Source organism: Hemitrygon akajei, chromosome 18, assembly GCF_048418815.1.
Source record: "Hemitrygon akajei chromosome 18, sHemAka1.3, whole genome shotgun sequence".
Lineage (NCBI taxonomy): Eukaryota > Metazoa > Chordata > Chondrichthyes > Myliobatiformes > Dasyatidae > Hemitrygon > Hemitrygon akajei.
Window position 1 is genome coordinate 67424634 of NC_133141.1, and position 72089 is coordinate 67496722.

The 72089-nt window shown below is 41.9% G+C and overlaps 1 long non-coding RNA gene across 1 annotated transcript; it reads right to left on the bottom strand.

Moving 5' to 3' along the window:
- Positions 1 to 17522: 17522 nt before the first annotated feature.
- LOC140741622 (uncharacterized) lies at positions 17523 to 21779 on the bottom strand. Its single transcript, XR_012102101.1, has 3 exons — positions 21653 to 21779; positions 21305 to 21380; positions 17523 to 17661 (listed from the first exon to the last, which is right to left on the bottom strand). It is a non-coding gene; the product is annotated as an uncharacterized lncRNA (long non-coding RNA).
- Positions 21780 to 72089: the final 50310 nt, after the last annotated feature.

Genomic DNA, 72089 nt, shown 5'->3' on the forward strand with positions numbered 1-72089 from the left:
CTAGCTACCATTTGCTATATTATTTATACGGAACTGCTGTTAATGATACAGATCTGGAAGTCATATTTGGGTTAATTTTTTTGGTAGAGCTAGCTGCTTTTTTTGGTAGCCATCTAGCTGTGGGTTGCGAGGCTGGGGTGGGTTTTCCAGTTTTAACATCACTCACTGTTTCTATTGCTTTTCTTTGTTACTCAGGACATGTTTATGTTTTGATTCTACGAATCTATGTTTACATCTTTGCCCCCAGACTGATATTGTATTGCTTGACTTTTTGTATGCCTGCTGCCTTTTATGCATTAACAATTGATAATTGCTAGTACACTTAAATTTGTGAGTTGGAATGTAAAGGGATTGAATCATCCTGTTAAAAGAAGGAAGGTACTCTCACATATTAAACAACTCAAAGCTGACATTGCTTTCCTTCAAGAAACTCATATTCATTGTTCTGATAACTCCCGGCTTTTGTCAAAGTGGGCAGGTCAGCATTTTCATTCATCCTTTGCCGCTAAAGCTGGGGGGTCTCCATCCTTATTAATTCAAATATTCATTTTGAACTCCATAAGAAGATATCTGATACAAATGGCCGTTTTATTATTGTTTCTGGTAAACTATATAATACTAAAGTTGTTCTAGCAAACCTGTATGCCCCCAACTTTGATGATGTTAATTTTTTTGAACTTTTTTTTCCTCACTACCAGACTGAAACTCATACTCTCTTATACTGGGTGGTGACTTCAACTGCTGGTTAGATCCTAATTTGGATCGATCGTCCTCTGTTACTAGACCACTTACTAAATCTGCCTTAGCTATCCAATCGTTTCTCTCTAATTATGGTATCTCTGATATATGGCATTTTCTTCATCCTACTGAGAGAGATTATTCTTTTTTTTCACATGTTCACCATACCTTTACTAGAATTAACTACTTCTTACTCGATAACCAACTCATTCCATTTGCCCATTCTTGTGATTATCAGAGTATACTGATTTCTGACCATGCCCCAATTACTCTCTCTTTAAACTTTCCTGGTCTCCCTCAGAGGAATAAACACTGGCAGTTTGATTCGACTTTATTATCGGATGATGATTTTCTAAAATTTATTAAGGATCAGATAACCTTTTATTTTAACACTAATACATCACATGAAGTGTCATCCCAGATTGTCTGGGATGCCATGAAAGCATATCTGAGGGGTCAAATAATCTCCTATACAGCAAATCTTAATAGAAAGTCCTGTGCAGATCGATTAGACCTCATTAACCAGATTAAACGATTGGATCAACTGTATGCTCAAACTAAGAATCCTGAACTATACAAGAAGCGTGTAGAACTTCAAGCTAAATTCAATCTTTTGTCTACTCAACCTGTCGAATGCCAACTTCTCGAAAGTAAGAGTCACTTTTACATTCATGGTGCCAAATCTGGTAAATTTCTAGCCAATCAGCTGAGGTGTTCCAAAGCCAAACAACATATTACAAAGATCCGGAAGGAGAACGGAGACTTTACATCGGATCATTTAGAAATTAATGATGCATTCAAAAATTTCTATTCTCGACTTTACTCCTCCGAGTCTTTGAATGACAATATCTCTGTTGATCAATTTTTAAATAATCTGAATATTCCTTCGCTTTCATCTGATTTTAAAGCCAAACTTAATGCGCCTATATCATCAGAAGAAATATCTCTTGCAATTTCTGCATTGTCCTCAGGGAAATCCCCTGGACCTGATGGGTTCCCCGTAGAATTTTATAAATCATTCTCCTCACTTCTTTCTCCTCAGTTACTCTCAGTATTAACTGACTCGTTTAATTGCGGCAAATTGCCACCCTCTTTTAATGAGGCATCTATTATTCTTTTATTAAAAAAGGGTAAAGACCCAACAGAGTGCTCCTCGTATAGGCCGATCTCTTTGCTTAATGTTGATGTTAAAATCTTGGCTAAAGTTTTGGCTTATAGATTAGAAACTGTTTTCCCTCTATTATCTCTGATGACCAAACTGGTTTTATTAAAAACCGTCTCCTTTTTTTAACATTTGGCATCTATTCAATATTTTATATTCACCTCCAACTGGGTTTCCTGAATGTGTTATTTCTCTCGATGCGGAGAAAGCATTTGGTCGTATTGAGTGGAACTACCTTTTCGCAGTTTTAGAAAAATTTGACTTTGGTCAAAGGATTAAATTGCTGTATTTGTGTCCTACTGCCTCTGTTTTAACTAATTTTCAGAAATCCCAGTTATTTAACCTCAAACGTGGTACCCGTCAGGGATGCCCTTTAAGTCCCTTTCTCTTTGATTTGGCTATGGAACCTTTGGCGATAGCATTTCGAAATTGTCCTGAATTGACCGGGATCTGGAGAGGGGGTGTTGAGCATAAAGTTTCTCTTTATGCTGATGGCTTATTACTTTTTCTTTCAAATCCGTCTACATCCTTACCTCCAATGTTTTCACTTCTTGACCAGTTTAGCCAGTTCTCTGGCTATAAACTTAATTTACATAAGAGCGAACTTTTCCCAATTAATAAAGAAGCACAAGAATTAACATTTCGTGATCTCCCTTTTAAAGTAGTCCATAATCAATTTACCTATCTTGGGATTACAGTCACAAGGAAGTTTAAAGATCTCTTTTGTGAAAATTTTGCCAACTTTGCATATACTATAAAACAGAGTCTGGTACAATGGTCACCTCTATCTATGTCTTTGGTAGGTCGTATTAATGTTGTTAAAATGTATGTTCTTCCTAAACTTTTATACTTATTTCAATCAATCCCAATTTTTATTCCTAAATCTTTTTTTGATTCCTTAGACTCTATTATTTTGTCATATCTGTGGAAGAATAAGCGCTCTAGAATTAATAAAGTCTATCTCCAAAAACCTAAAAAAGAGGGTGGCATGGCTTTACCTAACTTTCGCTTATATTACTGGGCAGCCAATATACGTTGTGCTACCTTTTGGTCTTTTTTCCATGGCCAACCCGAGTGCCCTAATTGGGTGGCAATGGAGTTGAGCTCCACTAAAGAACTATCTATCTCTGCACTTCTTGGCTATGTACTCCCTAGTAGTTTGTCCAGATTAATAGTTAATCCTCTTGTTAGACACACTTTGCGTATTTGGGCTCAGTTTAGGAAATTCTATGGTTTCCATGGTTTTTCCGTTTCCAGCCCTGTCGTACATAATCACCTTTTTCTACCCACTACGTATGACTCAGCATTCCATGATTGGTATAGGAAGGGCATTAGACATTTTGAAGATCTTTTTATTGATAATCGCTTCGCTTCTTTCCAACAGCTCTCTGCTAAGTTCAATCTGCCCAATGCTCATTTTTTTAGATATCTCCAAATTAGACACTTTATTGTTCCTTTAATTCCTAACTTCCCTGAAATGCCTGAGAAAAATGCTATGGACTTTTTCCTTTCCATTAATCCACTAGGTAAAGGTTTAATATCAAGTATTCAAGATAAATTAGCAGCCTTACGACGTGCCCCTGTGGATAAAATTAAAATGGCATGGGAGCAGGATTTAAATACCTCCTTATCTGATGAGACTAGGGACTCGATTCTCAAATCGGTTAATACAACCTGTCTTTGTGCTCGCCATTGCCTCTTACAGTTTAAGATTGTTCATAGAGCCCATATGTCTAAATCTAAACTATCTCGATTTTACCCTAACATCAGTCCGCTTTGTGATAAATGCAAAAGGGGCGAGGCCTCTCTCATTCATATGTACTGGTTTTGTCCTAGCTTGGAGAAATTTTGGAAAGATGTCTTTATAACGTTATCGTATATTCTGAATCACCACCTAGAACCAAACCCTTTAATTGCTCTGTTCGGTTTCTGGGGTGAGACAGAATTACGTCTGAGTTCGTCTAAGTGTTGAATATTATCATTTGCCTCTCTCCTGGCTAGACGTTTAATCCTTCTTAGATGGAGAGATGTTGCCCTGCCCACGCATGCTCAATGGCTTAATGATATTATGGCCTGCTTGGACCTTGAAAAAATTCATTATTCAATTCTTAATTCGGACTTAAAGTTCCATAAGGTCTGGGGACCTTTTATTGAGTACTTTCATAACCTTCCTCCTAACTAAGGTTTTTTTTTTATCTCTTGCTTTCAGCTCCTTTTTCTTCTGGTAGTAGGCATTAATATCTTCTGTTGCTAAATGTATTCACAGTTTGAGGGTTTGATTGTCCTGATTTATATTCTCTATATTGTGTTGTGGGTGGTCTGGAGTTTCCTTTTTTTGTTTTGTGTTGTGGGGCTTGGGGAGGACACTAATTTTACTTGTCTTCAATTTGGGTGCTTTTTCAATTATCTTTCTCTGTGTCAGATTGTTATTGTATGCTTTTTTTTGCACTGTATCAATGTCCTTCATTTTGATTTGGGTTTTTTTTAATCTGTAGTTATGTAGAAAACGTATAAAAAAACTAATAAAAAAAATTACAGCATGTTGCTGTGCAGATGGGCTTGAGAGTGCTTGTGCATGAATCGCAAAAGGTTGGTTTGCAGGTGCAGCAGGCTATCAAGAAGGCTAATGGAATGTTGCCTTCATTGCTAGTGGGATTGAATGTAAGAGCAGGGAGGTTATGCTGCAACTGTATAGGGCATTTAATCCCTAGCGCCCACCCTCTCTGGGCGGAAATGACGTCAGAGATGCATTACCAAAGTCTCTCCCCGCGCGCTGGCTATTTGTGAGCCGGTTCGCCTGCGCAGAAAGTGGGTCGCCACAATATATCAGTTTTACAGAGGAGTAAAGGGAATTAAAGAGGCATGATAGAGGAAATGGCCAAAGTTGATTGGAAGGAAACACTAGCAGAGCTGATGGCAGAAGAGCAATGGCTGGAGTTTCTGGGAGAAATTCAGAGGGCGCAGAAAAGATACATCCAAAGATGTAAAGGGAGAATGAGGCAACCTTGGCTGACAAGGGAAGTGAAAGACAGCATGAAAGCAAAAGAGAGAGCATATAACAGCCAAAATTAGAGGGAAGGCAGAGGACTGGAAAGTTAAAAAAAAAACAGCAGAAGACAACTGACAAAAACCTTAAGGAGAGACAAGATGAAATTTGAAGGTAAACTAGCCAATAATATAACAGAGCATACAGAAAGTTTCATCAGAGATATAAAGAGTAAACGAGAGATGAGAGAGTGGATATTGGCCCAATGGAAAATGGTGCTGGAGAGGGAATAATGAGGGACACAGAAATGGCGGAGGGAATTAATAAGTATTTTGCATCAACCTTCACTATGGAAGACACAAGCAGAATGCCAGAAATGAGAGAGTGTCAGTGGGCAGAAATGAGTGTGGGTAGATTTGCTAGAGCTGTTGGGGAGGGATTGACTGACATGGCGGGGGATAGGAAGCGGACTGATGGGGTGAGGAAGGGGAGGTTGGTATACAAGCATGTGCATTGTATAGTGAGATTCTCAGGAATGATAAACAGATGATAGGGCAAAATTGAACTCAGTGGGATGAGTTGAAGTTTTACATGGGACAAAAGTGAAAAGGGTGATAAATACAGGACTGAAGGTATTATATTTGACTATGCACAGTATATGGAATAATGGAGATGATCTTGCAGTGCAGTTAGAATGCAGGTATGATGTAGTGGGTATCTCCAAATTGCAGCTGAAAGAAAATTATAGTTGGGAACTTTACATCCAAGGATATTCATTGTATCAACAGGACAAGCAGGTAGGCAAAGGGGCTGGCTTTGTTGGTAAAATGAAATCAAATCATTAGGAAGAGGTGACATTCGATCAGAAGATGTAGAATCTTTGTGGGCAGAGTTAAGAAACTGCAAGGGTAAAAAGTCCCTGATGGGAATTATATACAGGCCTCCTAACAGTAGCCAGGGTGTGAAATATGAATTACAACGGGAGATAAAATAGGCATGTAGAAAGGTCAATGTTATGTTAGTCATAGGGGATTTCAATTTGCACATGTTTGGGAAAATCAGGTTGGTGCTGGATCCCAAGAGAGAGAATTTGCAGAATGCCTATGAAATGACTTTCCAGAGCAGCTTGTTGTTGAACCCAGTGGAGGAAATGTTATTCTGGATTGGAATTTGTGTAATACGCAGGGTTTGATTCGAAAGCTCAGGGTAAAGGAACCCTCAGGAAGCAACACACACAAAATGCTGGTGGAACGCAGCAGGCCAGGCAGCATCTATAGGAAGAAGCACTGTCAACATTTCAGGTCGAGACCCTTCGTCGGGACTGACTGAAAGAAGAGATAGTAAGAGATTTGAAAGTAGGAGGGGGAGGGGGAATTCCAAAATGATAGGAGAAGACAGGAGGGGGAGGGATGAAGCTCAGAGCTGGGAAGCTGATTGGCAAAAGGGATACAGTGCTGGAGAAGGGAGAGGACCATGGGACGGGAGGCCTAGGGAGAAAGAAAGTGGGAAGGGAGCACCAGAGGGGGATGGAGAACAGGCAAGGAGTGATTGTGAGAGGGACAGAGAGAGAAAAAAAGGAGAGAGGGAAAAGGGGGGGGGGGGGGAAGAATAATAAATAAATAAATAAATAAATAGACATACAAACAAATAAATAAATAAGGGATGGGGTAAGAATGGGAGGAGGGGCATTAACGGAAGTCAGAGAAATCAACGTTCATGCCATCAGGTTGGAGGCTACCCAGATGGAATATAAGGTGTTGTTCCTCCAACCTGAGTGTGGCTTCATCTTGACAGTAGAGGAGGCCATGGATAGACATATCAGAATGGGAATGGGACGTGGAATTAAAATGTGTGGCCACTGGGAGATCCTGCTTTCTCTGGCGGACCAAGCGTAGGTGTTCAGCGAAATGGTCTCCCAGTCTGCGTCGGGTCTCACCAATATATAAAAGGCCACACCGGGAGCACCTGACGCAGTATACCACACCAGCCGACTCACAGGTGAAGTGTTGCCTCACCTGGAAGGACTGTCTGGGGCCCTGAATGGTGGTGAGGGAGGAAGTGTAAGGGCAGGTGTACCACTTGTTCCTCTTACAAGGATAAGTGCCCGGAGGGAGATCAGTGGGAAGGGATGGGGGGTACGAATGGACAAGGGAGTCACGTAGGGAGCGATCCCTGCGGAAAGCAGAAAGAAGGGGAGGGAAAGATGTGCTTGGTAGTGGGATCCTGTTGGAGGTGGCGGAAGTTACGTAGAATTATACGTTGGACCCGGAGGCTGGTGGGGTGGTAGGTGAGGACAAGGGGAACCCTACCCCGAGTGGGGTGGCGGGCGGATGGGGTGAGAGCAGATGTGCGTGAAATGGGAGAGATGCGTTTCAGAGCAGAGTTGATGGTGGAGGAAGGGAAACCCCTTTCTTTAAAAAAGGAAGACATCTCCTTCGTCCCGGAATGAAAAGCCTCATCCTGAGAGCAGATGCGGCGGAGACGGAGGAATTGCGAGAAGGGGGTGACATTTTTGAAAGAGGAATAGTCCAGGTAGCTGTGAGAGTCTGTAGGCTTATAGTAGACATCAGTAGATAAGCTGTCTCCAGAGATAGAGACAGAAAGATGAAGAAAGGAGAGGGTGGTGTCGGAAATGGACCAGGTAAACTTGAGGGCAGGGTGAAAGTTGGAGGCAAAGTTAATGAAGTCAACGAGTTCAGCATGCGTGCAGGAGGCAGCGCCATTGCAGACATCGATGTAGCGAAGGAAAAGAGGGGGATGGATACCAGTACAGGCTTGGAACATGGACTGTTGCACAAAGCCAACGAAAAGGCAGGCATAGCTGGGACCCATACGGGTGCCCATGGCTACACCTTTGGTTTGGAGGAAGTGGGAGGAGCCAAAGGAGAAATTATTGAGACTAAGTACTAATTCCGCTAGATGGAGGAGAGTGGTGGTAGAGGGGAACTGGTTAGGTCTGTGATGCACCATCAATAACTCTCAGAGACGGGAAGCAAAAGATAGGCTTTTATTAGCTGCAAACATGACCACAACATCTTGGAGACTGAGGGAGGAGCAGTGCCTCCAATTGCCTTTATACAGGGGTCTGTGGGAGGAGCCACAGGAGCAGTCAGCAGAGGGGCATGTCCAGACAGGTATACACATAGTTTACCACAGTCCGGAATCCAAAAAGAAGCGGAGAGCTTTGAGCCCTTCCTGGTGGGGGATGGAGGTATATAGGGACTGGACGTCCATGGTGAAAATAAGGTGGTGGGGGCCAGGGAACTTAAAATCATCAAAAAAGTTCAAAGCATGAGAAGTGTCACAATCATAGGTGGGAAGGGATTGAACAAGGGGGGATAAGACAGTGTCAAGGTATGCAGACATGCGCTCGGTGGGGCAGGAGCAAGCTGAGACAATCGGTCTACCTGGACAGGCAGGTTTGTGGATCTTGGGTAGGAGGTAGAAACGGGAAGTGCGGGGTGTGGGGACTATGAGGTTGGTGGCAGTGGATGGGAGATCCCCAGAGCTGATAAGGTTGGTGATGGTATGGGAGACAGTGGCCTGGTTCTCCTTAGTGGGGTCATGATCAAGGGGTAAATAAGAGGAGGTATCAGAGAGTTGTCGCTGTTCCTCAGCCAGGTAGAGGTCAGTACGCCAGACTACAACAGCTCCCCCCTTATCAGCAGGTTTTATAGTGAGGTTGGGATTGGTGCAGAGAGAGCGGAGAGCAGAGCGTTTGGAAGGAGTTAGGTTGGAATTGGAACACGGTGTGGTGAAGTCGAGACGGTTGACGTCCCGTCGGCAATTAGCAATAAAGAGATCCAGAGCAGGCAGAAGACCAGAGTGGGGTGTCCATGAAGAGGAGGAGGGTTGAAGACGGGAGAAGGGGTCATCGGTGGCGGTGGGAGAGTCCTTGCCAAAGAAGTAAGCTCGGAGACGGAGCCGGCGGAAGAAGAGTTTGGCATCATGGCGTACACAGAACTCACTGATGTGTGGGTGAAGGGGGACAAAGGTGAGGCCCTCACTGAGGACAGAGCGCTCTGCCTCAGAGAGTTGAAGGTCAGATGGGATGGTAAAGACCCAGCACGGATGAGAGCTGGGATCAGAGGTGGGAGGGGGGATGGAGTCTGGTAGTGTCAGTGGAGAGGGAAGGGTTGGGGTGAGAGGAAGATGGAGCCACCATCCAGGAGCTGACAACGGCAGGAGGCAGTAATCATAATATGATAGAATTGATCTTACAATTCTATTGTAAGAATAGGGAGAGGGAGAAGCTAAAGTCAGATGTATCAGTATTACAATGGACTAAATAGGCAACCATAGCTAAAAAAGGAAATTAATGCCAACACAGAAGCAAAATTAAGGGCATATAATAGAGCAGGTTGACTCTATGGTTAAGAAGGCATATGGTGTATTGGCCTTCATCAATCGTGGAACTGAAGAATTTAATTTAGGAGCCGAGAAGTAATGTTGCAGCTATATAGGCCCCTGGTCAGACCCCACTTGGAGTACTGTGCTCAGTTCTGGTCGCCTCACTACAGGAAGGATGTGGAAGCCATAGAAAGGGTGCAGAGGAGATTTACAAGGATGTTGCCTGGATTGGGGAGCATGCCTTATGAGAATAGGTTGAGTGAACTCGGCCTTTCCTCCTTGGAGCGACAGAGGATGAGAGGTGACCTGATAGAGGTGTACAAGATGATGAGAGGCATTGATTGTGTGGATAGTCAGAGGCTTTTTCCCAGGGCTGAAATGGTTGCCACAAGAGGACACAGGTTTAAGGTGCTGAGGAGTAGGTACAGGGGAGATGTCAGGGGTAAGTTTTTTACTCAGAGAGTGGTGAGTGCGTGGAATGGGCTGCCAGCAACGGTGGTGGAGGCGGATACGATAGGGTCTTTTAAGAGACTTTTAGATAGGTACATGGAGCTTAGAAAAATAGAGGACTATGGGTAAGCCTAGTAATTTCTGAGGTAGGGACATGTTCGGCACAGCTTTATGGGCCAAAGGGCCTGTTTTCTATGTTCTATGTTTCAAAAATTAGTGGGAAGTTAGAGGATAGGGAAGATTTAAAAACAACAGCAGGTAGCTAATAAAGCCATAAGGAAGGAAAAAAGGAAACATGAAGTCAAACTAGCAATAATATCAAAGACCATACCAAAAACTCTTCGATATATAGGGTAGACATCAGGCCCTGTGAGAACCATCCCACTCCAGCTCCCCAAAGGAGACAGCAAACTCCAGTAACTCAGGCCAGCTCACCCCTGGGGCAGGAATCAGATTCTGAGGATTCAGAAAATGGTGTGATAGTGGTAGAAGATATATCAGAACAGGGTGTACAGAGCCTTGAACCTAGCCTAGACAGCATATCTTCTGAAAATGTGACACCTTCTGGGAAGGAGACTGGGGAGCCGACGACTGCTAATGCAGGGGCGGAGGTTGGTAGCCCTCCTGGGGCAGCACCCCGCAGGAGTAAATGAGTAAATGCTGTACAGCACCCTAACCCACATCGTTAACCAAGGTCAGTCCTTGCTGAGTCCGGCAGCAGTGTCTGAGATACTGGCTAGTCTTAGTTCAGTTCTCTTTAGAGAAGCAGTTAAGGAGGTTAAAAGTAGTGAGTGAGTAATCGAGGACGATTACTTGAATGCAGGGGAGAATGTAAGCAGGTGACCGTCGAATCTTATTCAGTATCGTTAAAGGTGTACTCAGGCATTCATCCGGGTAATGCTAGAATAGGTGTCCGTGCCTTTAAGTGGAGATGGTGATGTCATTACACACGCGCAGGATAGTGGGGAGACCATTTTGTTTTCTGCTGCAGAAGCTGGTGGGGCGTTGGAATCAAGTTCCCCCAGAGATGCTAGGTATGGTGAGGAAAGGTGAGCATTGATTTACAATATCCATGTGAATTTGTTTATGCTTGTTGGTGAATTGAGAATATCGGTAATTTGACATGTTTTACATGTGGATGCTTTAGATTTTCAGAGTAAAGGACTCGATGCTGGATAGCGTGGCTTGCAAAGTTCCTCACCAGCCAAGCAGGTCAGTCTTCCTGTAATTTAACTACCAGGCAATATCGTGTGAAAGTTGTGCCAAAGCGTACCTTTTGTCTAACTTTATTGTATCATGACTGATTGTGCATGTAACAGCGTAACGTGAATGTTTAGTCTCTGTTCGGGAGTTCAGCACGTGTGTACTAAAGAGTAGTAGACACCCTAGATGAGATGTATTCGCTTACATTTTTCACTGCAATGTATAAGGTCCAGGGTTGGGGGGGATTCTAATGTTGTTTGTATTGTGTTCCTTCAGAATTGCCACTACCGTATTAGTACCGTATCAGTTTTGTGCGATTTTCTTTGTATTTTTATACTGCATACGCAGTTAAAGACACAAGGTTGAGACACAAGTGTGTGGATCGAAGGTTAAACGGAGATTATAACGGCAGGACCTGATTGTAAAGTCGTTTGTTTTGTTTTAAGACCCTCTTCTGGCACATAAACATCTAAAACAGATAATGGAATTAAAACCCGAAAAATTAGTTGTTGTCCTGAGTGTGCATAATGTACTGGTTAGGCACAGGAGTACATTCAGCCAGAGACTCATTCCACTGAGGTGTAACACTGAGCATCATAGGAAGTCATTCCTACCTGTGGCCATCAAACTTTACAACTCCTCCCTCGGAGTGTCAGACACCCTGAGCCAATAGGCTGGTCCTGGACTTATTTCCACTTGGCATGATTAACATACTATTATTTAATTATTTATGGTTTTATATTGCTATATTTCTTCACTATTCTTGGTTGGTGCGGCTGTAACAAAACCCAATTTCCCTCGGGATCAATAAAGTATATCTGTCTGTCTGTCTGTCTGTCTGTACTTTTCCCTGGGCCACAACATATAAAAAGTAAAAGAGAGGCAGGAATAGACATTGGAGCACTGGAAAATGATCCTGGAGAAGTAGTAATGCAGACAAAGGAAATGGCAGATGAACTGAATAAGTATTTTGCATTGTTCTTCACTGTGGAAGACACTAGCAGTTTGCCAGAAGTTTGAGAGTGTCAGGGGGCAGAAGTGAGCACAGTGCTATTACTGAGAAGAAGGTGTTTGGGAAGATGAAATGTCTGAAGATAGATCAGTCACCTGGACCATATGGACTGCATTCCAGGTTCTGAAAGAGGTAGCTGAAGAGACATTAGGAATAATCTTTCAAGAAGCAATAGTTTCTGGCATGGTACCAGAGGACTTGAAAATTGCAAATGTCATTCCACCCTTCAAGGAGGGAGGGAGACATAAGAAAGGAAATTTATAGGCCAGTTAGCCTGACCTCAGTGGTTGGGAAGATGTTGGAGTCAACTCTTAAGGATGAGGTCTCAAGGTACTTGGAGGCACATAATGAAATAGTCTGAAGCCAGCATGGCTTCCTGAAGGGAAATTTTGTCAGACATATCTGTTCAAATTTTTGAAGAAATAACTAGCAGTATAGACAAAGGATTATCAGTGGATGTTGTATACTTGGATTTTACGAGGAGCTGCACATGAGACTGTTTAATAAGATAAGATCCCATGGTATTATTGGAAAGAGACGAGCATAGATACATGATTGGCAGGAGGCAAAGAGTGAGGATAAAGGGAGCCTTTTCTGGCTGGCTGCCAGTGAATGGTGTTGTTCTGCAGGGGTCAGTGTTGGGACTGCTTCTTTCTACCTTATCTGTCAATGATTTGGAGAACAAATTGATGGCTTTGTGGGCAAGTGTGCGGATGATATGAAGATGGGTAGAGGGGCAGGTAGTGTTGATGAAGAGTCTGCAGAAGGACAGACAGATTGGGAGAATGAGCAAAGAAGTGACATGTGGAATACAGTGTCGGGACATGTAGACTTTGGTAGAAGGAATAAAAGTGCTGATATTTTCTTAAGGGGAAGAAAATTCAAAAATCTGAGGTGCAAAGGGACTCGAAAGTCCTTGTGTAAGGTTCCCTAAAGGTTAATTTGCAGGTTGAGTGGGTAGTGAAGAAGGTACAGAAATATTAGCATTCATTTCAAGAGGGCTAGAATATAAAAGCAAGGATGTAATGATGAGGCTGTATAAAGCACTGGTGAGGCCTCACTTTGAGTACTGCAAGGAAATTTGGGCCCTTTATCTAAGAAAGGATGTGCTGGAGAGGGTTCAGTGGGCATTCATGGGAATTATTCTGGAAATGAAAAGGTTATCACAAGAGGAGTGAGAAATTCCAGGGAGTACAGGCCCAGAGCCATCAGACAGATGCAGCATGTATTCAGCAAAAGCAGGTCCTGTTTGACAAATTTACAGGAACTCTTTGAGCATAGAATGAGCCCAGTGGATAGAGGGGAACAGATGGACGTTATTTACTTGGATTTCCAGAAGGCGTTCGATAAGGTGCCGCATAAAAGACTTCCGTAAGATAAGGATGCATAGAGTTGGGGGTGATGTATTAGCATGGATAGAGGATTGGTTGACCAGTAGAAAACAGAGAGTTGGGATGCCTGGGTGTTACTCTGGTTGGCAACCAGTGGTGAGCGGTGTGACACAGTGCTGGGCCCACAGTTGTTGATAATATACATTAATGATGTATATCACTAAAAAATACAGAGAGTATACAGAGAGATATAGATAGGTTAAGTGAGTGGGCAAGGGTCTATCTGGCATATGAAATACAATGTTGGTAAATGCGAGGTCATCCACTTTGGAAGGAAAAATGGAAGATCAGATTATTATTTAAATGGTAAAACATTGCAGCATGCTGCCGTGCAGAGGGACTTGGGAGTGCTTGTGCATGAATCACAAAAGGTTGGTTTGCAGGTGCAGCAGGCTATCAAGAAGGCAAATGGAATGTTGGCCTTCATTGCTAGAGGGATTGAATTTAAGAGCAGGGAGGTTATGCTGCAACTGTATAGGGTACTGGTGAGGTTGCATCTGGAGTACTGTGTGCAGTTCTGGTCTCCTTACTTGAGGAAGGATATACCGGCTTTAGAGGTGGTGCAGAGGAGGTTCACCAGGTTGATTCCAGAGATGAGGACAGACTGAGTCGCCTGGTAGTGTACTCGCTGGAATCTAGAAGAATGAGAGGAGATCTTATAGAACCATATAAAATGATGAAAGGGATAGGTAAGATCGAGCCAGGTGAGACGAGAACTAGGAGACATAGCCTCAAGATTCGGGAGTAGATTTAGCACGGGGATGAGGGGGAACTGCTTTTCCCAGAGGGTGGTGAACTTGTGGAATTTTCTGCCCAGTGAAGCAGTGGAAGCTACCTCAGTAAATATATTTAAGACAAGGTTGGATAGATTTTTCACAGTCGGGGACTTACAGGTTATGGAGAAAAGGCAGGTAGGTGGAGATGAGTCCATGGCCAGATCAGCCATGATCTTATTGAATGGCAGAGCAGGCTCGACGGGCCAGTTGGCCTACTCCTGTCCCTATTTCTTATGTGATTTAGAAGAATGAGGTGGGGGGGGGGGGAGGAGGGTCTCATTGAAACCTATCGAATGTTGAAAGGCCTAGATAGAGTGGATGTGGAGAGGATGTTTATTATATTGCTGGAGTCTTGGTCCAGTGGGCACAGCCTTTGAATAGAAGGATGTGCACTTAGAACAGAGATAAGGAGGAATTTCTTTAGTGGTGAACCTGTGGCATTCATTGCTACATGTGGCTGTGGAGACCCCATCATTGGGTGTATTTAAAGTGGAGGTTGATAGGTTCTTGATTATCAAGGCATGAAAGGTTATGGAGAGAAGACAGGTTGAGAAGGAAAAAGGATTAGCCATGGTGAAATAGTGGAGCAGATGAAATGGGCCAATTGGCCCAAGACTGTTCCTATGTTTTATGATCTGATGGAGTGTCATTGCTACTATTAAGGAGAAGGTGCTTGGGAAGCTTAAAAGGATGAAGGTAGATCAACCATTTGGACCAAATAGACTAAACCCAGGGTTCTGAAAGAGGTAGCTGAAGAGATTGTGGAGGTATGAGTAATGGTCTTTCAAGAATCAATAGATCTTGGGGACTAGAAATTTGCAAATGTCACTCCACTCATTAAGAAGGGAGGGAAACAGAAGAAAGGAAATTATAGTCTAGTTAGTCTGACTTCAGAGATTGGAAAGATGTTGGAGTTTCTTATTAAGGATGAAGTTTGGGTACTTGAAAGCACATGATAAAATAGGCCAAAGTCAGCATTGTTTCCTTAAGGGGAAATGTTTCCTGACAAATCTGTTGGAATGCTTTGAGGAAATAACAGGCAGGATAAACAAAGGAGAGTCAGTGGATGTTGTTTATTTGGATTTTCAGAAAGCCTTTGATAAGGTGAGCACATGAGGCTGCTTAACAAGAGCTCATGGTATTGCAGGAAAGCTAGTAGCATGGATGGAAGATTGGCAGAGATCAGAAGACAAAGAATGGGAATAAAAGGGGACAGCTTGACTGCTGGTGACTAGTGGTGTGCCACGGGAGTTGGTGTTGAGACTTGGAAGCCTTTGTGAGGAATTCCCTCAAGGTTAACTTGCAGGTTGAGTTGATGATAGGGAAACCAAATTAAATGTTTGCATTCATTTTGAGAGGACTGGAATACAAAAGCAAGAATGTAATGCTGATGCTTTTTAAAGCAGTGGTCAGACCAAATTTGGAGTATGGTGAGCAGTTCTCAGCCCCTATAAAAAATGTGCTGGCATTGGAGGGGGTTCAGAGGAGGTTTACAAGAACGATCCCAGGAATTAAAGAGTTAATATATGAGAAGTATCTGATGACTCGAAGACTGTACTCCATGGAGTTTAGAAGAATGAGGGGGATCTTATTTCAATCTATCAAATGTTGAAAGGCCTAGATGTGGAGTGGATGTTTCCTACAGTGGAAGAGATTAGGACCAGAGAGCACAGCCTCAGATTAGAGGGGCATCCATTTTAAACAGAGAGGTGGAAAAATGTCTTCAGCCAGATCATCAAGAGTAACAAGGAGAAGGCAGGAGAATAGGGTTGAGAGGGATAATAAATCAGCCATGATGGAATGGTGAAGCACACCTGATGGGCCAAATGGCCTGATTCTGCTGCTATGTCTTATGGTCTTAAATCAAGAAACATTTGCTACAGTCCAGTCTGCTGGCTCCTCACCTCATTCATACGAATGATGAATCCAATATCTCAGCCAGTTCTCCCGCAAAGGGATAAAGATTATAGACTCAGAGTTATACAGCTTGGAATTAATATATTGAGGGACTATACCAAATAAAACTGTTAATTTATTAGGTTGTAAATTAATTTTTAAAGCTTTAGAAATTGTAGAGAAAATAGACTTCCAAAAATGTTTCAATACAGAACACGACCAAAACATATGTGTCAATGTGGCTGTCTCCGTTTTACATCTGTCACACTGACTATCAACATTAGGAAACATTTTAGACAGTCTCTCCTTTGTCAAATAGTAACGATGTACAATTTTAAATTGAATTAAAGAGTAATTGGCACAAATCGAAGAAGAATTGACCAACCTCAAAATCCACAACCAATCTTTTGCTATCAAAGTCATGTTAAGTTCTCTCTCCCAATCTTGCTTAATCTTAAGTGAAGGGTAATTGTGTTGCTGTAACAATAAATTATAAATTTCCCAATAAAACCCTTCACTAAAGGATTCATTTTAAAAATAATATCTAACAGGTCAGAATCTTGTATATATGGAAAATTACTTAAGTATTTTTGAAAGAAGTGTCTGACCTGAAGATATTGCAAGAAATGTGAACATGAGAGAGAGTATTGAGTTACTAATTTCTCAAAAGACATCAGTTGGCCAACTTGGAACAAATCCATGAAGGAATAAACCCCTTTATTCCTCCAAAAAAGAAAAGTACGATCACTTAATGAAGGTTTAAATAAATAATTTCGATAAATTAAACCAAAAAGTTTAAATTTTTTAAGATTAAAAAACTTAAGAAACTGGAACCAAATTTGTAATGACTGCTTAATCACAGGATATAAATTTAAATTAGTAGTTTTGGCCTGTTGTACAGGCAAAGAAGCTCTTAATAATGAGGTTAAATGAAACTGTTTCACAGCATTCAATTCCAAATCAGCCCACAGAGGTCGTTCATCTCTATCAGCCCAATATAACCAAAAACACATATAACGTATATTAACAGCCCAATAATACATTCTTAAATTAAGCAAAGCAAGACCTCTATCTTTTTTTAATCTTTGTAAATGATATTTAGCATTCTTGGTCTTTTCTTATTCCAAACAAAAGAGGAAATAATGGAGTCAACATGATCGAAGAACTTCTTAGTTAAAAAAAGGGATATTTTGAAATACATATAAACATTTTGGTAAAATCATCATTTTAACTTCATGAATTCGGCCAACTAACGAAAGTGTAAGTGGATTCCATCTACAAAATAATTGCTTCATAAAATCCACTAAAGGAACCAAATTAGCTTTATAAATGTCTTTATGATTTTTAGTGATAATAATAGCTAAATATTTAAATGAGTCCGTAACTCTAAAAGGAATGTCATCATATATAGAAACAGAATCATTTAGGGGAAATAATTCACTTTTATGAAGGTTTCGTTTATATCCTGAAAACTTTCCAAAATCATTTAATAGTTTCAATAAGCTAGGAATGGATTCTTCAAGATTCGAAATATAAACTAAGAGATCGTCAGCGTAAAGAGAGATCTTATGAACAGTCCCATTTATAAAAATTCCATGAATATCTTTAGCTTCTCGAAGTGCAATAGCCAAGGGTTCCAGCATCAAATTAAATAACAAAGGACTTAACGGACATCCTTGTCTCGTACCCCGTGAAAGCTGAAAAAAGGAGATCTGCAATTGTTAGTAATAACAGTAGCAATAGGACTTTTATATATTATTCTAATCCACTTATTAAAATTAATACCAAAGCCAAATTTCTCTAAAACATTAAATAAGTATTTCCATTCAACTCTATCAAATGCCTTTTCAGCATCAAGAGAAATGACACATTGGGGAGCCTTAGAGAAGGATGAATATATAACATTTAACAATCTCCAAACATTAGAAAAGGAATAACAGCCCTTTACAAATCCTGTTTGATCTTGAGAAATAATTTTAGCTAAATAATTTTCCAGCCGATTAGCCATTATTTTTGAGAGAATTTTAGCATCCACATTTAATAATAAAATAGGTCTATATGAAGCGCAGTCAGTAGGGTCTTTATCTTTCTTAAGAATTAAAGAAATAGAAGCTTCATAAAATGTGGGAGGTAACTCTCCTATCAAAAAAGAATCTTTAAGCATTTCCAACATATATGAAGAGAACAATTTTTCAAATGTTTTATAAAATCCTACAGAATAACCATCCAGTCCAGGAGCTTTACCAGATTGCATTGAAAAAATAGCTTTCTAAATTTCACTTTCAGGAATAGGAGCATCAAGAGTTTATTGATCTTCAACAGAAATTTGAGGAAAATGAATCTTTTGTAAAAAGCATTCATTTTAGAAGAATCAACTGGAAACTGAGATTTATAAAGTTCAATATAAAAGTCTTGAAAATTTTTATTAATATCTTCATCATTGCATGCTAAACTACCATCTCCCTTACGAATTTTTAAAATTTGTCTTTTAGCTCTAGCTGCTTTTAATTGAGATGCTAATAGCTTATTATTTTTATCTCCAAACACATAAAATTGACTTTTCAATTTAAGTAAATTTCTTTCAATAGGATAAGTTAATAATAAATTATATTGTGATTGGAGTTCAACTCTTTGTTTAAATAAATCAATGTTAGGAGAGACTGCATAAATATTATCCAAGTCTCTAATTTGTTTGGAAATTTTTATCTAACTCTGTTTTTGTCTGTTTCTTAAGCTTAGCTGAATAGGAAATTATCTGACCATGCAAATATGCTTTAAATGTATCCCATATAATCAATTTTGATACATCTTCTATATTGTTAAAAAGAAAAAAATCTTTTATCTCAGTCTCAATAAATTTGACAAAGTCCAGACGTTGCAATAATTTTTCTGGAAAACGCCAAGGCAAATTTGCAATAGCAACATCGTTCAATTCAAAAGCTAAACTTAAAGGCGCATGATCCGAAAGAACTATAGCATCATATTCACATTTCTGGACTTTGGACAAAAATCGGGGATCAACCATAAGCTAATCGATTCTCGAATATTTTTTGTGAATGTGTGAAAAAAAAGAATAATCTCTATCATTAGGATGTAAATGTCTCCAAATTTCCACCAGGCCAAAATCAATTAGAAAAGAATTAATAAGTGATGCAGAACAACTTGGAAGCCGCTGATTAGTTGAACTCTTGTCAATCAAAGGGTTTAAACAACAGTTAAAACCACCACCAATTAACAACATATATTCATTTAAGTCCGACAATAAAGCAAATACATTTTTAAAAAAAGAAGGATCATCTACATTAGTTCCATATAGGTTAACCAGAACAATTTTTCTATTACAAATTGTTCCTTTAACAATTAAAAATCTACCATTAATATCTGACACAATATCTTCTTGGATAAATAAAATATTAGATTTAATAAAAATAGATACTCCCTTTGTTTTATTTTGACAAGTAGCGTGAAATTGAAGGCCCTTCCACATTAAAAAAAATCTATTTTGATCGCCCGTTTTGATATGCGTTTCTTGAACAAAAATTATTTTGGGTTGGAATCGATTAATGATTTTAAAAGTCTTCTTTCGCTTAATAGGATTATTCCAACCACATACATTCCAACTTATCTGTTTAATTGCCATAAATTTTTTATTTTATTTAGCACATAAATGGATGCATACCGCGCAGGCTAATCCAAACTGGCGGTGATAAGTACAACAATACACAAAATATACATGCTCCGGAGCTCCGTAATGGGAAAAAATACCAAAAAGAAAACTAAAATTAATCTACAGTTAATCCTGTAAATCAAAACTAACATCAATCCTCCCACCACCCCAAAAAGCCCGAAATTAGGCAAAAAAAGCCGAAATGCCTCCCCAAGTGGGCAAGCTGCCCATTTTATAATAGTGGTTTTAAAAAGCTTTCCTTAATTCCTCCCCCCAGTTACAAAAAAAGATAAGATATGGCTCTAAAATCGAAAAGCCCTGCAAAGAGAAAAAATATTTTGCTAGATATAAAAAGCCTAACACTACAAAGCAACACACCACCATATCAAGTCATGTTAACTGGTTCTTCTGCCCATTTACAGGCCTTGCTTCTAACTGATATATATGCAATTTAAATATCAATTTACTTTGGTGCCTTCCATTACTTTACAGAGTATTATTGTGCTGGAACAATGGAAACTGGTAAGGCTGGGTCATCATTAAAACATGGTACAGATTCCCAGCTGAAATGGTTAATACAAGAAGACACAATTTTACGGTGATCAGAAGAAAGTATAGGGATCTCAGAGATATTTGTTTTCATTGACCAGTGGGTACGTGAAAAGATCTACCATGGGTAGTCATAGAGGCAGACACAACAAGGACATTCAAAAAACTCTTAAATAGGCTCATAGTGAAAGACAAATAGAATTCTCTAGAGGACAGAAGCATTAGATTAATCATGAAGTAAATTGAAAGGCAAGCAGAACAATATGGACCAAAAGGCCAGCACTGTTCCGTTTCTCTCTACATCATCTAGCTCCCCATATCCAGCATAAAAGTTCAGAGAGAAAAGTGTTCATACTTAATCCTTAAGAACACACTGGGGAATGCAAAACAATCTCCAAGGACACCAAGCTAAAAATTAAACAAAGAGAAAAATACCTACATAATCTCTGGTGAAGAAAAATCAGCACCATTTTCCGCTTAACTGACACGCCCAATGAAAAACTGTTTTTTAGAAAAAATTAATTATCTATCAACTAAGCACTCCCAACTATATATAAGAAAAAAACCTTATGAACTATGAAAACTATCACTTAATTAATGAAAAAGGAGAATAAAACAAATAATAAAACAGATAATCAAACAGTCTATCCGTTGTCTTAATTCACTCAGTAGACCAAACAGATTACGAAAAGTCATTCATCATTCACATCGAAAGGTTCACATCTTCTTTAAATAGTTGATCAGTTATAGGACATCTTAAGCAAATCAAAAATATTCAAAGCTTATCTTCTTTCCGAAAGAATGATTATTCAGCAGACCTAAAACCATTCAAACCTTGGCTACAACCAGAATAGAGTTAACATAATCCAATGCCTCTTTGGGGTCCAGAAAAACACGTGGGGTTTAATTTTAATCGAGCTGGATATTGAAGTGATGGGAATAATCCCTTATCATAGGCTATCTTCATAGTTGGAACGAATTTAGACCGCAGAGCCATAACCTCCCGTGGGTAATCTTCATAAAAACGAAGCTCTGAACCTTTAAATTTAAAAACTTTTTGTTTCTTTGCATATTTTATGATTCGGTCTTTAACTTTAAAATGAAGAAAGGAGACTAAAACTGACCTTGGTCTATCTTGGCGAGATGTCGCAGTAAAACTTCTAAATGCCCTTTCGATGTCGGGAGGTTGAGATAAAATATCTGAAAACAGAGATTGAAACAGGTTAGCAAAATAGTCTAATAAATCTTCAGTCTCAGATCCTTCCTTCAATCCAACAATTCAAATATTATTCCGACGAGATCTTGCTTCCACATCGATAAACTTCTGTTGCAACTTCTCCAAACACGCTGATATTTCTGCAATTTGCCACTTCGCCTCTTTCAGTTCAGAATTCAGAGAAATAATGTTTTCCTGCACAAATTGAAAACTCTCTTGTAACGATCTCATCTCAGAAGAGGGAGCATCGTTTTACCGTGTTATTGTCTATCTTCTTATCAAGACCCATCAGCGAATTTTCTAAACGTTCGACCCAGGCTGGTGTTTCCTCTGACATTTTCCCCTTTCCATTGCTGGATTCAGGAAGCTGCTTTCCACTTCTTAAAGATTGTGACGTAGTAACAACTATTCCCCTCTAAGATCTGACAAATAAAAGTTAAAAATTCAAAGTTTAAACTGGGGAAAAGGAAGAATTAATTGCAGCCACACAGATCTGTGTGTCACTCCATTAGACAGTAGGCTGAGCTATTGGGAATATTCTATAGGCCCCCTGGTAGCAGCACATTGGGAGGCAGATTTTGGAAAGGTGCAAAAATAAAAGGGTTGTTATCATGGGTGACTTTAACTTCCCTAATATTGATTGGCACCTGATTAGTTCCAATGGTTTAGACGGGGCAGAGTTTGTCAAGTGCGTCCAGGACGGATTCCTGTCACAGTATGTTCAAGTCAAGTCAAGTCAACTTTTATTGTCATTTCGACCATAACCGCTGGTACAGTGAATAGTAAAAATGAGACAACGTTTTTCATGGACCATGGTTGACAGGCCGACTAGGGGGAATGCCATACTAGATCTAGTATTAGGTAACGAACTGGGTCAGGTCACAGATCTCTCAGTGGGTGAGCATCTGGGGGAACAGTGATCACCGCTCCCTGACCCTTAGCATTATCATGGAAAAAGATATAATCAGAGAGGACAGGAAAAGTGTTAATTGGGGAAGGGCAAATTATGAGACTATAAGGCTAGAACTTGCGGGTGTGAATTGGGATGATGCTTTTGCAGGGAAATGTACTATGGACATGTGGTCGATGTTTAGGGATCTCTTGCAGGATGTTAGGGATAAATTTGTCCCGGTGAGGAAGATAAAGAATGGTAGGGTGAAGGAACCATGGGTGACAAGTGAGGTGGAGAATCTTGTCAGATGGAAGAAGGCAACATACATGAGGTTTAGGAAGCAAGGATCAGATGAGTCTATTGAGGAATATAGGGTAGCAAGAAAGGAGCTTCAGAAGGGGCTGAGGAGAGCAAGAAGGGGGCATGAGAAGGCCTTGGCGGGCAGGGTAAAGGAAAACCCCAAGGCATTCTTCAAATATGTGAAGAATAAAAGGTTGACAGGAGTGAAGATAGGACCGATTAGAGATAAAGGTGGGAAGAAAATCTACTTTTCGTGATTTTTATTAACAACCTGGATGTGGGGGTGGAAGGGTGGGTTGGCAAGTTTGAAGACGACGCAAAGGTTGGTGGTGTTGTGGATAATGTTGAGCATTGTCGAAGATTGCAGACAGACATTGATAGGATACAGAAGTGGGCTGAGAAGTGGCAGATGGAGTTCAACCCAGAGAAGTGTGAGGTGGTACACTTTGTTAAATGCCTATGAAATGGATTTTTAGAGCAGTTTGTCATTGAGTCTACTCGGGGATTGGCAATACTGGATTGGGTGTTATGTAATGAACTGGAGTGAATGAGAGCTTCAGTTAAAAGAACCCTTAGGAGGCAGTGATCACAATATAATTGAGTTCAACTTGAAATTTGATAGGGAGAAAGTAAAGTCTGACCTACAGTATTTCAGTGGAGTAAAGGAAATTACAGTGGTATGAGAGAGGAGATGGCCAAAGTAAATTGGATGAAATGCTGGCAGGGATGACAGCAGAGCGGCAATAGCGTGAGTTTCTGGGGAAAATGAAGAAGGTGCAGGATAGATGTATTCCAAAAACAAATACTCAAATGGCAAAATAGTACAACCATGGCTGACAAGGGAAGTCAAAACGAATGTAAAAGCAGAAGAGGGTGAATACAACAACACAAAAATTAGTGGGAAGACAGAGGACTGGGAAACTTTTGAAACCATAAGAGAGCAACTAGAAGAATCATTAGGATGCAAAAGGTGAAATATGAAAGCAAGCTAGCAAACAATATCAAAGTGGATAGTAAAAGCTTTTTCAAGTATGTAAAAAAATAGGGTGGACAAATATTAATGGGGGACAAGGAGATGGCAGATGAACTAAATTAACATGTTACATCAGTCTTCGCTGCGGAAGATGCTACCAGTGTGCCAGATGTTGAAAGGCATGAGGGAAGAGAAGCGAGTACAGTTACTATCACAAAGGAGAAGGTGCTCAAAAAGCTGAAAGAGTGAAGGGTACATAAGTCACCTGGACCAGATGAACTGCACACTAGAGTTCTGAAAGAGGTAGCTGTAGAGATTGTGGAGGCATGAGTAATGATCTTTCAAAAATCATTGGACTCTGGCATGGTGCCAGAGGACTGGAAATTGCAAATGTCACTCCACTCTTTAGGAAAGGAGGAAGTCAGCAGAAAGGAAATTAGAGACCAGTTAGCCTGACCTCAGTGGTAGGGAAGATGTTGGAGTCAATTGTAAAGGATGAGGTTATGGAGTGTTTGGGGACAAAGTCAGCATGGTTCTCTGAAGGGAAAATCTTACCAGACAAACCTGTTGGAATTCTTTGAGGAGACTACACGTAGGATAGATAAAAGGGATGCAGTGGATGTTGTATATTTGGACTTTCAGAAGTGCCTTTGACAAGGTGCTACACCTGAGGCTGCTTACCAAGTTAAGAACTCTTGGTGTTACAGGAAATTTACTGGCATGGTTAGAGCATTGGCTAATTGGTAGGAGGCAGCGAGTGGGAGTGAAAGGATCCTTTTCTGGTTTACTACCAGTGACTAGTGCTCCGCAGGGGTCGGTGTTGGGACCGCTTCATTTTATGCTGTATTTCAATGATTCAGATGATGGAATTGATGGCTTTGCTGCCAAGTTTGCAGATGATACAAAGATTGGTGGAGGGGCAGGTAGTTTTGAGGAAACAAGTAGGCTGCAGATGGACTTAGACAGATTAGGAGAATGGTCAAGAGAGTGGCAAATGAAATACAATGTTTGAAAATACATGGTCCTGCACTTTGGTAGTAGAAATAAATGTACAGACTATTTTCTTAACAGGAAGACAATTCAATACTCTGAGATGCCAAGGGACTTGGGAGTCCTTGTCAGAACACCTCAAAAGGTTAACTTGCAGGTAGAGTCGATGGTAAGGAAGGCAAATACAATGTTAGCATTCATTTCATAAGGTCTAGAATACAGAACAGGGATGTGACGCTGAGGCTTTCTAAAGGACTGGTGTGGCCTCACCTTGAGTATTGTGAACAGGTTTGGGCTCTTCATCTCAGAAAAAATGGGTTGGCTTTGGAAAGGGTTTAGAGGAGGTTCACAAGGATGATTCCGTGAATGAAAGGGTTATCATACCAGGAAAGTTTCATGGCTCTGGGTTTGTACTTGCTGGAATTTAGAAGAATGCAGGGGGGCCTCATTGAAACCTATCAAACGTTGAAAGGCCCAGACAGAGTAGATGGATGAAGGATGTTTCCCGTGGTGGGAGAGTCTTGGACAAGAGGGCACAGCCTCAGGGGAGAGGGGTGCCCTTTCAAAACAGGGATGCAGAGAAGGTGATGAATTTGTGGAACTTATTACCACAGGCAGCTGTGGAGGTCGTTGGGTGCATTTAAGGCAGAGCTTGATAGGTTCTTGATTGGACACGGCATCAAGGGTCATGGTGAGAAGGCCAGGAAGTGGGGCTGAGGAGGATAGAAAAGGATCAGCCCTGACTGAATGGCAGAGCAGACTCAATGGGCCAAATGGCTCATGGTTTATGGTCTTATGGCCTTCTATTGTTTGATTAAGCATTCTTGTTCATTTAAATAATTCATTATGGGTTATATTGCAAACATCATCATGCCACAATGATATGTGTGCCTCACCTAAAGTAAAATCAAAGTTAGACCGGCATTTCAGATTCCCATGTCTTCCTTTCAATTAGTTTAATGTTCTGAACTTACAAAACATAATATTGTTTTAAAATGAACCCGAGATGGATCCCGACCCATTCAAATGGATGCTTTTGGGGAGGGTTTAAGTGAATTTGAGAGGAGGATGGGAACCGGAGTGATACGCCTGAGGAGGGCAGTGTGTAGTGAGACTGTGAGGAAAGACAGGCAGGTGATAGGGCAAAATTGCAGTCAATGTGATGAGTTAAAGTGTAACAGAGGGCCAAAATCAAAAAGGGTTCTGAATACAGGACTGAAGGTGTTATGTTTGTGAACACCACTCCCCCCACCAACCCCGGTTTCCTTGGGCTGCATAAGTCGAGGGAAAACACACTCCGGTCCTGCCAAATGCATGAGGTTGAGACCCCGGTTTGGTTGGATGCTGTGTAATGTGATCCCCTGTTACAACTCGGTGCCAAGAACGAACAGACAGCACACCGCATACAATTAGAGGAATAATATTTATGAAACTTAACTTAACTGAAGGGTTAGTAAAGAGAAGAAAGGAAAAAAACAAAAAGGGCCCATTATAATTAAACAGTCAAATGTGCACAAGTTGAAGCTCAGCTCTTCCAAAAGTTCTATTCACCGATCCTCAGTAAACCTCAGCATCCTGCTCCATCGCATCACGGTCCTCCACCGGGTCGAATCCTACGACCGGTTCTCTCCAGTGTCTTCTCCCTTCATCTCCCTCCGAATACAGACTCCAGCTCACACCGGTGGCAGGCACACACAAATAAAAAACCTGCTCCCCAGATTGGATGTTTCACATTCCAAAGCACCTGTTATCTCTAACCATAAGCCAAACACTGTTTCGACAGAAAGACCATTGCATTCGCAGTGAAACCTTTCCCAGGGCATCATATTTGAATGCAACCAGTATACGGAATAAGGTAGATGACCTTGTGACTCTGGCAGGTTTGATGTTGTGGGCATCGCTGAGTCGTGGCTGAAAGAAGATCATAGTTGGGAGTTTAAGATCCAAGGAGACACATTGTACTGAACGGAGAGGCAGGTAGGCAGAGGGGGTGGCGCGGCTCTGTTGGTAAAAAAAAAAGTGAAGTCAAATCCATTCAAAGAGGTGACGTAGGATTGGAAGACGTGGAATCCTTGTGGGTAGAGTTGAGAAACTGTCAGGGTAAAAAGATCTTGATGGGAGTTATAAACCGGCCTCTGAACAGTAGTCAGGATGAAGAATACAAAGTACAGGATAGAAGAAGAATGCCAAAAGGGCAATGTGACAATAATTATGAGGGGATTTCAGTATGCAGGTAGATTGTGAAAATTAGGTTTGTGTTGGATCCTAAGAAAAAGGATTTATAGAATGCCTACAAGATGGGTTTCTAGGCCAGCTTGTCATTGAGCCTACTAGGGGAACGGCAAATCTGCAATGACCCAGATTTGATGAGGAAGCTTAAGGTAAAGAAACCCCTAGTCAACATAATATGATAGAATTAACCCTGCAGTTTGAGAATGGGAAGATAAAATCAAATATATCAGCATTACAGTGGAGTAAAATGACTTACAGAGGCATGAGAGAGGAGCTGGCCAAAGCTGAGTGGAAAGAGATACCAACACGGATGATGGCAGAGTAGCAATTGCTCGAGTTTCTGAGAGAAATTCAGAAGGCACAGAAAAAATACATCTCAAAGATGAAGAAATATTCCAAAGGGAGAATGAGACAAACCTGGCTGACAAGGGAAGTCAACGACAGCATAAAGGTAAAAAGGAGGGCATATAATCTGGCAAAAATTAATGGGAAGGTAGAAGATTTGGAAGCAACTAAAAAACACAAGGAGAGACAAGATGAAATATGAAGTTAAGCCAGCCAATAATATAACAGAGGATACAAAAAGTGTTATCAGACATATAAAGAGTAAACGAGAGATGAAAGAGTGGACATTAGCCCAATGGAAAATGATGCTGGAGAAGTAGTAATGGGGAACACAGAAATGGTGGAGGAAATTAATAAATACTTTGTGTCAGTCTTCACTGTGGTAGACAGCAGCCGAATGCCAGAAATGTGAGAGTCTCTGGGGGCAGAAAGGAGTGCAGGCATGTATGCTAGAGCTGTTGGGCAGGGGTTGAACTAATTTGGGAGGATGATGGAAACTGGAGTGATAGGGCTGAGGACGGGGAGGTCAGTATACAAGCAGATTCAGTGTGTAGTGAGACTGTCAGGAAGGATAGGAAGATGATGGGGAAAAATTGAACTCAAGTGGGATGAGTTGAAGTGGAATATGGGGACAAGATCAAAAAGGGTGATGAACACAGGACTGAACGTGTTATATTTGAATGCACACATTATATGGAATAAGGTAGATGATGTTGTAGCACAGTTAGAGATTGGCAGGTATGATGTTGTGGGCATCACTGAGTTGTGGCTGAAAGAAGATCATCGTTGGGAGCTTCACATCCAAGGATACACATTGCATCAAACAGACAGGCGGGTAGGCAGAGTTGGTGGACCGGGGGGTGGGGTGCATGGCTATGTTGGTAAAAAAAATGAAATCAAATGCTGAGAAAGAGGTGACATTGGATCAGAAGATGTGGGCATAGTTAAGAAACTGTAAGGGTAAAAAGTTCCTGATGGAGTAATACACAGGCCTGTGAACAGTAGCCACGACGTGGGCTACAATTTACAATGGGAGATAGAAAAGGCATGGCAATGTTACAATAGTCATGGGGTTTTCAATATGCAGGTAGGTAAGGAAAATCAGGTTAGCACTGGATCCCAAGACAGATTATTTGTGGAATGCCTGTGAGATGACTATCGAGCAGGGGAAAGACTACTCTGGATTGGATAATGTGGAATAAGCTGGATTTGATGAGGGTGCTTAGGGTAAAGGAACCCTCAGGAGCTAGTGATCATCATTTGATGGAATTCACCTTCCAATTTGAGAGGCAGAAGCTAATGTCAGATGTATCAGTATTACAGTGGAGTAGAGGGAATTACAAAGGCATGAGAGAGGAGCTGGCCAAAATCGATTGGAAGAAGTTAGTAGCAGGGATGGCAGAAAATCAGGAAAGGATGGAGTTTCTGAGAGCAATTTAGAAGGTGCAGAATAGATAAATCCCAAAGAAGAAGTATTCTAAAGTCAGGATGACGCATCCCTGTCTGACAAGAGAAGTGAAATACACCATAAAAGCAAAAGAGAGGGAATATAATAGAACAAACTTCAGTGGGAAGTTAGAGGATTGGGAAATTTAAAAAAACAACAGAAGGCAACTAATAAAGCCATAACAAGAGAAAAGATAAAATATGAAAGTAAGCTAGCCAATAATATCAAAGCGGATACCAAAAACTTTTTCAGATATAGAAAAAGTAAAAGAGAGGCAAGAGTTGATATTGGACTGCTGGAAAATGATGCTGGAGAGGTAGTAATGGGGGACAAGGAAATGGCGGATGAACTGAATAAGCATTTGCATCGCTTTTCCCTGCGTAAGACTAGCAGTATGCTGGAAGTTTGGAATTGTCAGGGGGCAGAGGTGAGTGTAGTTGCAATTATTAGTGAGAAGGTGCTTAGGAAGCTAAAAGGTCTGAAGGCAGATCAGTATAGACGAGATGGACTACACCCCAGGTTGTGATAGAGGTAGCTGAAGAGATTGTGCAGATATTTGTAATGATCTTTCAAGAGTCAATAGTTTCTGGCATGGTACCGGAGGACTGGAAAATTGCAAATGTCACTCACTCTTCATGAAGGGAAGGAGGCAGCAGTGAGGCCAGATAGCCTGACCTCAGTGGTTGGGAAGATGTTAGAGTTGATTGTTAAGGATGTGGTTTCCAGGTATTTGGAGGCACATGATAAAATAGGCTAAAGTCAGCATGGTTTCCTCAAGGGAAAATCTTGCCTGACAAATCTGTTGGAATTGTTTTAGGAGTGACAAGCAGGATAGGCAAAGGATAATTGGTGGATATTGTGTACTTGGATTTTCGGAATGTCTTTGACAAGGTACTACACATGAGGCTGTTTAACAAGATAAGATCCCATGGTATTAGAGGGAAGATACGAGCATGGATAAAGCAATGGCTAATTGGCAGAAAGCAGAATGGGAATAAAGGGAGCCATTTTTGGTTGGCTGTCAGTGATTAGTGGTGCTCCACAGGGGCTGGAGACTGCAGTTGAGACTGCTTCTTTCTACATTATATGTCAATGGTTTGAATGATTAATTGATGGGTTTGTGACCAAGTCTGCGATTGATATGAAGATAAGTGGATGATCAAGTGGTGTTGTAGAACAGGGAGATCATAGAAGGACTTAAATAGCTTCAGAGAATAGGCAAAGAAGAGGCAGAGGCAGATGAAATACAGTGTTGGATAGTGTATGGTCATACATTTTGGTCAAAGGAATAAAAGTGTAGACTATTTTCTCAATGGGGAGTGAGAAACAGTTACTTGCCCCAAACAGTAAAGCTGATCAACACCTCCACCCACTAACCCACCCCTCCACACCCCCAACCATCACTACTTTATCATTTCCTGTCAGAGTCACCTGCTGTACAGACACTCCTGTGCCTAGCATCACTATATGGACATATAATCAATATATGCATTCAAACTATCTTATGTATTTATAGTTATTGGTGTTTTTTTTATTATTGTGTTACTTATATAATTTCATTTTTGTGCTGCATCGGATGAGGAGTAACAACTATTTTGTTCATTATACTTATGTCCTGGAAATAATGTTTTAAACTCCTGAATCATGAATCTCTAGTTGAGCAGCTCATTCCACATACCCACCATCTTCTATGTAGGAAACCTATCCCTCAGGTCCCCTTTAAATTTTTCCCTTTTCACCTTGAACCTGTGCTCTCTACTCTCAGACTCCCCTCCCTTGGGGAAAAGACTGTGACCACCCACGTTATCTCAGTCCCTCATAATTTTATAAACATCCGTAAGGTCACCACTCAGCTTCCAGAATTCCAGGGGAAACAGTCTCAGCCTCTTCTCATAACCCAGCCCCAACCCTGACCCAGTTACATTTTGTGAATCAGGTTTGCCCCCTCTCCAGCTTATCAGATCATTTCTAGGACAAGGAAACCAGACTGCACAGCACTCTGAATGTGGGCTCCAGCAGTGCCAGGCATATTGTGGACAACACTCCCACCTGGTGGTGTTGTGCTGCAATGACAGCTTCCCTGTGATCAACACCCCTTCCTGGTGGTGTTGTACTGCAATGACAGCTTCCCTGTGGTCAACACCCCCTCCTGGTGGTGTTTTGCTGCAATGACAGCTTCCCTGTGGTCAACACCCCCACCTGGTGGTGTCTTCCCGCAATGACAGGTACCCCTATGGAGAACTCTGCCACCTGGTGGTAGCCCGCCACAATGACAGGTCCCCATGGCTAACAATCCCACCTGGTCTGATTCTAACACAATGACAGGCCCCCATGTGGACAACACTCGGGGACAAACACATTCTGCTGAAATGAGGCAAAGCAGCAGTGAGGTCATGGACCCTATTCAGATTACAGAAGAAGATGTGTTTGCTGTCTTGAAGCAAATTAAGGAGGATGTATCCCCAGGGTCTGACAAGGTGTTCTTTCAGACATTGTGAGAGGCTTGTGCAGAAATTCTATCTTCTCCAGAAGAGATACTGTATTTAAAACATCCTTGCCAATGGATGAGGTGCCAGAGGACTGAAGCACAGCTAAAATTGTTCTGTTGTTTAAGAAAGGCTTGAAAAACTACTAAGGAAATTTTAGGCCAGTAAGCCTGACATCAGTAGTGGGTAAGTTAGACCATAAGACATAGGAGAAGAAATGGGTCATTCGATCCATCAATTCTGCTCCACCATTCCATCATGGTCGATTTATTTTTCCTCTCAACCCCATCCTCCTGCCTTCCTGGATCATTCCCATGAACTTCCTCGAGACCTCTGCAATGTCAGCACACCTTTCTTTGATAAGGGCCCGAAACTGTTCACAATACTCTGTGTGGTCTGAAATATACCCAATAACATGGCATGCATGGCCATCTGTGACAAGGAATTCCACAGATTCACCACCCTCTGGCTGAAGAACTTTTTTCTCATCTCTGTTCTAAATTAATATCCCTATATTCTGCGATTGTGTCCTCTGGTCCGAGACTTCCCCACCATAGGAAACCTTCTCTCCACATCCACCCTGTCTAGGCCTTTCAATATTCGATAGGTTTCAATAAGATCCCCCTCCCTAATTCTTCTTAGCTCCAGGCCAGGACCCAGAGCCATCAAACACTCCTAATGTTAACCCTTTCATTCCTGGGATCATTCTTGTGAACGTCCTCTGGATCCTCTCCACTGCCAGCACCTCTTTTCTTAGATATGGGGTCTAAAACTGCTCACGATACTTCCCGTATGGTCTGACCAATGTCTTGTAAACCCTCACCATGACAGCCTTGCTCTTGTATTCTAGTCCACTTGAAATGAATGCTAACATTGCATTTGCCTTTTTTACCTCCAACTCAACCTGCAACTTAAGCTTTAGGGAATCATGCACGAGGACTCCCAATTTTTGTTTTTTTTGCACCACTGATTTTTGAATTTTCTTCCTATTAAGAAAATAAGTTATTGGGAGCTATTAGAATGGACTGACTATGTAAGTATTGCGATAGACCAGGAATGAATAGGAAGAGTCAACAGGACTTTGTGTGTGTTAGGTTGTGTCTAACCAATTTTATTGATGCTTTCAAGGAAGTTACCAGGAAAGTTGATGAAGGCAAGGCAGTGGATGTTGTTTACGTGGACTTTAGCAAGGTCTTTGACAAGGTTCTGCATGGAAGATTGGTCAAGAAGGTTCAGTCGGTTGGGACTCAGGATGAGGTAGTAAACTGGATGAGACATTGGCTTTCCGGGAGTAGCCAAAGGGTGGTTGTCGATGATTGCCTCTCTGACTCAAGGCCTGTGACTGGTGTTATGCTGCAGGGATCGGATGGTTGTTGTTTGTCATGGACATCAACAATCTGGATGAGAATGTGGTAAACTGAATCAGCACATTTGAGGATGACACCAAGATTAGGGGTGTAGTGGGCAGTGAGGAAGGGTGTCAAAGTTTACAGTGGGATCTGGACCACCTGGAAAATGGGCTAAAAATATCAGATGGAGGGTAATGCAGACAAGTGTAAGGTGTTGCACTTTGCAAGGACAAACCAGGGTGGGACTTACACAGCGAGTGGAAGAGTACTGAGGAGTGTGGTAGCACAGGGGGATCCAGGAATACAGATCCATAATTCCTTGAAAGTGGCATCATAGATAGAGAGGGTCGTAACAAAAGCTTTCGGCACATTGGCTTTGATGGATCAAAGCACTGAGTACAGGAGTTGGGATGTTATGCTGAAGTTGTATAAATTGTGGGTGAGACCTAATTTGGACTATTTTGTGCAGTTCTGATCACCTTACAACAGGAAAGACGTCAATAAGATTGAAAGATAAATTTTACAAGGATGTTACCAGTACTTGAGGACCTGAATTAGTGGGAAAGGTTGGATATATTAGGACTTTATTTCCTCAAATGGAGAAGGATGAGGAGAGATGGAGCACCACAGTAGCATAGTGGTTAGTGCGACGTTATTGCTGCTCAGGCTGTCAGAGTTCGGAGTTGAATTCCAACGCTGTCTGTAAGGAATTTGTACATCCTCCCCATGGAATATGTGGATAACATTTGTGTCCCATCCACTTCCTGCTACTAACTCAATAGCCACAACCATTCCCCTCCACGGGTTAACTGAGTCATGGAGATGGTGTGAAACCACCTCTCTCAACTCAGGACCATTTTTCCCATCCTTTCTGGGGTCAGAGGGTTCACCCTCCCCCTCTTTGGTAACTATATGGACCACGATCTCTGGCTGCTCACCCTCCCACTTAAGAATGCTGAGGACTCGATGTCAGATGCCTTGGAATCTGGGAGGCAACATACCATCCTGGAATCTCACTCTCATCCACAGAACCTTCTTTCTGTTCTCCAAACTAATGAACCCTCTATATCCACAGCTTGCCTCTTGTCCACCCTTTCCTTCTGAGCCACAGAGACAGACTCAGTGCTAGAGATCTGACTGCTGTGACTTTCCTCTGCTAGGTCATCCCTCCAACTGAATTCAAAGTGAATTAGCTGTTGTTGAGGGAGGTGGCCACAGGGGTATTCTGCATTGGCTGTTCACCCTCCTGACTGTCACCCAGTTTCCTGTGTCCTTTCACCTGCCTCTCCATAGGTCCTACCTACAACCACTCAGCATCCCCTTCCAATCAACTTTGGTCGGCTCCTCTCTCATGCCTCTGTAATTTCTTTTACTTCACTCTAATACTAATGCATCTGACTGTATCTTCTCCTTCTCAAACTCCATGGTGAACTTTATCATATTGTGATTACTAGCTCCGGAGGGTTCCTTTACCTTATGCTTCCTAACAAAATCTGGTTCATTACCCAATCACCCAATCCAGAATTGCTCTTTTCTCCTTGTGAGCTCAACCAGAAGCTGCTCTAAAAAGCCATCTTGTAGGTATTCTACAAATTCCCTTTGTTGGGATCCAGCACCAATTTGATTTTCCCAATCTACCTGCATATTGAAAGACACCATTGCTTTCGTAATATTATCCTTATTACACGCCTTTTGTTTTACCTGTTGGAATTTCTATCCTACATCCTGTCTACTGTTCGGCAGCCTGTACATAACTCCCAACAGTGTCTTTTTACCTTGCAGGTCTTTAACTCTACCCACAAGGCTTCATTTTCCATTCCTATGTCACATCTCCCTAAGGCTTTGATTTCAGTTTTTTTACCAACAGAGCCTCCCCTACCCCTCTGTCTACCGGCCTGTCCTTTTGATACAATGTGTATCCTTCATTGTTAACCTCCCAACTATGATCTTCTTTCAGCCATGACTCTATGATACCCACGTCATACCTACCAATCTCTAACGGTGCGATAAGATCATCTACCTTATTCCGTGTACTGCGTGCATTGAAATATAACACCTTTCATCCCATATTCATCACCCTTTTCAATTTTGTACCCCTGCTACACTTTAACTCATCCCACTAACTGCAATTTTGCCCTATGATCTGCCTGTCCTTCCTCACAGTCTCACTACACATGACATTGGGTTGTATACCAACTGTCCCACCCCCAGCCCTATCACTCCAGTTTCTATCTCCATGCCAAATTAGTTGAAACCCTCCACAACAGCTCTGGTGAACCTGCCCACAAGGATGTTGGTCCTTCTCAGGATTTCAATATGTAGCTTGACAGGGAAAATCAGGTCAATGCTGGATCTCAAGAGAGGGAATTTGTAGAATGCCTATGGGAAGGCTTTTTAGAGCAGTTTGTGTTTGAGCCCACTGGGGGAAAAACAATTCTGGATTGGCTGTAGTGTAATGAACCAGATTTGATGAGGAAGCTTAAGCTAAAGGAATCCTGAGTATTAAAAGCAGCAGATTTCCCGGTCTGCATTTGGAGATTGGACTTCATCTTCAGACAGGCTCAAGGGGTGAGTCTGACCTCATTGTTGACATCACCCTGGGAGCAGACCCTTAGCAAAGGCCCAGGATCACTAAATACAGTGGGCCCCAAGCAGTAATTACATCTATTTTCCCAGAGTTAACCCCCAAAATCTCAACAACTGATCTATCATCCCTCCCAAAGACAATCCTTCTAAACCTTGCCTCCCGAAGGAATGGAAGGAATTGATTGTCTCGCTGTTGTTGGAGTTTCCTCACCCATGCAGTCTCTCCACCTGGTCCAGTTTTCCTCCTTCCCCTTTACACAGAAGATGCAGTCCATGAAAAGAATTTGAGGCCATGAATAAATCCCAAAGAGGAAATGATTCCTGACTGCAAGATCAGACCTTTCAGCCCATTGTTGGTCTGCTAGTTGGTAGATTCAAATTGACCAGATCCTGACTCGATCAGTGCTGTACCATCGGGAAAGCCAGTGAGCAGGAAGATCCAAGAACCAGATTTATCACATGGGGACCTGGCAAATCTCAACAACATTGTCGGAGTATCAGTGAAATCTGCAGCCCATAATGAGTCATTTTCACACATTGTGTCTGCACCAGCCTCAAGATCAGCAACCCATCCTCCAGTCACGCTGGAAGTGGCTGTTCTGCCTCTGGTCTCCAAGTGACCAGAATTTAAATCCTGTTGTGATATTGTATCTAATTGTGATGTGTCCCACTGGTGTCAGAATGGCCTTGAGATATGGGATTTCCAGGAGACTTCCAGCCTCCCCGATGGCCACATCTCTACCAGGTGCATCAAGATGCAACTCCTTCGAGACCGTGTTAGGAAACTGGAGCTGCAGCTCGATGACCTTCGGCTTGTTAGGGCAAGTGAAGCTGTGATAGACAGGAGCTACAGGGAGGTCGTCACCCCAAGGCTACAGGAGAAAGGTAAATGGGTGCCTGTCAGGAGAGGGAAGGGAGAATGTCAGATAGTGGAGAGCACCCCTGTGGCCATTCGTCTCAACAATAAGTACTCCATTTTGAGTACTGTTGGGGGCGAGCAGCAGTGGCCTTCCCTCTGGCACTGAGTCCGGCCCTGTGGCTCAGAAGAGGAACTGAAGAGGATGGCAGCAGTAATAGGAGGCTCTATAGTCAGGGGGACAGATAGGCGATGCTGTGGATGGAAAGAGGAGACACGGATGGTACTTTGCCTCCCAGATGCCAGTGTCCAGGATGTTAATGAATGTGTCCACAATATGCTGCAAAGGGAGGGTGAGCAGTCAGAATTCATGGTCCATATCAGAATAAAAGGGGCCTTTTCTGGTTGGCTGCCAGTGACTAATGGTGTTTTTCAGGGGTCAGTATTGGGACTGCGACTTTACACATTGCTTGTCAATGATTTGGATTATAGAATTGATAGGTTTGTGGCAAAGTTTGTGGATGCGATGAAGATAGGTGGAGGAGTAGGTAGTGCTGAGGAAGCAATGTGATTGCAACAGGACTGAGACAAATTGGAAGAATGGGCAAAAAAGTGGCAGATGGAATACAGTGTTGGGAAACGTAAGAGAGTCCCTTTCGGTAAAAGAACAATGGTGCGGACTATTATCTACATGGGGAGAAGTTTCAAACATCAGAGATGCAGAGGGTCTTGGGAGTCCTCGTGCAAGTTTTCCAGAAGGTTAATTTACAGGCTGAGTATGTGGTAAACAAAGCAATTGCAATGTTGGCATTTATTTCAAGGGGAATAGAATATAAAAGCAAGGGAATAATGCTGAGGCTTTATAAGACACGAGTCAGGCCGCACTTGGTGAATTGTCAACAGTTTTGGGCCCTGTATCTCAGACAGGACGCGTTGTCATTGTAGAGAGTCCAGACGAGGTGCACGAGGATGATTCTGAGAATGAAGGGGTTAACATATGAGGAGTGTTTGGCAGCTTTGGGCCTGTACTCACTGGAATTTAGAAGAATGCAGGTGGATTTCATTGAAAGGACAAGACAGGGTGGATGTGGAGAGGATGGTGACGGTATCCAGAACTAGAGGGCACAGCCTCAACATTGAAGGGTGACCTTTTAGAACAGAGGTAAGGAGGAATTCCTTTTTGCCGGGAAGTAGTGGATCTATAGAATTTTCTGCCACAAACTGCAGTGGAGGCCAAGTCCGTGGGTATATGTAAGGTGGAAGTTGATTGTTTCCTGATCGGTCAGGGCATCAAAGGATATGGTGAGAAGGCAGGTGTATGGGGTTGAGTGAGATCCGGGATCAGCCATGATGGAATGGCAGAGAAAACTCGATGGGCTGAATGGCCTCATTCTGCTCCTAACCTTAACCCTTTCTGTATTCCTCATAATCTTAGAGACCGCTATCAAATTTTCATTTTATTTTATTTGGAAATACAGCGCAGAATAGGCCTTCCAGCCCTTTGAGCTGCACCACCAGCAACCCCCGATTTAACCCAAGACTAATCACGGGGCAATTTGCAATGACCAATTAACCTACCAACCAGTAGATCTTTGCACCGTGCGAGGAAACCGCAGCACCCAGAGGACATACACACATTTCACGGGGAGGACATACACACTGTGCCGGAATTGAAATCCAAACTCTGAAGGCCCGAGCTGTAATAATGTCGCACCATCCGCTTTGCTACTGTGGCGCCCCATCTCTCCTCATTCTCCTCCACTCCAGGGAATAAAATCCCAACATATTCAACCTTTCCCTATAAATCAGGTCCTCAAGTACTGGCAATATCCATGTAAAATTGATGACATCTTTCCTGTTGTTAGGTTAGGTGCCCAAAACAGCATAAAACACTCCAAATTAGGCCCCACCAACATCTCATACAACTTCCGCAAAAACATTCCAACTCTTGTACTCAATATTTTGATTTATAAAGGCCAATGTGCCAAAAGCTTTCTGTACTTGTGACACCACTTTCAAGGAATTAGGAACTGTATTCCCAGATCCCTCTGTTCTGCTGCACTCCTCAGTGCCCTACCATCCACTGTGCAAGTCCTACTCTGGTTTGGCTTCCAAAAGTGCAACAACTCATGCTTGTCTGCATTAACTTCCATATGATAATTTTTAGTCCATTTTCCAGGTGGTCCAGGTCGCGCTGCAAACTTTGACACCCTTCCTCACTGTCCACTACACCCCCAATCTTGGTGTCATCCTCAAATGTACTGATTCAGTTTTCCACATTCTCATCCAGATTGTTCATACAGATTACAACAACCAACCGATCCCTACGGCACAACACCAGTCACAGACCTCGAGTCAGAGGGGCAATCGTCTACGAACACTCTTTGGCTTCTCGCAGAAAGCCAATGTCTAATCCAATTTACTACATCATCCTGAATGCCAAGCGACTGAACCTTCCTGACCAACCTCCCACGTGGGTCCTCATCAAAGACCATGTGGACAACATCCACTGCCTTGCCTTCATCAGCTTTCTTGCTAGCTTCCTTGAAAACATCAATAAGATTGGTTGGAGATGACCAAACACACACAAAGTCCTGTTGATGATCCCTAATCAGTTCTCGTCTATCCCAATACTTATATATCCAGGCTGGTAGAATATCTTCCAATAACTTATTTTCTAAACAGGGAGAAAATTCGAAAATCAGTGGTGCAAAAGAAATTGGGAGTCCTCGTGCATGATTCCCGAAAGGTTAAATTGCAGGTTGAGTTGGTGGTATGAAGGCAAATGCAATGTTAGCATTCATTTCAAGAAGACTAGAATACACAGCAAAGATATAGCGCCGAGGCTTTATAAGACATTAATCAGACCACACGGGGAGTATTGTGAGCCATTTTAGGCTCCTTATCTAAGAAAAGATGTGCTGGCATTGGAGAGGGTCCAGCGGAGGTTCAGAAGAATGATCCCAGAATGAAAGGGTTAACATAGTTAAGGTGTTTGGACTAAGGGTTAAGGTGCTTGATGTTTCTGGGTCTGGGCCTGGAGCTAAGAAGAATGAGAGAGGGGGGATCTTATTGAAACCTATTGAATATTGAAAGGCCTGGGGTCAGCAGGAGATGCTCATGGAGTGAGCACTGTTTCAGATTCGCTCCATAACCTTTACTTTTTTTAACCTATGATCACCCTTATTTAACTTACTTTTACCTACACCAAAAGATTCTTGCTACTTTTTTGGACTTATCTTTAAGAGTCTATTGTGAATTTTGAAGAAATGAGTTCAGAAATGGCTTTGAGATTTAAAGGGCGAGACCCTGGGAAAGATTCCAACGGGAACGGAAGGAAAAATAAAGACCGATCCTAAGCGCACTGAATTGACTTATGAAATGTTATTGGAGCTTTTAAATGAAAAATTTGAAGAACAATGACAAATTTTCAAACAAGATATAAAGGCTTTTCAGGATTATATGGATAAGACGGATTCAGTAGTTAACCAGCAGCAAGCTCTAATCGCAACTTTGCAAGAGGACGCTCGGAAGCGAGACTTGATAATCGAAAAACTGGAGCAGAAATTACCTTCGACAATTAAACAGGTGGAAACACTTAAAGCCAAGAGTGTCGACTTTGAAAACCAGTCCAGAAGACAGAACTTATGCATACTTGGTCTCCCGGAAGGTATTGAACAAGGGAACCCCTCGAAGTATTTTGCTTAACTTTTAAAGGATGCGTTCCCTTCTGTATTCCCAGACAGTCCTCTGTTACTTGATCGCGCTCACAGAATTATGCGTCGATCATCAAGTTCTTCAGCTAAACCACCGGTTGTAATTGTCTGATTTCACTATGTGCATGTTAAAGAGCAACTTATTCGTGTGGCTTGGCGTTTAGGGATGGTCAAATTCCAAGAATTTGATTTTCGGTTAATGGAGGATTTTAGTCCAGAAGTAATGAAGGCAAGGCTTCTTTTTAAACCTCTGATGTCTGAATGTTATGAGAAAAATCTAAAACCTGCGCTCTTATACCCTGCGAAGCTCAGAATCTTGCCTCCGAATGCACCACGGCGTGTTTTTCTTTCTACATCTGAAGCTCGAAGCTTTCTGAATGAGAACTACCCTACTACTTCGGATTCTCGTCTCTAATAAATGAGTGATTTTGATCGTTACAAGATAGTTTTTGTTCCCAAAACCAGATTTTGTTTCTGGCTATTGGTGTAGGTTTACTCTATATTTTATACTCTAATTAAAGTTTTTTTTCGACGTACTAATCTTTTTATTTTACTTACTTTAACCACTGTACTTTATCTTTGGTCATTATTATTAATCCTTCGAAGGCGAATTTTTTTTTACTAAGATGGCGGTTTCTTCTCTAAAATATTTTTGGCTTTTTTTTTATTTCACCATTTTTTTTTCTCGTCTTCTTCCTATAATGCATCTCTTATCACAGTTTAATTTTTTTTTGGTTTGTTTGGGTTTTAACCCGATTTATAAGTTACTAGTGATTATATTCTTTTTGTTTTTTTTACTAGCAATTATATTAAGAAGTTTGGTTTTAGTATAGTGATCATTTTTTTTTAGAGTTTGGGTGGATCTTTTTTTTCCTTTATATACGGAGTTGCCTTCTGCTGATATGGGGGTAGATTTAGTTTCATTCCTCTTTCTTCCCAGCCTTCTCCTGGCTGGGGAGCGGCTTTCTCTTCTTGGGTGGGGGGTGGGTTTTTTTCCTAAATCTAATGTTCTTTTTATCAGTTTTTTTAAGTTTTTTCATTTGGGCTGATTTTAAACTACTCAAATGTCCACGATGCCGTCACTTCCGGGTCCACCCCTTATTTTTGTTCCTCTTCCAGGTGCATGAGTTCATAATTTGGTTAACCCTTTATATACCAAAGGGTTGATTTCAGAAATATGGCTCAGACCATTAATTTTGTCTCTTGGCATACTAATGGCTTAAACCATCCGATTAAACGGAAAAAGATTTTCAAAGTATTCCAAAGACTGAATGCACATATTATTTTTGTACAAGAAACTCATGTGAGGAAAGAGGACAAGCATCGTTTTTTTAGGTTTTGAATTCGAATGCTAAAGTAAAGGGAGTTTCAATTTTTATTGACTCCTCTATTGCATTTGTCCAACACGATATTTTTTTTGGATCCGAATGGTAGATTTTTGTTAATTACTGGGTTACTTTTTAACAAAAAGGTTGCTATGGTTAATGTTTATGCTCCAAATGTGGATTATCTTGATTTTTTTAAGTCCTTATTTACTTCTCTACCTAATCTAAATGAATATAGGTTAATAATGGGTGGTGACTTTAATTGTTGTTTAAATCCTTTGTTGGACAGATCTACATCTACTCAGACTTTACCTAATAAGTCGGCCACTTATATTAACTCTTTTTTGACTGATAATGGAATTTTTGATATTTGGAGATTTCGGCATTCTAAGGACAAAGAGTTTTCATTTTTCTCACATGTTTATCATTCTTACTCGAGAATTGATTTTTTTTATTGACTCTTGTTTTATTCCATCGGTAATTGGTTGTAATTATGATATTATAGCCATCTCTGACCATGCTCCATTAAAACTTTCTATTAAATTTACGGATACAGCCTCTAGTGCTAGACAATGGTGATTTGATTCTACCTTACTGCAAGATCCGGATTTTATTAAATTTATGAAGGAACAGATCGATTTCTTCTTTTCAACTAATCCCATGGATGATATTTCTTGCGAAACACTTTGGGACACTTTTAAAGCATATATACGTGGACAGATTATCTCCTATTCCGTTGGTTTGAGAAAACGCATCAAGAAGGAAACTCTTTTATTGGTTAATAAAATTAAAGAGATTGACAAGAAATATTCGACTGCTCCTAGTAAGGAGCTTTACAAACAAAGGGTTGAACTTCAAATGGAACATAGTTTATTACTTACATCTTCGATTGAAAATCAATTCATGAAAACCAGATCTGATTTTTATATACATAGTGATAAATCAGGTAAACTGTTAGCTAGAATGCTTTGGTTAAACGCCAAATTATTAAGATTCATCAGCAGAATGGTGATCTGACAGTTAACCATGATGAGATAAACAAATCTTTTCAAGATTTTTATACCTCCCTGTATCATTCTGAATTCCCTCATGTATGATTTTCTTGGGAAATTGAATTTTCCAAAATTATCATCAGATGATCTTTCAATATTAGAAACTCCTATTACGGATGCAGAAATTAAAGGGGTTATTTCCTCTATGAATTCTGGGAAAGCACCGGGTCCAGATAGATATACAGTGGAATTTTTAAAATGTTTTTCCTCTACTCTTTCTCCTTGGTTATGCAGGGTTTTTGAAGAAGCAATTAGATTGGGTAATCTGCCACAATCTTTTTATAGAGCTTCCATTTCTTTAATATTGAAGAAAGATAAAGACCCTACTGACTGTGCATCCTATAGACCAATATCCTTATTAAATGTAGATTCCAAGATCTTTTCCAAGTTACTGGCATCCAGGCTGGAGAAGGTATTACCTCAAATTATCTCGGAAGATCAAACTGGTTTTATTAAAAATCGCTATTCTTTTTTCAATGTTAGGAGATTATTGAATATTGTTTATACTCCTTCACATAGCACTTCAGAATGTGTCATTTCGTTAGATGCGGAGAAAGCATTTGATAGAGTTGAATGGCCATACTTATTTACTGTGCTTGAGAAGTTTAATTTTAGTCCGACATTCATTTCCTGGATTAAACCGATATATCATACTCCAGTAGCCTCGGTTTTTACTAACAATCAAAGATCTCCCTTTTCTTGTTTATTTTGGGGTACTAGACAAGGCTGTCCTCTTAGTCCATTATTATTTGATATTGCTTTAGAACCCTTGGCTATTGCTATCAGAGAATCACCGAACATTTTTGGCATTACTTGTGAGACGGATAGGCATAAGCTATCATTATATGCAGATGATTTATTATTATTTATTTCTGATCCTGAGAAATCCATTCCTGCAGTTATATAATTGTTGGCTCAATTTAGTAATTTTTCCGGGTATAAATTAAATCTTAATAAGAGTGAATTGTTTCCTTTAAATAGACAGGTTCCAATTTATGGAAATTTACCTTTTAAATTAGTTAATGACTCTTTTATTTACTTAGGGATTAAAATCACAAAAAACTATAAAGACTTATTTAAGGTTAATTTTTTACCCCTAATCGATCAGATTAAATGTTTGTTTACTAAATGGTCACCATTAGCTTTATCTCTGATAGGTCAGATTAATGCTATTAAGATGGTTATTTTACCCAAGTTTTTATATATATTTCAAGCGGTACCAATTTTTATTCCGAAATCTTTTTTTGCTAATGTTGATTCAAAAATTTCCTCATATATATGGCAGAATAAAAATCCTAGATTAGGTAAAAAATATTTACAGAAGGCAAGGAAGGAAGGTGGATTGGCATTGCCTAATTTTAGATTTTATTATTGGGCAGTTAATATCTGATATTTGATATGTTGGTTAAAGGATTGGGATTTATCTTTTAGCCCTCATTGGGTGAACCTGGAAAATAAATCTGTACAAGGATTTTCATTGGGTTCTATTTTAGGGTCTTCTCTTCCCTTTGCTCTTTCTAAATTGCAGAAACGAATTGACAATCCGATAGTTAAACATACTTTACGTATATGGTTTCAATTTCGGAAATTTTTTGGGTTGACTCAGTTTGTTTTAAATATTCCTATTGTATCCAATTGCTTTTTTTATCCTTCTATTATAGACCAAGCTTATTCAGCTTGGAAGACTAAAGGATTACTACGATTTTCCGATTTATTTTTGGATAATTGTTTTATGTTTTTTGAACAATTATCTAATAAATATAATTTGCCTAGATTTCATTTTTTTAAGATATTTACAGATTAGGAATTTCTTAAATACTGTACTTCCTACCTTTCCAAATCTTGTGTCTTCGGGTATTTTGGAGAATTTGCTAGAACTAAATCCTTCTCAGAAAGGGGTAATATCAAAACTTTACAATATAATTATGAAGATATGTTCAGAGCCCTTCTATAATATTAAAAATGATTGGGAAAGAGAACTTAACCTTACTATCCCTATTGAGAATTGGGATAAAATTCTTCAATTAGTTAATTCATCATCTATATGTGCTAAACATTCATTAATACAGTTTAAAGTTGTGCATAGGGCTCATATGTCCAAGGATAAATTGGCTAATTTTTATTCCTATATAAATCCTATTTGTGACAGATGTCATTCTGAGATAGCGTCTTTAACTCATATGTTTTGGTCTTGTCCGCTTTGGAAAAAATATTGGAAAGACATTTTTGATATTATTTCCACGGTATTGAACATTGATTTACAACCTCATCCTATTACTGCAATTTTTGGTTTACCAATGATGGACTCAGTCCATTTATCCTCTTCTGCTTGTCGAATGATTGCATTTCTTACATTAATGGCTAGAAGATCTATTTTGTTGAATTGGAAAGAAATTAATCCTCCTACCATATTTCATTGGTTTTCTCAAACCATGTTATGTCTAAATTTAGAAAAAAATAGAAGTGTTGTATTTGATACTTCTATTAAATTTGAAAAGATATGGAGACCATTTATTCAATATTTTCATATGATGTAATGTGACCCTGTTCTAAGCCTATTTGTTTTTCCAGTTTTGATTTTACATATGTTGAGAGGATCGGAGTTGACGACACTGATGATTTTGTATTTTTGTTAGATATTATAAACAGCCTTTTTTTTCCTTTTTTTTTCCTTTTTTCGTTTTTTTCCCTTATCTTAGGTTGTTAGATTAGTTTTTCTAGCAAAATTTTTTTTTCTTTATCTCTTTTCTTTTTTTTAAATATATGTTATGATATACCTAGGTTTGCTTTGTTTATATGTTACTTGTATCATCTATGATTTGGGAAGACTCATTTATATTGAAACTATTGCTTATGTATCCTTTCATGTTCAGTTTAAATTTGTATGTTTGTAATCCTATTATCTATGTATTAATCTTATTATGTTGATATTAATAATAATAATAATAAAAAGATTGAAAAAGAAAGAAAGAATATTGAAAGGCCTAGATAGGGTGGATGTGGAGAGGAGGTTTCCTATACTGGCAAAGTCTCGAGCCAGAGGACACAGCCTCAGAAAAGAGGGCTATTAATTTAGAATAGAGATGAGAAAAAAGTTCTTCAGCTGGTGAATCTGTGGAATTCCTTGTCACAGATGGCCATGCATGCCATGTTATTGGGTATATTTCAGACCACACAGAGTATTGTGAACAGTTTCGGGCCCTTATCAAAGAAAGATGTGCTGACATTGGAGGGGTCTAGAGGAGGTTCACGAGAATGATCCCAGAGGGCAGGAGAATGGGGTTGAGAGGAGTAATATCAACCATGATGGAATGGTGGAGTAAGAGTCAATGGGCCAAATAGTCTATTCCTGCTCCTATGTCAAATGGTCTTATGGTCTAACTTACCCACTACTGGTGTCAGCCTAACCTAAAATTTCCTCAGTTATTCTCAGAGCTTTTCTTAGTTGTGCTTCAATCCTCGAGCACCTCACCCATTGGTAAGGATATTTTAAATACAGTATCTCTGCTGCCACACAATGTCCAAGAGAACACTTTGTTCCTGGGGATTTATCCTCCCTAATTCGCTTCAAGACAGAAAATACCTCTTCTTCTGTAATTTCAATAGGGTCTATGACCTCACTGCTGCTTTGCCTCAATTCAGTAGAATGTGTTTGTCCCTGAGTGTTGTCCACATGGGGACCTGTCATTGTGTTAGAATCAGACCAGGTGGGAGTGAGCCAAAGGGACCTGTCATTACGGCAGAACACCACCAGGTGGGAGTGTTGTCCAGTAGGAAGCTGTCATTCCGGTATAGACCCACCAGGTGGGAGTGTTGCTCACTAGGAAGCTGTCATTCCAGCAGAGACCCACCAGGTGGGTGTGTTGTCCGCAATATGCCAGTCACTTCTGGAGACCACATTCAGAGTATTGAGTACAGTCCGGTCTCCTTGCTATAGAACGAATATGGTCAGTTGGAGAGGGAGCATTGTGGGGGCTGGGTTATCAGAAGAGGCTGGACAGACCAAGACTGTTTCCCCTGGAGTTCTGGAAACTTAAGGGTGACTTTACGAATCTTTATAAAATTATGAGGGGCTTAGCTAAGGTCACAGTATTTTCTCCAGGGTAGGGGAATCTGAGAGTAGACGACACAGGTTCAAGGTAATGCTGATGGGTATCTGGAACGAGCTCCTGACGAGAGGTTCAAGAGTCAAGATTTTAAAATGTCATTTCCAGTACCTAAGTGTAAAGGGAACAAATCAATTGTTACCTCTCATCCAGTACATCACAAAAAACACAATTCGATGAAGAACACAATAATTTAAAAAATATAAATACATAAGATAGTTTATATACATATATTGATTGTATGTGACTTAATGGGAGTGGGACATGTAGTCCATGAGCAGGGTTGGTGGGATCCTTCATGACCTGGCACTTTCCCAGCACCTTTCTGTACCACAACTTAAATGCCATTTGGACAGGTACTTGGGTAGGAAACATTCAGGGGAATCTGGGCAAAAAACTGGCAGATGGGTCTAGCTCAGGGAGGCATTTTGGGCTGAAGGGCCTGATTCCAAGCTGTAAAACTCTGAGTCAATGATCTGTATCCCTTTGCAGGAGAACTGGCTGCAATATTGAACAGGTGAGGGGCCAGCGACTGGTATCAATGGAGGTGTACCAGTTCACAGAAATGGAGGGAGTTCGGATGGAAAAACTTGATAAGATATTTTATTACACCCTCTCAGAAATCCCATTATGATAGTAACCTCACTGTTTGCTGGAGAAATTGTGGAAATTAAATTGCAAACCATTATCATATTTTCTGTGAATGCCCCGTTATCAAAGACTATTGGAGGGGGATACACAATGCCCTACAAGACATCTTTAAATGTGAAATACCCTTAGAAAGTAAGACCATATATTTTGGGTATATACCTCAAGAAAGGTTGAAAAGAGATAAATATTTAATGAATATACTGCTGATGGCTGGTAAAAAGACTCTTACCAGGAGATAGTTATCACAGGAGAGCTCAACTTTAAATGCATGGATGGAAATTACAATGGACATTTGCAAAATGGAGAAGATAACAGCATCTGTTAATCACAAATTGGAACACTTTGATTCATACTGGGAAAATGGTTTAACTACATAATGCCTCATAGGCCTGATTTTATTCTCACAAGTCAATGAATATGTTGTAAAAAAAAGATCACTCCCTACTTGTACATCGTTTTCTCCTTTCACTTGTTCTTTCTTTCCTCTATTTTCTTTAAGTGTATACCTCAGATAAATATTATGTGGAGATTTGTGGCAACTATGACTATATGATATATATGTACAATGTCTGAAATACATGTTATGGACACGTTTGTTTGATGATGAACTTCAGTAAAAAAATAAATTACAAAAAAAAGCAATACATCCTTGCTTTTGAATTCCAGTCCTCTTGAAATGAATGCAAACGTTCAATTTGGCTTCCTTCCCACCGACTCAACTCGCAAATTAACCTTCAGGGAATCCTGCACAAGGACTTCCAAGTCTCTCTGCTTCTCTGATATTGGAATTTCCTCCTCATTCAGAAAATAGTCCACACTTTTATTTCTTCTGCCAAATTGCATGACCATGCACTTCCCTGCACAATATTCCATCTGTCACTTTGCACTGTGGGAGTGGCCGTCTTCACCATGGCAAAGAGTACATCGTATCGTGGTGCTTACACCCCAGCTTTTCCCACTTCATCCTTTTGGTCAATGGAGCAATGGACTGGTATGCTCATATGCCCTCAACAGTGGGAGGTGTCATCAGGGCCAACTGCGTGGGGCCACTTGTTTCTGGCACAACAAGGGTGGGTCTAATTGCAGTCTCTTTTGCAGTGCAATCTGCCGCTTTATTGCCCTCATTCATTTGTCCAGTATGTGCTGTTCATTTAATAATCACAACCTGCTTAGGCTTCAGTTATGATGCCAATGAGTTTTATATATGCACTGAATTTTTGATAAAGAACCCTCCCCCCCACCCCACTACAAAAAACTGCCTGTAATTTCCAGATCTGTCCATAATCATGTGCTATTTCAAAGGCACAGCGAGTCAGTATAAATATTGATGGCCTGGCCTACAGCAAGTATACAAGCCCTGGTAAGCACAAAGAGCCCACTTATTGTGCTGAAGTACACTTGGGAAGTGCCGCTGCCTCCACAACATGGGTGAGGGAGACGATTGCACATCCTGCACATGGTCTTCCCATACCATTACGTAAAGCTGAACCATCAGCAAAGAAAATTAAATCAACATTAACTATAGAAGTATCAGTAAGATCGAAACGGGGTTTTATTACTTCTTGTGTAACAGTTTCACACCAGTATGGATTGCCACCTTCCTCCATGGGGAACAGTGTGGCCGGATTAAGAGTTGCACAGAGAGTAATTCAAACATTCGGGTTTATTGATAACTCGATTTTCCACTTTGTTTGCCTCACGGGGGTAAGGTGTTACGTGGTGCAGCGAGTCAGTAAGATAACTAAGAGTCGGAGACTGCATGTGCTGAACAGCAAGGCAAGTGGCTGCCACCATTGAAACACAACCCAGTAAACCTCTGGCTATTGGGTCTGAGCACTGAAGTAAAAAACTCGGCCTTTCCAGAGTGAAAATGACCTGAGCAAAACTATTCTTATGGTGAATCTCCTTACTGTAGTCTGGGAGGCCCAAGGCTGAGGCAGATATTATTGCCTCTTTTATACGGTCAAATGCTTCCTCAGCTTCTGGTTGACTGGGAAGAAATATTTTCTGGAGGGGCCTCACAATAGTGGCAAATCTAAAATCCACTGTCTACAATAGCCAGTCATCCACAGGAAATGCTTCAGTTACCTGTGAACCGTTGGCTGTGGAGCTTTCACTATTGCTTCAATCCCAGTCTTACTCAATGGTTGGTATCCTGGGGGGGGGGGGGGGGGGTAAGTAACTAATGGTTGTGCAAACTGTAGCTTCTGCTTAAATACTTTCTGACCTTTCGTAGTTCGTCTTTGTAAAAGGCAGGGGAGTCCTGCTCATAAGCTTCCTTGCTTGGGAACCTTGCTTGGGAAAGTCAACTGGAATGCATCCACGTATTGCATTAGAGTCAATCCCCTGGGGAAACTCCTTACCTTCTTCCATTTGCAATCTGCATTCAAAACAATGATTGCATCAAAACTGTTTTCCAAGGAATCTGAAACTCTAAATCAATATGTCAGAAGTCTCAGGTAACATCTTTTTTGTTCTATAAAAGAAAGCAGTCTTCTTAGTACAGCAACTTATAGAATTGCTCCCAAAATACTGGAATCTTTCCAAAGTTGTTAATTCCAAATTTCCAATTTAATTATCTACCAATGAACAATTTCCCCCAAATGCCCATTTCCCTCAGAAATGTGGGCATCTCATACCTGGAACACAGATGCACAAATTTCCATCTCAACCCAGAGTATGCCTGGCCAGTATGGAATCTGAGTTTCTCCAAAATCAATTCCACAGAAAAGAGAAACAGAGACCAAAAACACAGACCAGACAAAACAAAAAAATCCATACTTCTCCTCTTCTTCCTTGCAAGTAACTGCACAACTTAAAATAAATAGTCAATTCCCACTGTGAAAAGCTTTCTCGAGGAAATCTGCAGATGCTGGAAATTCAAACAACACACACAAAATGCTGGTGGAACACAGCAGGCCAGGCAGCATCTATAAGGAGAAGGGTCTCGGCCCGAAACATCGACATTGCTTCTCCTGATAGATGCTGCCTGGCCTGCTGTGTTCCACCAGCATTTTGTGTGTGTTGTATGAAAAGCTTTCTCACAGTTTACAAAGAACCAAGTGTTATAACCTCGGCCCCCTCCTTTGTGAGAATCGCAAGAGCCCTAGTCAAGGGGGGGGTCAACTGACCCAAGAGAGGGAGACGTGCGGAAGACCATGTTCTCCCGAGAAGCAGAATAAAGGCGACATTGACTATTGTCTCATGGAGACCACGTGAAAAGCCCTCGGGCAAAGTGGGCTGGTTGAGAGAGAGATCGCATCACCTGCAACCTGATTGACACCTGCGATCCCGTGAAGAAGTATAAAGGAGGGTCTGAGGGGGGGAAACCCTCAGACGCACCCAGGAGACACCAAGGAAGCACGATACCGATTCCCGTGGGAGCGGGAAGGCATTTTGAAGGAAGCCACGTGCGTTAGATTCCAAATTTTCAATCTGTGGCTAGAACCAACGGAAGACTGCTTTTAACTAACAACGGGGAAGCCTGCTCCCCTGATTCCAAGGATTTGCTCTGTAAAGACAACGGGCAAGTGTTTATCCTTTCTCAACCATCTCTCTCTCTCCACAATGTGAAACGCCAGCGGTTCCCAAAAGGGAAAAGCCTGCAGACTTCTGAGTGACTCTTTATATTTCAATTGGACTCAGTATTAACCCCTAGACAACTATAGAGCTTATTTCTGATTGATAATTATTAAACCAGTGTTTTAGATTGAGTTTTGACGATGTATATGATCTGAATGTTTTGTATTAACCATACGTTTGTGCCCCTTTTTGAATAAAACGTTTGAAAATAGTAGCATCCGACTCAGCTGATATCGCTATCTTTGCTGGTAAGTTACAAGGTTACGTAACACAAGGAAGAGAGTTAAAGCTGCTGTGTGGGGGCCCCAACACATTAACACGATGTAACCTCTTAAAGGCACAGCCTTTGCACTTTCTCTCTCAGACACACACACACACACACACACACACACACACACACACACACACACACACACACACACACACTCTCTCTCTCTCTCTCTCTCTCTCTCTCTCTCTCTCTCTCTCTCTCTCTCTCTCTCTCTCTTGCTCCCTTAAGTGAACTCACATGTGGCCACACTTCACACTTGAAGCATGCAAAGCATTCACAGTTTAAACCATTTCAGAAAACTTCTTGTTCCTAAGGGTAAAACTGTTACCACAATATTCAGTTACAATTCAACACCATTGAGAAAATGTGTTACTTTAAGACTTAAAACAAATAAATGTTTGAAATTATTTATCATGCATATATAAACAAGATTCAACAAGTTTAAAGGTTGAAATCCTCACATTAACCACATTCCTACATATTCTGACCCTTCTGAACTCAAATCTATGATTTTTTTTAGATTTAAATTATAGGAACTGTTTGCTGTACAGTGGAGGGATGGGTTAGTAAATTTGCTGATGACAAAGGTTGGAGGTGTTGTGGGCTGTCGGAGGTTACAGCGGGACATTGACAGGATGCAAACAGGGCTGAGAAGTGGCAGATGGAGTTCAACCCAGATAAGTCTGAAGTAGTTCATTTTGGTAGGTCAAATATGATGGCAGAATATAGCATTCATGGTAAGACTTTTGGCAGTGTGGAGGATCAGAAGGATCTTTGGTGCTGAGTCCATAGGACACTCAAAGCTGCTGCACAGGTTGACTCTATGGTTAAGAAGGCATGCGGTGCATTGGCCTTCATCAATCATGGGCTTGGGTTTAGGAGCCGAGAGGTAATGTGAGGACCCTGGTCAGACCCACTTGGAATACTGTGCTCAGTTCTGGTTGCCTCACTTCAGGAAGGATGTGGAAACCATAGAAAGGGTCACCAGTCCAGGCAACATCCTTGTAAATCTCCTCTGCACCCTTTCCACAGTTTCCACATCCTTCCTGTAGTGAGACAACCAGAACTGAGCACAGTACTCGAAGTGGGGTCTGACCAGGGCCCTATATAGCTGCAACATTACCTCTCGGATCCTAAATCCAGGAGTTTCTGGGGGCAATTCAGAAGGAGTAGCATGGATACATCTCAGAGAAAAGAAGTATTCTAAAGGGAGGATGAGGCAACGTGGTGACAAGAGAAGTCATACAATATAGCAAAAATTAGTGAGTAGTTACAGAACTAGAAAGCCTTTAAAACAAACAGAAGGCAACTCGATAAACCATAAGAAGAGAAAAGATAAAATATGAGGGTAAGCTCGCCAATAGTATAAAGGAAGATACCAAAAGCTTTTTCAGATTTGTAAAGCATAAAAGAGAGGTGAGAGTGGATATTGAACCACTGAATATAACACTGGAGAGATAGTATTGGGGGACCAAAATGGCAGACAAACAATAAATATTTTGCTCAGTCTTCACTGTGGAAGGCACTTAACTGTATGCTAGTAATTTGAGAGTGTCAGGGAAAAGAAGTGAAAATAGTTGTTATAACTAAGGTGATGTTACTTAGGAAGCAGAAAGGTTTGATGTAGCTAAGTCACCCAGACCAGATGGACTGCACCCAAGGGTTCTGAAATTGGTAGCTGAAGAGGTTGTGGAGGCACTAGTAATAATCTTTCAAGATTCACTACATATTGAAATAGTTCTGAAGACTGGAAAGTTGCAAATGTCACTCCATACTTTAAGAAGGGAAAGGGGCAGAAGGGACATTATTGGCCAGGTAGCCTGACTTCACTGGTTGGGAAGATGTTGGAGTCCGTTATTAATGATGAAGTTTTGGTGTAATTGGAGCCACATGATAAAGTAGGTCAAAGTCAGTATGGTTTCCTTCAGGGGAAATCTTGTCTGACAAATCTGTTGGAATTCTTTGAGGAAATAACAGGCAGAAGAGAACAAGGAGAGTCAATGGATGTTGCTTACATTGATTTTCAGAAGGCTTTTGACAAGATGCTGCACATGAGACTGTTTAACAAGATAAGAGCCCATGGTATTCGAGGAAAGATTGGAGAATGGACAGAACATTGGCTCAACCTGAAATTTAACCTTTTGGGAATCCAGCACACGGGGCTCCCAAGTCCCATTGTACCTCTCATTTTTGAATTTTCTCACTGATTAATAATAGTCTACACCTTTATTCCTTTTACCAAAGTGCATGGCCACACACGTCCCCACACTACATTCCACCTCCCAATTCGTTGCTCATTCTCCCAATCTGTCAAAGTCCTTCTGCAGACTCTCTGCTTCATCAACACTTCCAGCCCCTCCACTTATCTTTGTATCATCCACAAACTTGGCCACAAACCATGGTGACTTTGGCCTACTATGTGTAAAATGTGTACCATGTGTAACCTTATGAAAGGACTTACTGAAGTCAATATAAACGACCTCTACTACCCTTTGCTCACTGTCTCTCTGGCAACTTACCGACCACAGATGTTGGGTGTACCATTCTATAACTCCCAGGATTTTATCAGTTTCTATTCTTAAGCTTTCACTCAGTGGGTTGAAATTAGTGCATGGTCAATAGATGTGCAGGCTATTGTTGGAGTGGGCGAGTGTTAGAGTGGTCCTGCTTTGGCTCAATAGGCTTAGGTGAGAAAGTTTCTGGTAAGTTTTCTTTTTGTTCGTATCTAGCTAGTGTGCCGAGAATGAATCCAGAGGTAGTGGTATGTTCCTGTCCAAGATGTGGATAAATTGAAAGACCTCTAATCTCCCTGATAACTACATCCCCATGAAGTGCACAAAGCTGCAGCTTTTTCGAGGCTGTGTGAAGTAACTGGAGCTGCAGCTCGATGACATTCGGCTCACACGGGAGATTAAGCAGGTGATAGATAGGAGCTACAGGATAGTCACCCCTAAGTTGCAGGAAGCAGACAACTGGTTGACTGTGTGGAGAGGGAGAGGGAAAGGGAATAGGCAGCCAGTGCAGAGTGTCCATCTGGTCTTCCCCTCAATTAAAAAGTACACTGGTTACTGTTGGGTGGGGTGACCTAGCAGGGGGAAGCCACAGCGTTCAGGTTTCTGGCACCGAGTCTGGCTCTGTGGCTCAGAGGGGAAGAGATTCCACAATTAGAGGAGAAGAAAGCAGATCCTGTGGATGTGACAGAGACACCCGGATGGTATGTTGCCTCCCAGGTGTCAGGGTCGGGGTAATCTCGGATAAGGTGCATGGCATTCTAATGAGGAAGGGTAAACAGCAGGATGTCATGGTACAGATTGGCACCAATGACATAGGTAGGGAAAGGAGGGAGGTTGTGAGGAGAGAATATCGGGAGTTAGGCAGTACGATGAAAAGTAGGACCTCCTCTGGACTGCTGTTTGAGCCAGGTGCCAGTGATGGTAAGAATAGGATGATTTGGCAGATGAATGTGTGGCTGAGGAATTGGTGCAGGGGACAGGGTTTCAGATTTGTAGATCTTTGCGATCTCTTCTGGGGAAAGCATGAGTTCTGCAAAAAGGATAGGTTACCCCTGAATCTGAGGGGGACCGATATCCTTGTGGGCAGGTTTGCGAGAGCTTTTGGGAAGGTTTATGCTATTTTGGCAGGGGTATGGGAACTGGAGTGATAGGGCTGAGGATAGGGCGCATGATGTGCAACTAGATGCAGTTTGTAGTGAGACTGTGAGGAAGGTCGGGCAGATGATAAGGAAAAATTGCAGTCAAAGATAGGGCAATTGTACAGAGTGACAGGGGGCCAAAATAAAAAAAAATGATGATACAGGACTGAAGGTGTTATATTTGAATGCATGCAGTATACAGAAGAAGGTAGCTGATCTTGTAGCGCAGTTAGAGATTGGGAGGTATGACATTGTGGGCATCGCTGAGTCGTGGCTGAAAGAGGATCCTAATTGGGTGTTTAACATCCAAGGATACTTGATGGGTTGAGCAGATTTGGCAGCCAAATTGCCAAATTCTGCTCCTTGGCCTAATGGTCTTATGGATACACATTGCATGAAAAGGGCAGGCAGGTAGGGTGAGGTGGTGGGGTGGCTCTATTGGTAAAAAATAAAATCAAATCCTGGAAAGTGGTGACATAGGATAAGAAAATATCAAATCCTTGTGCGTAGAGTTAAGAAATTGGAAGGGTAAAAAACCCGACTGGAGTTATAAACAGGCCTCCGAACAGTAGTCAGAATGTGGACTACAGATTACAACAGGGATTAGAAAAGACATGTCAAAAGGGCAATGTAATGATGGTCATGTAGGATTTAAATAAGCAGGTAGATTGGGAAAATTAAGTTGGTTCTGGATACCAAGAAAGAGAATTTATAGAATGCTTACAAGATGGCTTTTTGAGTAGCTTGTGCTTGAGCCCACTAGGGGAAAGACTAGTCTGGATTGTGTGTTATGTAATGAATCAGATTGATTCAGAATTTTCAGGTAAAGGAACCCTTTGGAAATAGTCAACGTAATATGATAAAATTCACCCTGCAATTTGAGAAGGAGAAGATACAATCAAGGAAATGCAATGGAGGAAAGGGAGTTACAGAGGCATTAGAAAGGAGCTGGCTAAAGTAGATTCCAAAGGGACACGTTCAGGGATGACAGAAGTTCAGCAATAGCTGGAGCTTCTGAGAGCAATTCAGAAGGTGCAGGAGAGATACATCACAAAGAAGTTTTCTAAAGGCACGATGATGCATCCATGTCTGATAAGGGAAGTCAAAGACGACATAAAAGCAAAATATAGGGCATATAATAGAGCAAAACTTAGTGGAAAGTTAGAGGATTATGAAGCTTTAAAAATCCTACAGAAGGCACCTAATGAAGCCATAAGGAGAGAAAAGATTAAATATGAAGGTCAGTTAGCCAATAATATCAAGAAGATACCAAAAACTTCATCAGATATATAAAGAGTTAAAGAGAGGGAGGAGTAGATATTGGACTGCTGGAAAATGACACTGGGGAGGTAGCAATGGGGGACAAGGAAATGGCGGACAAACTGAATAAGTATTTTGCATCACTCTTCTCTGTGGAAAACACGAGCAGTATTCCGGCAGTTTGAGAGTTTCAGGGGACAGAGTGAGTGCAGTTGCTACAACTAGGGAGAAGGTGCTTGGGAAGCTGAAATATCTAAAGGTAGATAAACCACCTGGATTGGATGGACTGCACCACAGGTTCTGAAAGAAGTAGCTGACGAGATTGTGGAGGCATTCGTAATGATCTTTCATGAATCACTAGATTCCATGCCAGGGCATGGTTCCGGAAGACAAAGAAATTGCAAATGTCATTCTACATTTGAAGAAGGGAGCGAGGCAGAAGAAAATAAATTATTGGCTAGTTTGCCTGACATCAGTGTTTGGAACAATGTTGGTGTCTATTGTTAAGGATGAGGTCTCAGAGTACGTGAAGGCACATGATAAAATAAGCCAAAGTCAGCATGGCTTCCTGAAGGGAAACTCTTGCCTGACAAATTTATTGGAATTCTTTTTGGAAATAACAAGCAGAATAGAGCCCATGGTATGAGAGGAAAGATACTAGCATGGATAGAGGACTGGCTGATGACCAGGAGGCAAAGAGTGGGAATAAAGTGGGTTTTTTCTGGTTGACTACTGGTGACTAGAGTTGTGCCACAGGAGTTGGTGTTGGGACCACTTCTTTTCATGTTGTATATCAATGCTTTGGATGAAGGAATTGATGGTTTTGTGACCAAGTCTGTAGACAATACAAAGATAGATGTAGAGGCAGGTTATGAAGAGGAAGCTGGGTGTCTGCAGAAGGACTTGGATTGGGGAATGGGCAAAGTGACAGATGGAGCAGTATGCAGGGAAGTGCGTGGTCATATACAAGTACATTGGACACATCAACCTTTGGAAGATTTGAGCTCCAACCTTGTGCACAATGGACTGTTTTAATTATGATGGGCCCTTTTTTTAATCCTTTTTTCTTTCTTCTTTAATAATCGTTTGGTGAAGTTAACATTCATAAATATATTTTCTTTATATTTGTATGCGGTGTACGATCTGTTATTTCTTGATGATGTGCAATTGCATGGCAGCAGTAGTTACACCGTATTCACACAGATCAGGGTTCGGGTCAGCGAAACATCCCAACTTCCCGGGTTTGGTGGGACCCAAGTCATATAGACCCTGGACATACAGATTATGAGAAAGGTGGTTTTATTGCTGATGAGTCCAGTGGCTGTTAGCGAAGGGATAACAACCCTTCGGGAGTGCAGCTCACCCCCCAGGGGGAGGGGGAATATGAGACTTGAGTGGAGAGAACATCTCAGATGCTGAATGAGTGACAGTACTCCGATAATGTGAAAAGACACTGACTAGTGGAGAGTCTAAAAGGTCTGGCTGCTAAGGTGGTGAGCTCCTTAAAGGCAGAGAACCCATTTGCCAATTCAGTGGGCTACATGCAAGCGTTAGAAAACGTTTTTGGCTCAGCAGGAAGACCAATGGAGCTTAAGAATGGGTTTAGGCACATGTTTCAGGAGCAAAATAAGCAACTTTGTGTCTACATTTTTCAACGAGAGAGACAGCTGGTTTGTGGTGCAAAGGGGCCATTCCACTGGCTGATGTGAATCAATTAAGGATGGATCAAGTGGCGAAGGGCACACAGTCACATGACATGATTGCTTTTAGCCTCCAAACGTCTCAGAGGACACTACCCCTCCCTTGTTTATTGAGCTGATCAGAGAAGTACGAGAGGAGGAAAACACGATGGAAGAGCGGAAGGCCTCCGTCAGCAGGACACAATCCTCGGTAGTAGCCTCTGTTGCTGAAATGACCCCTGATGTCACACAGACAGGTGTTTTACAGGATTTCACAAAAGATTCGAGAGCCAAGGTTGATATTGGTTAGTGCTGCCACCAGGCAAGACAAAGCAGATAGGGAGCCGGACAGGCTGATGGGACATGTTAAACAGCAGGCTGCTACTGAATGGGATCCCTTGAAGAAGGGAGCGACCAGCATTGTCTGTTACAACTGTGGTGAGGAGGGACATTTTCAGCATGAGTGTGAAGGATGGGAAAACCTTCAGAAAGTGAACCAATAGTTAGTTAAACAGAAAGGGAAGTTGGGAAACACCAGAGAGACCCAGTAAGGGAACAACCTGATGTCTCAGGTGGAACACATTCCAATCAATGCTTCAAGGAACACTCCACAGTGCTTGAGCCATACTTGGCACAGGTTCCCAGGTTACTATGCTGTACAGATGCTCCTACAACCGGTATTTGACGCATTTATCATTAACACCACTCAGTACCCTGGAGCTTTGGGGCCTTAGTACTGATGACTACCCATAGGATGGCTACTTGTCAATGAAGCTGGAGCTTTCAGAGGCAGATATTGACATAGCTAAGGCTGCTAATATGTTAGTGTTGGTCTGTCTGGACTCAGTTGAGAAGGGTAAAGCTTCAACTCTTGTGGGAACAAATACTTCTATCGTGAGAAGGCTAGCGAGAGCCTGAAAGTAGAGAATTGGAGAGTTTGCTGAGAACCTTGTCCATTCACCCTGTATTCAGAGCTGTTTGTGAGAAACTGCAAGCCCATCCTAGGCCAGATGTTAACCACAGATGAGGAACGGTGGGATACTCCCAGTCCAAACCCATCGTGTTATGGCCTGAGGACGTCATTAGAGTGATGGGAAACCCCAAATTTCCCAGAATGTCTGATGCCAAGGCCCTCCTGGTGGATGTTCTGCAAGGCCATGAAGAGGAGTCACACTTACTTGCTGGGGTACTGGTGAGGCCTGAACTACAAAAGTCATCAGCTGTACAGGTAAACAGGATGACAGTGACTGTCAGGAACACCTTGGAGAGAGAAGTGACCCTCAGACAGGGGATACCGTTGGCACATCTTTTTCCAGTGACATCAATGTCTAGTTCTCCTGTGAGAAAATCAGGAAGGAGACATACTTCTGTATCAGGAAAGTTGATAGCCAAGTCATTCAACTTTGGTGACTTCCCCATACCTGGGGGTTGGAAAAGAATGACAGAGAAGATGTTAAAGGTCAACTTGTCTTTTCCACTGACAAGTTTGATTTGGGTTGTTCCAAGAGTACTCGCCACTGCATCTGAGTGACAGAGGACACCCCCTTCAGTGATTAGCACCAACAGAGGTGGTGGATGTTCAGCACCCTCTGCTGAATCTGAAGGAAGCAAGGATTATCACTGAGTCACGGAGTCCCTATGCGTCACCCATAGTGGTGCTGAGGAAGAGGAATGGGAAGGTATTATCAGATACTGATAATATAATATACACATACCCATGAGTGATGCTGACAAGGGGAAGGCGGCATTCATATGTCCACTTGTTTTCTTTCAGTTTGAAAGAATGCCCAGGACATATCAGGAGCATCAGCTACTTTCCAACGTGTCATGGAGAAGATTGCTGGGGACATGAGCTTGCTTGAGGTACTGGTGCACCTGGATGATCTCATAGTGTTCGGGTCCATGAGATGAGTCTACTGAGGGTGTTGGACTGCCTGAAAGTTGAAGGGTTAAAACTGTCACTGGACAAGTTCCAGTTCTGCAAGACATCTGTCAACTAGGTTGGGTGTGTAGTCTCATGGGTGGATAGATAGCCAAGATAGAGACAGTGACCACATGGCCAAGGCTCAATAATGTGAGTGCTCTATGCTCATTCCTTGGATTCTGTGGGTACGACTGAAGATTCATGAAGCACTACTCCAAAGTAAACCACCCATTGAATCAGCTTCTGTCCAGTTACCCTCCCTTGGAGAAGAAAAGGAGGAAGCCGAAAGGAGAAGATGGTAAAGTTTATTTTAGCCCTTTGGAGTAAGATGGGATGCAAAATGTGAAGAGGTCTTCCAGTTGCTAAAGGAGCTGCTGGCCTTTGCAAACCCCCGATTGCCATATGTATTGCACACAGATGCTAGCCAAGAGGGTTTCAGGGGTGTTCCATTTCAGGATCGGGGCACAGGGTTTAAACCTGTCAGCCAGCATACACAAAATCCTGGACAGAACTCAGCAGGCCAGGCAGCATCTCTGGAAAAGTGTACAGTCGACATTTCGGGCAAAAACCCTTCAGATGGTCCTGCTATTACAAAGGAAAAAGTGTGAGACAAACTCAAAGGTCTTAAGGTGAATAACTCACCTGGGCCAGATAGACTGCATTCGAGTCCTGGGAGAGGTTGCTGTCGAGATAACCAATGCTTTGGTAATGAATTTTCAAGAATCACTTGATTCTAGCATGGACCCGGAAGACTGGAAGATTGCAAATTTCACTCCACTCTTTAAGAAGAGAGGAAGACAAAAGAAAGGAAATTATAGGTCAGTTAGTCTAACCTCAGTGGCTGAGAAAGTGTTGGAGTGTATTATTAAGGATGAGGTTGAGAGGTACTTGGAGACTAATGATAAAATTAGTCAAAATCATTGTGGTTTCTGTGAAGGGAAATCTTGCTTGAGAAATCTGTGAAGTTCATCGTGGAAGTAAGAAGCAGGGTGGATAAAGGAGAGGCAGTGGATGTTATTTACTTGGATTTTCAGAAGGCGTTAGACAAGGTGTCACACATGAGGCTGCTTAACAAGATAAAATCCTATGGCATTACAAGAAGGATACTGGCATGGATAGCGGAATGGCTGACAGGCAGGAGGCAGTGAGTGGGAATAAGAAGGGCCTTTTCTGGTTGGCTGCCAGTGACTGGTGGTGTTCCTTAGGGGTCAGTATGGGACCGCTGCTTCTCACATAATTTGTCGATCATTTAGATAATGGAATTAATGGCTCTGTGGCAAAGTTTGTGGATCTGCTTCCGTCTGGTAGGCACTTCAGATCCCTCCAGACTAAGACTAATAGGCACTGGAGAAGTTTTTTCCCTACTGCGGTCACTTTGCTGAACAGTTAACTGCCGGTTAACTGTCGGCTAACTATTACTTGGATTGCACTACCTGTATGTATAATCTATATTTTCATTTATATTTATCATAATTATTGTTATGAGCAGAGAGACAACATATGCCGGAAGTAAATTCTTTGTATGTGCATAGGTACTTGGCGATTAAAGTCTGATTCTGATGACACAATGATAGGTGGAGGGGTAAGTAGTGCTGAGGAAGCAATGCATTTGCAGCAGGACTTAGACAAATTAGAAGAATGGGCAAAAAGTGGCAGGTGGAATACAGTGTTGGGAAATATATAATGCATTTTGGTAAAAGGAACACCAGTGTGGACTATCACTTAAATGGGGAGAAGGTTCAAACATCAGAGGTGCAGAGGGACCAGGGAGATAATGCTGAGCCTTTAGAAGATTCTTGTCAGGCTGCACTTAGAGTATTGTCAACAGTTTTGTGCTCCATTTCTCAGAAAGGACGTGTTGTCGTGGAGAGAGTCCAGAGGAGGTTCATAAGGATGATTCTGAGAATGAAGGGGTTAACATATGAGGAGTATTTGGCAGCTTTGGGCCTGTACTCACTGGAATTTAGAAGAATGCAGGTGGATCTCATTGAAACCTACTGAATGTTGAAAGGACCAGATAGGGTGGATGTGGAGAGGATGTTTCCTATGGTGGGGGTATCCAGAACAAGAGGGCACAGCCTCAAAATTCAGGGGTGACCCTTTAGAACAGAGGTAAGGAGGAATTATTTTAGCCAGTGAGTAGTAAATCTGTGGAATACTCTGCCGCAGACTGTGGTGGAAGTCAAGTCCATGCGTATATTTAAGGCAGAAGTTGATTGTTTCCTGATCAGCCAGGGCATGAAAGGATATGGCGAGAAAGCAGGTGCATGGGGTTGAGTGAGATCCAGGATCAGCCATGATGGAATGGTAGAGCAGACTCGATGAGATGAATGGCCTAATTCTGTCCCTATGTCTTATGGAGCCGGAACAGTGATGCGGATTCATTGTCCCTACGTTCACATGAAGGGCCGGAAATGGACAGAGAGTGGGAGAGCGTTCATGCATCTGGAGTTAAAGCAATGTACCAGTGTTATGCCATGGGGAAATCAAAGGCAAAGCTGGGGCAATATCGAGCTGTGGATCATTTGGGAGCTTCTGGTTGAGCCATTCCATAGGCTTACTACAATTTGACCGCTCTGAATATGAAACAATTGCCTGCATTGAGCCCTGGGCAGCAGCTCAACGAGACGACCCTTGTATAAGACCTGTTTGGTCATCTTGTTGTGGAAGGGGATATCGCCTGAGTTGAAAACACCCTGCCATACCTCTACTGCTGAGAGAATGGAACAAACTGGAGTTGAGGAACCAGATTCTATACAGGGTCAGACGGGCATGGGTGGTCCCAGTTGGTTTTGCCTGAGAAGCATCAGGGGATTGTGTTGAAGTCACTTCATGATGATTCAGGTCATTTGGGGTTTGATAAGACCTATGGATTGGTCTGAGATCAGTTCTACTGGCCCGAATGAAGCCTGAGGTTGAGGAAGTACTCCTCAACAGTACATAAGTCGTGCATTTGATGTATACGGAGGAAGATGCTGCCTATGAGGGTTGCTCCCTTATCACCCCATTTACAGAGTTCAGGGCCACTTGATCTAGTATATGTGGATTTCCTCTCCATAGAGTGAACGTCTTGGTTATTACTGATCACGACACCAGATATACTCAAGCCTTCCCTTCAAAGGATCAGAGAGTGTCCATCGTGGGAAAAGTATCTAATTCATTATGGCCTTCCAAGATGGATACACAGCGATCAAGGAAGGGATTTTGAGAGTAGGCTCATACGTGAGTTACTGGGCATGCTTGCCAGTAACGAGGAGTCAAGGACTACGCCTTAACACCCTCAGGGAGATGCCCAGCTTAAGAGGTTCAACTGGACATTGATAGACATGCTCAGAACCCTGGATATCAGTGAGAAGAACAAATGGAGTCAGCATATTGGGCATCTGGTCCACTGCTACAACTCTACACAGACTGAAGCTACTGGATACTCGCCTTATTATTTGATGTTTGGATGCGAAACGAGATTGCCTGAAGAACTCCGTTTTGGGACTGGTGGGGAAGACTTGCCACAGAAGACCTATCTTAACGATGTGTCTGACATGAGGAAGGAATTGCAAAAGGCTTACGAACAATCAGAAGTCTCTGCTACCAAGCAGGATCAAGGAAACAAGTGGAGATATGATCAAAAGATGAGGTTGTCCCAACTGATGCCTGGAGACAGAGTTCTAATAAGGAATTTGGGGCCACCAGAGAAGCATAAGTTGGCTGACAGCTGGGTGGCTACATCTTATGCAGTGGAGCGTCAGTTGCCAAATGTGCCAGTTTTCCGGGTGAAGCCAAAAGATGAGAATGGGCCTGACAGAATTCTCCATCTGAACCTCCTTTTACTTCTAGGACAAGAGGTACATGTTGACCCAGTGCCTGACGTGGTCTCTATACCTAGCAGGAGGACACTGTGCCGAAGTGAGAGAACCAAAAGACAATCAGTGGAGAGACCTAAAAGGGACCTAACTATTGAATACTGTACAGAACGAGAGGATGAGGAAACAGGGTTATGCAAATTCCCCAATAATTGATGAAGAGATTCCTGAACCTATCCCCGCTGACTCGGATGTAGTCGGGGGAACTAGCAGTGGACAGACAGACCTGCAGCTGGACAATGAAGGGAGGCTGGGCTCCAATGTAATTGGGGATGAAGCTGAGCTCAGTCAAGTGGCAGGGGGACCTGAGTTGCCAGAAAGCAAGAGTAATGGATAGGGGGAGGCATCTCCAAGTAGACAGGGAAGATCCCAAGGAGTTGCTGAAACTGAAGAAGCAGAAGGTGGGATAATGAGGTCTCAAAGAGTCAGGAAACTCCCCAGATAGGCTGGCCTATGACACACTGTGGGAACTGACTGTTGTTTCTATGCCCCTCGTGAGATAAGTCACTACCATTTACAAATGGATTGGAGGTCATGACATCACAAAATTCTTGTGAAAACTGTTATTATTAATGGGTTGGTAAATTTCAATGTCATGAGGACATGACTATTTCTGGTGGGGGGAGAATGTAGCACCCTGGTTGAGATTTTATTGCTCATGTTGTAGAGCATTTCATTCAATGGTGTTCTGTAGAAGCAGTATGTTCTGCTGATAGTGTTTGGGTTACCGTTAAAGGTAAGGGGTCGTGCTGTTCATGCTTAGGAATGTAGTGTCATCCAATCAGAATGATGGAATTGTGAGAAGGTTCTAGAAAACACTGGGTGGAGACATTTTTGGTAACGGGCATTTTGGTGGGTCGAACACTATTTGGCGCGAGATAGAGAGAGAAGCTCGAGAGAATTGGCCATAGGATTCTATCAAATGGGAATGTGCAATTTGAAGGGTTCCAAGAGGGGAAATTATACCGGTGAACAGTGAATAGGAGCTGGCATTTTGGGTACTTCGGACACATCAGCTTTTGGAAGATTTGAGCTCCAAACTTGTGCACATCTGACTGTTTCAATTATGATGAGTCCTTTTGTTTTTTTCCTTTTCTTCATTCTTCTTTATAATGGTTAGGTTACATTAACATTCATAAATACACTTTCTAATTGTATTCAGTGTACGGTCTGTTATCTCTTGCCAATGGTCAACTGCATGGGAGCAGTACTAACACAGTATTCACATAGATCCGGGTTCGGATGTGTGAAACATCCCAACTTCCCGGGTTTGGTGGGACCCAAGTCATATCGACCCTAGATGTACAGAGTCTGCCAAATGTGGTTTTTTCACCGCTGAGTCAGGTGGCTGTTAGTGAGGGGCTAATGAGCCACATCTCTGGAGACACCTGGTAAAAAGGGATTCCAGACTTAAAACTGACATTTCAAAATAAAAGCTGAATGTGCTTAATCACGTTGTAAAAACACAAACGAATTGCCCAAAGGGCAGAATAGTAAACATTTTAGTATAACTTCTTCCCTTCTTTTATAACCATCTCAAAGTTGAATTCCTACCATCCATTCAACTTTATACAAATGCCACCCTTTTTTTCCTTTTCCCAATTTTATTGCTACAGTGATCAAACAGACTTTCAATTATGACTTTTACCTCTCCTTTAAGCAAAGGCACCACTACATTTACATGCTTAAAGTGACTGCTTGGCTAGAATGTCTGCCACCTCATTTTCCTTCAACCACAACAAGGGCAGGGACCCATAAGAAATGTAATACTCAAGCCAAGACCCTGCAGTCTCAACAGATGCTGTCCAGACTCAAGAAGAATGTCTGGCCTTTAAATTAAAATACCTATTCTAATAGATGTCAAAACTGTGAACATAATAGAGCAGAGAAGTTCAAAATCAGGACATACTTCTTCGACCAATCCAAGGTTAAAATGATAGCAACCATCTCAGACACCAATACTGATATTTGCGTGATAATCTTTTCTCAATAATCACCTGAAATTTCAGAACATAAACAGAAGCACTTGAACTACTTGTCACTGGATCTTTTGAGCCAATCTTTAGTTCCATAAGAAGCTATAGTATCTGTCTTGTATATATTGTTGCATCATTCTTCAACTTGAAATTTTCTTGAAGGCTTAAGTCAGCTACAGGAAAAGGGACAAACCGTGGAGGAGTGACAGAAAGGGGTACACTGCGACCATACTTCACATTAAACAACCCAAGATTTCATGCCCATTCATTTCCCAGCCACCCAAAACTGAAGACCTGATGAAAGCAGTGCATCCAACACTCCAATAATGTTGGCAACATTGGAGGACCAACTTTATGTCCTCATATATTAAACCAATAAACCATTGCTAACTGTAATCTGCATAGAGGTAAAGGTACTTCACCTATTTCCACCAGTAATGTGGAAATTGGAGATGATTTAACAGCACCATAACATAACTGAGTTTGAACTTTATCTCGGGGGCTTTAAGACTGCTGGTGAGGCTGACCGATAAGCAGTATACCCATAATCAAAGACAGATGTGATTAAAGCAATATACATTTGTTAAAGTGACCTCCTATTCGCTCCCTCATCACACCCAACTATGCACCCGAGTACATTAAGGACATTATTTACACATCTTTAGAATTTTATTCACATGTACCTTCCACGCTAGCCTTGTGTCCATCCACATACCAAGAAATTTTATCACTGACTAGTTTATGAAATTTACCATATACGTAAATTGAGATCAATTGTGCGTGTCATGTTCCTTTTAGGGAAAAATTAATGCAAGTCTTTGCAACACAAAATTTTAACCCCCACTGACATCCCCCATTCCTCTTCTTCATTTGTAGCTGCCTACATTTTTCAAACTATGCAATTTATATTCCTACCTCTCTTCCACACTGCACCATTGTCAGCATATTATGGTGTGGAAATATCTGAGCTATCATTTAAGAAAATATCATTAATCATAATATTAAAAAGTAGTGGACTAAACAGAGTCCCCTATGGAGTCTGATTCTCAACCTCATATTCCTTAGGGAATGTGTTCCCAACCTAACTTGTATCTTCCTATCACGTAAAAAATTTTGAATCAAATTCAACATTCTACCACCTGCTTCTGTCTTTTCCAGTGTGTGTGGGGGGGGGGGGGGGTGTTTGACGTTTGTGGCCTAAGGTAGAAGAGAATGTGTTATTAACTACAAACTTCCTGCATAATCACTCAAAGAGTTGTATGTGCATGTAACGAGAGCTGTATAACTCATGTCCTTCTGGCTTAGGCCACGAACTTATCAATCACCCATCTATGGACATTTTCTGGAGGTCCAAGGTCCGTATGCTCCACGACCACTGGACTAAGTGTGTCAATGTTGAAAAATAAATGTAATAGGTTTTCTAAGATTGACTCCTTCTACCTTAGGCCACAAACTTATCAATCACCCCTTGTAGGTAACAACCCTTGTGTACATATGATAAACTTTCTCTGCATCAATGAATATTGCTATCACTGTACTTTATTAACTTGGGCTTTATGAATATCAGATTCCAAATTTAACACCTTCCATGGCCATTCTCCCTAAACAAAACCCAGACTGGTATACAGCTAATTTTTCACTATTCTCCTCAAAATAAGAAAGCCTTGCTCTCACCATTCATTCCGTTATATTACATGCATGTGAAATTAGGAAATTATGTCTATAATTGGAAGGCTGCTGAAGGGTCTCGGCCTGAAATGTTGACTGTACTATTTTCCATAGATACTGCTTGGCTGCTGAGGTCCTCCAGCACTTTGTGTGCGTTGGTTGGATTTCCAGCATCTGCAGATTTTCTCTTGTCTCTAACTGGAAGGATCTGATTTGATCCTTACCAGGTTTCAATAGAGGGATAACGACTGTTATTTTCCAGGAAGTTGCACACACTTGTGAGATCCTCAGATACCAGTGTAAGGTCTGTATAAGAAACAGTGTTATTAAAGAGATTTATCCTTGTATTTCTACGATCATTCAAACACACCAAACACTTCTTCCAGAAAGTCTTCAGCCACACATTAATTACACCCCAGGGGTCTGAAAGAGGTAGCTGAAGAGATTAGGCGGGCATTAGTAATGATCTTAAAGAATCACTAGACTCTGGAATGGTTGGAAGACTGGAAAATTGCAAATGTCACTCCACTCTTTAACGGAGGGAGGAAGAAAAAAGTAAATTATAGCTAGTAATCCTGACTTCAGTGGAAGATATTGGGAGTCCATTATTAAGGACAAGGATTTGGGGTTCTTGGAAGTTCATGATAAATTAGGCCAAAGTCAACTTGGTTTCTTTAAGTGGAAATGTTGCTTAAAGGAGAGTCAGTGGATGTTGTTTACTTGGATTTTCAGAAGGCTGTTGACAAGGCGCCTCGCTCGAAGCTGCTTAACAAGAGCCCGTTATATTACAGGAGAGATACCAACATGGATAGAAGAATGGCTGACTAGCAGGAGGCAAAGATTATGAATAAAGGGGGTCTATTCTGTTTGGAGTCAGTATTGGAACGCTTATTTTACATTATATTTTGAATGACTGGATTGATGGCTTTGTGGACAAGTTTGCAGATGATACAAAGATAGGTTGAGGGGCAGGTGGTATTAAGAAAGCAGGGAGTCTGTGGAGGACTTGGACAGATTGGGAGATGGGGAAAGAAGTAGCAGATGGAATATAGCATAGTGAAGTGTATGGTCATGAGCTTTGGTTGAAGGAACAAATGTGTATTCTATTTCTAAAAGGGGAGAAAATTGAAAAATCAGAGGTGCAAAGGGACTTGGGAGTCCTTGTGCAGGATTCCCTGAAGATTAACTTGCAGGTTGAATCAGTGGCAAGGAAGGTAAATGCAATGTTTGCAATCATTTTGAGAGGACTAGAATAAAAGAGCTGAGGCTTTATAAGGTATTGGTCAGATCATACTTGGAGTATTGTGAACAGTTTTCAGCCCCTTATCTAAGAAAAGATGTGATGGCATTGGAGATGGTCCAGATGAGGTTCATGAGAATGATTCCAGGAATGAAAGTGTAAACGTATGATGGCTCTGGGCCTGTACTTGCTGGAGTGTAGAAGAATGAGGTAGATCTCATTGAAAACTATCAAAAATTGAAAGGCCAAGATGGAGTGGATGTTTCCTACGGTGGGTGAATCTTGAACCAGAAATCACAGCCTCAGAAGAACAGAAATGAGGAGGAATTTCTTTTGCCAGAGGGTGGTGAATCTGTGGAATTCATTGCCATGGACCACTGTGGAGAACAAGTCTTTGAGTATACTTAAAGCAGAGTCTGTTATGTTCTTGGCCAGTTAAAGTTTATGGGAAGAAGGCAGGAGAATGGGATTACGAGGGATAATAAATCAACCATGATGGAATGGTGGAGCAGTGTTGACGGGCCAAATTGCCTAATTCAGCTTCTATGCATTATGGTGCAGCCCTCCTCACCCTATTTGTCAGTTGAAGATATGTCTGCTCAACTCACACTTTTTGGGTTAACACCAAGCCATACCCCTCATCCTATCAATCAATAATACACCCCACCCCTCATTCTGCACATTCGTGACAAACCCCAGGCTTTTCTCTTCCCCTTGTCAATCAATCCTGGGTCCCACCCCTTCCTATCATTACAATGTATAATTCCCTCCCCTTCTGATGCACCTGTCTGCCACTCACCAAATCCACTCCCACCCTGTTGATAATATTCTCAAATCCTCCAAAACCAGTCAATTATCATTCATAGTCATCCTTCTCCACCTATTTGACCTACAACCTGCCATTTCTTTCCACTTGTCTATCATTTGCCAGTACCACCCGCTTTTCACCTCCTTATCAATCATTCTCACCTCCCTGCCCATCCACCCCCACCCCTCACACCCAGAACCTTCAACCTTACAGAGTGACTGCAGAGGAAGAGACGTGGCATGACAAACAACTTGTTGAATCCATTTATTACTTGCATCAGCATCACAGGCACATAGCATCAGAAATGCAGCACTCACAAGTAAATATAACAAATTACAGAACACTGTGCAGTGCAGGAACAGGCTACTCAGCCCATGATGTTGTGATGAACTTATTAACTGCCTTCTACTTGCACAATTTCCACATAAAATGGTTTACTATTGTTACATGTAATGCACAAACTGCAGAGCTTAAGCCAGAGAGCATAAACCACAGACTGTAGAAGACAGACCGTAGTGAAACTCAATGATTTGCATACCAGCCATACTGATTATTTCAACATGCAATAAGGTGCAAGGGCCATAACAATTGTGAGGTCCTCCATCTTACCATAAGTGTTATAATAATGTAGTAGCTGTCTTGAGCCTAGTATGTGTGTTATCAGGATTTTTTATCTTCTACTTGAAGGGAGGTGGGGAGAAGAGAGAATGACATGCCTTGTCCTGTACTGGGAGGGCTGGAGAAGATAAGGAGGAATGCAGGATGCTATCAGGCAGCAAAAGGCAGGTCCAACTCATATTTTAAGAGGGGATGTTGAGAGGTGTTGGGTCCCCTCATTCACTTCCTTCCCTGTCCCTGACAAGCCTCCTCTCCCTTCCCCCCCCCCCCCCCCCCGCACCAAGACATCTACCTCTGTGAGTCACACAACTGCCATACCCTGGCATCAGGCAATGAGGTGAAGTGCAAGACTGACTTTTCTGGAGTGAGCCCAGAGAGACAGGATCATAGCACAGCCTCTCTCCGTCTGCACCTTTAAGTCATTGCCAAAGAGCAGCCAACTTCAGAAATTACTGTATCCAACAGGAACCAAACACATCTCTTGTTACCCTGGCAACTGCCTGCCAGATAATAGAGGGAAGATGAGAGAACCAGTGAGAGGAGTGGGTGGGGGTTTACAGGGGAGTGTCAGAGGGCTGGGAGGGTGAGGCGAGTTTATAGCAAATTCCCCGGGGAGGTGGATGAATACACATGGGTGTTGCAGGATAATTCTTCAGCTAGGCCTGCAGTGAGGGGCTGAGGGGCAGAAGTAAACGGTAAATGATGGCAATGTCGGTGCGTCCTCCTCTCTCTCCCAACACTGGCTGTCAGCCACATCATCCTCTCCCCCCTCTGGGAGCAGACACCGAACACACTGCCCCCCTCCCCCTCTGGAACTGGACATCGGACATGTAGTCCTCTCCGATAAGACTGTGGTGTTTTGCATGTGTATTAGGTCATTGTGATCAAAACCATCATGCACTCTCGAGGTCAGCCTCCTCCAATCAATGGGCAGCAACTTCTTAAAACCAATCTGTCTTTATTGCTCTTGATACTGTCTTTGTATATTATTTGTTTTAACTTCTGCTGTGAGACTTGGGACAATGCCAGCTGTCCAACTGATGGCAAATCTCTGTTTCTGACCACATCAGTCACGGTTCTGGACCTCATTTCCTTGGGTCAGACCACACCAGGACAACAGCCTAGCACAAAGTAGAGTTTCAGGAAATTCACAATCTCTTTCCACTGTGTTCCATGTCATGTTGCAGCTGTGACAGTCCATCTACAATTCTGATGGATGAGCAGCAAGACAAGGAATCTCATACAGTGGGAACCCAGACAGCCTTTGTCTCCTGATTGAAAATTTTGATTGAATCTTAAACAGTGGGACTGCCAGACATGGATTAAATCTGGAAAGGAGCACAGTGCAATATTTCCAGAGCTCTGAAATTTCTTTCCACAGGGTTTCCAGTCCTGTTGCAGGAGTGGCTGCCCATCTGCACAAGACATACAGTCGGGCAAGGAATCATATATCACAGGAAGCAAGACAAGCCTTTCTTCCCTGCTGGATGCCCCTGGAACATTAGTTACAGGTACTGAGGGTTTGGCAGTGGGACTGTCAAACACGGCTTAAATCTGGAAAGAGCTGTTGCAGACTCACACTGGCAGAACTGTCTGTGATTCCCATTTCCATATCCTCTGGGTCAGCCCCTGACTGGGTCCGCCTGCACAGTTCCCACCTCCGTAATCCCCAGTCAGTACTTCAGGAACACTGTGAGCACAGTGCATGTGTGGGAAATTGAATAACTTGTTCTAAACATTCTGACCTAAGACACACTCTAGAATACCAGCAAGCAGTGAATCATGATGCCATGCCAATTGCTGTCAGCCCTCGCCTGTCTTCAACAGAATCCACAACGCAAGATTCTGCTCCGATTGTGCAAACCATTCCCTTTGGGGCACCACTGGGCAGAAATCTCTGAACCTCCATAGGCATTCAGCGAAAATGGAAAAACTCATCAATCTGGAATATCAACCAGATGTACTGAGGATTAGGCAGTGGGATTGTTGAAAGTGGGTTAAATCTGGAAAGGGCTAGTTGAGACCCACACTGGAAACACCATGCACTTTTCTGTCTCCATATCACAAGGTCAGACCCACAGAGGGAGTACCATGCACAGTTCCCATCTCCATATCCCATGGGTTAGATCTACACCATAGCCTCCTGCCAATATGGGAATTCTGGAAGATTTCTTTTTCTTTGGACTTTCTAACCCCTCTCCCATTCTCAGCATATGAGCCACCATGCACCTATGAAACACTGACAATCTCTGTCTCTCCTTGCCTGAATGTGAGAGTGTCCCTGGCATGGCATCATTCTGTGACTGTGCTCACCACTACCTTTGGCGTGTCATTGGCCGGTTGTTTCGTCCACGGGTGCGTCCATGTCCTGATGCAGGAGAATAGTGGTGTTAATGATGAATCTGAGTTGTATACTGCATACATACTTTGACAATAAATGTACCTTGAACCTTAATGCAGTCAGGTACAGTTGGTAAGGACAACATTGGTGCTGATGCAGTCCCAGTTTCCGAACACTGCCACCCTCGTCCTAGCCCTTAGCACGATGGCCAATGGCCACACTTCCACATCAAATACGCATCTTGCAACTTGGCAGTCAGCTGTCAGCCCTACACCAGCCCTGCACGGTCATGGCAACTGGTCATCCTTTGCAATCACTTTCCACAAGGTTCCCTGTCCTGCTGCATTTGTGACAGATTGGTCACCGCCCAGAGGTGAAGCATCAGGGGAATAAATCACCTGGATTTTCAGAGTCAAACATCACGTCTGCAGTGCCAACATCACCCTCCTGTCGTCTGGCAAACAGCTGCTGCAGATGCCTGCTAATCCCCACCCAGACTCAGGACATC